The 65,633-nt window shown below is 41.9% G+C and overlaps 3 protein-coding genes and 2 pseudogenes across 3 annotated transcripts; 3 read left to right on the top strand and 2 right to left on the bottom strand.

Annotated features, from left to right (window-relative positions):
* The first annotated feature begins 5,133 nt into the window (after positions 1-5,133).
* si:ch211-69b7.6 (neuroblast differentiation-associated protein AHNAK) lies at positions 5,134-21,283 on the top strand. Its single transcript, XM_046309758.1, has 4 exons — positions 5,134-5,291; positions 11,671-11,791; positions 11,939-12,111; positions 12,542-21,283. The coding sequence occupies exons 1-4, from the start codon at positions 5,280-5,282 to the stop codon at positions 20,978-20,980; spliced, it is 8,745 nt and encodes a 2,914-aa protein (XP_046165714.1). The 5' UTR covers positions 5,134-5,279; the 3' UTR covers positions 20,981-21,283.
* A 430-nt stretch (positions 21,284-21,713) lies between these two features.
* On the top strand, positions 21,714-25,520 carry LOC124002395 (annotated as a pseudogene).
* Positions 25,429-37,282, bottom strand: LOC124002393 (hydrolethalus syndrome protein 1 homolog). Its single transcript, XM_046309763.1, has 12 exons — positions 36,376-37,282; positions 35,815-35,917; positions 35,557-35,673; positions 35,240-35,307; positions 34,873-35,114; positions 34,629-34,684; positions 27,488-27,633; positions 27,050-27,095; positions 26,885-26,948; positions 26,717-26,798; positions 26,555-26,581; positions 25,429-25,658 (listed from the first exon to the last, which is right to left on the bottom strand). Exons 2-12 carry the CDS (start codon positions 35,912-35,914, stop codon positions 25,527-25,529), a joined length of 1,080 nt encoding a protein of 359 aa, XP_046165719.1. The 5' UTR covers positions 35,915-35,917; positions 36,376-37,282; the 3' UTR covers positions 25,429-25,526.
* Positions 37,283-37,732: 450 nt separating this feature from the next.
* On the top strand, positions 37,733-52,630 carry LOC124002391 (annotated as a pseudogene).
* Positions 52,631-53,060: 430 nt separating this feature from the next.
* LOC124002394 (protein tyrosine phosphatase type IVA 1) lies at positions 53,061-57,213 on the bottom strand. Its single transcript, XM_046309764.1, has 6 exons — positions 57,047-57,213; positions 55,337-55,922; positions 55,032-55,124; positions 54,788-54,918; positions 54,456-54,530; positions 53,061-54,163 (listed from the first exon to the last, which is right to left on the bottom strand). The coding sequence occupies exons 2-6, from the start codon at positions 55,439-55,441 to the stop codon at positions 54,046-54,048; spliced, it is 522 nt and encodes a 173-aa protein (XP_046165720.1). The 5' UTR covers positions 55,442-55,922; positions 57,047-57,213; the 3' UTR covers positions 53,061-54,045.
* Between the last annotated feature and the right edge of the window lie 8,420 nt (positions 57,214-65,633).

Below are 65,633 nucleotides of genomic sequence, written 5' to 3'. Positions count from 1 at the left end.
GTGAATAACAAAAAGAATAACATCTTCCTGAATAATTCAAATTAGATGTGTTTCTGAGTGAATACAATTGCACTAGAATTGTTGTTCTTTAAAAAATAAATGTTTTAAATATATCTTTACATTTTTGCATGTATTTTGTCGTTATTGTTTAAACCTGCGTTCTTTTTCTTAGACGTGTTTGATGTAGTTGTAAGTTGTTGATAATGTTTTATTATGAATAAACAAAATTAATAATAATATTTTTTTGTAAAACAATTTTTTTAAAGACGCACTACCTTTCTGATTTTGAAACTGGAAAATACATGTTTGTTAAGAAATATGATCTCTTAAAATGCTGTTTTAAAGAAATCGCACATATTTGATTGTCTTAATTGGGTTTACAGAAATGTGTTGTTGCTATATCAGTTAACTTTACAGTGTGTGGTAGAGGCATTACTAAAAGATTGCGTATTAAAACAGGCTAATGCTAACTTAGCTAGCTGTCACTTTATTGTAGATATGTAGTGGCTGGTTTGACCAATGGTACATATAAATAAATGCTAATCATCAAATGTCCTTTTTTATGTTGCCTTCATCTGTCTTTGGAAAGAACGCTCTGCCCTTGAATGTATGCATCCCGTACAAATTTGTGGACCCTGCAAGATCAAGAAGCTCTTCTTTTTATTCATTGCCTTCTTATCGTGCACTTAGCCAGAATAGATTCTGGAATCTGCAGTATTAAAGGTAGGACTCTATAAAGGCTATCATGCACCATTTATAATGGATCATTGAACTGATGGTGCAAATTTAATGGGGCAAAAGTGCAAGTTCTATACAGATGCATGTAGACTGCAGAACCCTGTCCAGACTCCAGACACAAACAGATTATTCCCTTATTCTTGAATGGAATGTTGGTCTGTCATTTTCAGAACATTAATTTCCAACTAGGTCAGATGTAAGAAAGCTATTTGATGTTTTATGATCTCTTTCCAGAGAGGTTCCCTCCTCCATCAGACTCCAGTCTTTATGTGTTGAGGAAGTGTTATGCTCCCGTCCCGGTACAGACATGGGTGAAAACGTTGGAGAGGCGGGACAGTGATCCCTTGGGTAATGGTTCCTCACCCTAAAAGTAGTCTATGGGCCAAGAGAAACTGTAATCCATTGTTCAGTTTTCAATAACCCCATAAGGTCGATGTCTGCACCCCCGCAAAAATCGAATTAGCATAATTACAATCCCCATCAAAATCTTTCAGTTTAAGCTAGAGATCTGAGGTGAAAGGTGACAGAGCTAAAGCAGTGTTTGTCAGACCATGAGACATCCCAAAAATCAGTCTTCTCACAAAATCATCTGCAGCATCTGAATCATTTGGCCTAAAACTATTGTGACCCCTCTATGGAAAGATGAGGCTCATGAACATGATGGCGTTTTGCTCTAGGATGCTCACACACTTCACAAGACTAGTCTGAAGATCCCTGGTACCAGTGTGCAAAGCTGTCATTAAGGCAAAGGGTGGCTACTTTGAAGAATCTCAAATCTAAAATACCTTTTGATTTGTTTAACACTTTTTTTCTTACTATATGATTCCATATAGTGTTATTTCATCATTTTGATGTCTTCACTATTATTCTACAATGTAGAAAATAGTACAAATAAAGAAAAACCCGCAATGAGTAGGTGTGTCCAAACGTTTGACTGGTACTGTACATGGAGATAGTTTAGTGCCAAAAATAAGGGGTTAAAGGGGAATGGAAACACTAGGATTTAGAATGCCAGCTAACTGTAACTGTAATTCGCCATTTTGGCATTGTTGCTTCACTGGCAGGAGAGAACATTTTGGAACTCCCAAAAATGGCTGAATTTACAGAGTAGCTCAGAGTGTGAGAATGAGTTCATTACAGAGAATGAAATAAATGTTAGTTAGGGAGCCAATAAACCTACTGAAGCCGTTCATGTTTGAGCCGATCGTTGCCCCAGATCAAAGAGTTTGTTCTCGTAGCAGTAACAACACAGACATGCCGCCTAAAACACCTCAGCTAGAGGGTTGGCGTAGCCAAACACAAACCGTTGTGAGTGGGAATGTTGCCAGATAATGGTATGAGTGTGTGTCTTGTTGAGAGACGGTGGCGATACAGCACAAAATCCTAGCGGATGGTGGCTGTATTACATCCAGTCAGAGCTTTGTCTGGATGGCGATGTATTTCTTGGATGTGTCACTAATCCTTATGAAGGACTTCCTGGCAGAAGAGGTTACTCGACCAGTCAGCAGCAGATATGCCAGTTAAATAATTGGTGACATTTTGCTTGATTCTAAATGATTTAAGGTTAATATCAGTTGTGGGCTGGTGTTCAATATATATATAATCAGTATCCTATAACACTGTTTATCACCAGCTCTGTTTGGCGCGATGGTAACACGTGTACCTTTTGATTAGACGACCTGAGTTTGAATCGCAGACAGCATCATGATTCATGAAATCTTAGTCTAGCCAATAATGGGGCATGCTCATTATAAATACATTGTGATTTAGTTTTGGTATCAGACTAACTTTTCTTATGATTTTGTTTGCAGAGCATTCAGGCTGGCAGTTTATTGCCAGTTCACCCGATGGGCACAAGGGAGAATTGGACGAGGTGTACGGCGTCTCATCCCTGCGTATGTCGTTTCGTCCATAAAGAGTGCATACCCAGAAGCAAAGTAATTTACATAGGGTTTTAGTTTGAATAAAAACAGTTCATTTGGTTAATCTAGCCTGCTATAATTTTTTCAAGACAGACGTAATGCCGGCGCCTTATGTAAAAATAGTATTAGTTGGCTTGTCCACTATAACAACACGTTCAAGCGTAACCAGATAAACTTGCTTAAACTTGCTTGGAAGATAAAACTACACGTAAAAAAACTTCAGAACAAACTTCCTTCAGATTTTTGGGGGGAATATTTGTTGTTCCATGTAGTGAATCTGTTAGTCAGTGTGTTTGTATGGGCTAATAGCAGTAAGGCCAGAGAATTTTTGTATATTGTCGTGGAAATTCATGTATACTGAGAGACTTCAAACAATCATCTTTATTTAATATCGATTCATTATTGCAACAATGAAGCTAGTCGACCACACACTCTGAAGTGTGTTGCCGAGAGCTTAACCTTTAATGACACAAAAGAGATCTTATATAGGAGACCCAACAATGCTTAGTCATGGCTGGTTCCAACCCATCCTGGGTTCATCCTGTGGTCATCTGCACCTGATGATTAGACACAATAAGGGATTGTTCTACTCTTCCAGGCCATCTCTATTTCGGGTTCACACACACCACAGCTTATCTATGGAATGCCAGCTGTTGGTCAATTGTCAGCTCAAGCCCCAGAGGCCCAACTCAGTCCCACAGACACAGATTACAGAGTACTCATCATAGCTATTTGATGCATAAACAGTATTAAACATAATCTTTTCTTTCTCTGACAAAATATTTTTGGATACTTTAAGGGTCTTAAAATTCAAAATCAAATATTTAAATGATCCTTGGTATGACCTTCGTAAAACAATTACATATAGCTTAGAGGACTAATGACAATGGGAAATGTCAATAGGGATATCACTCTGTTTCCCCACAGGAGGCCAATGGAGGTTGGAATCGGTGGACCAACCAACCATCCATCCAATGGAGGTGATAGAAGTTAGAATAAATACTGGTCCAGGGTTTTTTGATTTTTCTAATCCCCATGATAGTTAAGGTTAGGAATGGGGTAGGGAAATCTGATCCTAGATACTGTATGTGGTTATGGGCTGAGACCTCTGCCTTGAGGTCCACCGACTGACTTTTCACCTCAGAGAGCAAGGTCTGAATAGTCCAACCCAAGCGAGATTATTCTTTTACTACATTTTAGGAAGCCGGGTTCATTTTCTAACCTGGGCGTCGTGGAATTGATCTGCTTTTTATTCAGGAAACACATTAATGTGGTACAAAAGAACTGATGTGTCAGTAGCACAGAGGTAATGAAGGAACATGGAATAAGCACTTTAATTGCTTTTGTATTGAAGGGAGTAATTTCTAGAGCTATAATGGATTTTGACTGAAAAGTTGTCTTCCTAGAGTAAGACAGTCATTTACTTTGCAGCATCGTCAATTATTTATGAAACGTCTGAGATTCCTCTTGCACCTGGTCTGTTGGTAGTATGACATCTATAGCTAGACAGAGTGCCTAATAATGGACATACTTCACATAGATAAAATGCATGTTTACACACTGTTTTCTGTATGGACGTGCTACAGACGAATAGACTTTGTGATAAATAAAGACATTTTAAAGTTACTCTTTTTCTATTTGTTTACCATTCACACAGAGAACATTTGTTTGGAAGCTCTTCACAATATTGTTACATCTGATGATTTCAAGCCATTCTGTAGTAGAACTACTGTATATCAGTCATTTGAGAATGTTTCTGTTTTGTAATACACTGTAAGAGAGAACATCTCAGGGAGAATCGCCTTTACATACAGCGTTTTCACTTGAGGTCAGTACTCTCATGTACAGTAATATGAAGGTGTAACATGTTCAAAATAAAATGGCTCTACTGGTTTTACACGTCTTGTCACTGTTATTTATTGAGTTTGCTTGAAGTTCATTATGATAATCGTCATAATTAGTCATTAGTTATATTTCTGTTTTACACATCCCATTATTATTTTGTTGAATTTGGGTTGATCAGAATGTCAGTACGATTACATAATTGTCATTAACGATAATTGGAAGGAGGAGGAGCCCCACCTTAAAGGTATGGTTACATAGTAAGAATGTTATGTCTCATAAATCAAATCTAATCCCTAGATCATGCCACATCTTCATTGTTGTGTCTTACCATGAGTCATGAATGAACGCCTAGCTGCCCCTCCCTTGAAACAAGACAACTTTTTGACACACCTCTGCATTTTCTTTTCTTTTACCAGACCTTTTGTTTTCCACCTGTCCTGGCGTGGAGAATGCTCTATTTGTTTTTCCCCCTCTATCTCACAGTTCCAGTCTTGAGAGGCCAGGTTTCAGTGATCACCGTGCCTACCTGGACTGGGGAGGGTGTGTGACGGTGTGGAGGGTGTGTGACGGTGTGCAGCTGGAAAGACATGCCAAATGTGGAACCCGTTTGTCTGCTTTAGCGGAGAGTATGCTTTCACTGACTGAGGCACGGGGTAGGCAGTCCTACAGGAGTAAGCAGCAGAAACCGATAACACTGTGTCACAACTCTCTCACATTGGCGGTTAAACTTTTCAATGGCTGAATAACAAGAGCAAACCCAGTCAAAATTGCCCAATGGAGCCTAAGGTAAGAGTCGTCAACTTTTGCTTAAGTACTCCATCCAGACTATATGGTGCCAAGTACTATTGCTTTGTTTAAGAAGTCCACAATGATGTAATCGTTGTAGTAGCTGGATGAGTGTCAAGTTTGCAACAGTATGTGCAGGTTTGTAATGCAAATGTCTACAGTAACTATTGGCATGGATCATGTTTTAATATGCTGATGTGAAACATACCTGAAAAAAAATATTAAGAATGCATGTAGAGTAGGAGAAGCCATAGATTTTGAAGAGACACTCTGAATTGGCATATTTTTTGTACAGTAGTATGTGCAGTACAGTACATATTAAAAGTTAAATATTCACATGCATACAGTTTGTCTTGAGTCAAAAGAGAGTCCATAAAATACAACTTTTAGACTTAGAGAAAATCTCAGTCAGCCTGTAATCTCTTACAGCTCTGCACAATGTGAATGAAAGTCAAATAAGGGGAATTATTTTAACAGAGTAATTGTCATGTTTCATAAAGTATGATTGCAGCTTTTAGCTTACTGTCAGTCCACTCTTCTTTGAGTGCAAATACAGGTAACTGCCAAAATAAAGGAAACACCAACATAAAGTGTCTTAATAGGGAGTTGGGCCGCCACGAGCCACATTAGATTCAATGCACCCTGGCATAGATTCTACAAGAGTCTGCTGGGACTCTATTGGAGGGATGAGGCACCATTCTTCCTCAAGAAAGTCTGTCATTTGATGTTTTGTTGATAGTGTTGGAAAACGCCGTCTTGGGCGCCACTCCAGAATCTCCCATAAGTTTTCCATTGGGTTGAGATCTGGTGACTGAGACTGCCATGGCATTTAGTTTACATTGTTTTCATGCTCATCAAACCATTCAGTGACCACTCGGGCCCTGTGAATGAGGGCATTTTCATCCTATGGGGGCATAGCCATAGTAGCCAAAATGGAAGAATAGCCATGGTAGCCAAAATAATGGCTTGCCCAGCTTTTGTTATATACATGATGTTATGTTAATTGCTTAATTAACTCAGGAACCAGGAACCTTTTGCAGCACTGAGCAAATTTCAGCATTGTGACATTTCCGTGCAACCTCCAGTGTGCATTTACTGTGAACACTGGCTTTTCAAAGATGTCTATATAACACTGAGGCTGTTCCTGCTTTAAGTTTTAACAGTGGCCAAATAGGCTACTGAAGCTATTTGATCATAATGTGGGCCTACCAGACGGTGGCAGTCAGTGCCATTTAAGATGAGGGAGGATGATTTTTTTTTCATGAGTAGGCCTTATTTCTATTACAGCATATTGGATGACTGTCATTCATATTCCATTCACCCAGTTCATTGTAACTGCGATAGATTTAGGCTACTACATGATACTCCCTATACCCATCATGAGGTTGCTACAACCTAGCCTATTGAACGAAAGTTTACAACGTAGGTGCACACAGGTCGAGAGAAAAATGTTAGATGACAGACAGTGACACATGAACACACAGTGACACATTTAATACAGTGTAATCATTAGTCCAACACTTGCATACGAGAGTTTCTATTGGACAAATGTTTATTCCCGTTTTGATCCAGTTTGCTTCCGTTTAATAAACATTTTTCAACAGAATCTGCAGAACAAATACACCCCTGATCATGCTAAAACACAGTTCACTTTCGTAGCAGCCATGTTGTATTCCTTCTCGCATGTATGCGCTCTCCTGCTCTCACTGTTTCCCTTCGCTTATGGACTTCAATGCACAACACAGCTGTATGTGACCAGGCAAAAAAAAATATTTCAATGCCAAACCATATCATACCCGCTACACACAGCCTACACCATATTAGCTAAAGGAACGTAATAGTCAGCATAGCTAACATAACTAATGTGTTAGTAAACCCACTAGGATCATGAAGTAACGTTACAGTGTGCAGTAAGTAATCAGTTTAAGACTTACACTGGCAGTCCGCGGTGGTAATAAATTAGTTAAAACAAAAGCTTACCTTGACTTGGAAGAGTTCCAATGTTGTGTTGGATAGTCATAGCCACAGTAGCTAGCTAACATAGCATCCCTCTGTTTGAGCAGGGTGTTTGAGTAGGCTAAACTAGCTAGCTGCATTTGCTAGCTAAGTCAGTGAAACTGAAAGGGGAAAAAATAGGAATTCTCTCTATCTCTCTCTTACTTCTCCTTCATTTTGGAAGAAATACATTTGTTCAAAACTGTTCAAATATTGTCTTTCTCTGTCGGAGTCAACTATTCACAACATTTTATGCACTGCAGTGCTAGATCCTTTAATTGGGTGAACAACATGTCAGTTCGGGCTCCAAGAGTTCTGATAGGTTGATCGACGTCCTCCAGCTGTTGTCATAATTCATGTTTAAGCCTATTGAATGTGGAGGGAAACATGAACCTCCTAGGTTTTGCATTGAAGTCAATGTATCCAGAAGAGAATGGAAGCTAGCTGTCCTCCGGATACACCATGGTGGTACCCTACAGAGTGCTGATGAGGCTACTGTAGACCTTCATTTCCAAATAATGTGTTTTAATTAATTATTTGGTGATGTGATTATATTTAGTATAGTTTTATAATGTGTTTATTTTATGAAACTCACTGAGGATGGTCCTCCCCTTCCTCCTCTGACTCCACTGCTACCAGAGTAACCTGCCATCAAAAACAATGGAGAACTCCATCCCATAACATTTTAACATGAAAATAGCTGTTTTATCATTCAGCCTACAGTAGCAGCCGATGTGTGGTGTTCAATGTCGGCCAACATTCCATGAGACTTTTGAAAACAACATGCAGTGCTTGACATCAACCTGTTTATCCACTTGTCCTTCAGACAAGGGAGTGGACTGAAAATGTAGGTTGTTGTTTGATCCAAGAAACCACTTTACAAAATAAAATGCATGATTATTTCCATACCAGACAAATGATGCTACCCTCTGCCTATTTGCTACTGAGCTTATTAAAGCCTATCTCAAAATACAACATTCCCCCTTAAGACAAAAGAAAATCTCTTTACCTGACTGAGGGGGGGGGGGCAATGCAAATAGTCTGGGTAGCCATTTTATTAGCCGTTCAGGAGTCTTATGGCTTGGGGGTAGAAGCTGTTTAGAAGCCTCTTGGACCTAAGACTTGGTGCTCCGATACCGTTTGCCATGCGTTAACAGAGAGAACAGTCTAACAGAGAGAACAGTCCAGGGTGGCTGGATTCTTTGAAATCACCGCCTGGTATAGAGGTCCTGGATGGCAGGAAACTTGGCCCCGGTAATGTACTGGGCCTTACGCACTATTCTCTGTAGTGACTTGCGGTCGGAGGCCTAGCAGTTGCCATACCAGGCAGTGATGCAACCCGTCAGGATGCTCTCGATGGTGCAGCTGTATAACCTTTTGAGGATCTGAGGACCCATGACAAATCTGTTCAGTCTCCTGAGGGGGGATAGGTTTTCTCGTGCCTTCCCAATGACTGTCTTGGTGTGCTTGGACCATGTTAGTTTGTTGGTGATGTGGACGCCAAGGAACTTGAAGCTCTCAACCTGCTCCACTACAGGCCTGTCGGTGAGAATGGGGGCGTGCTCAGTCCTCCTTTTCCTGTAGTCCACAATCATCTCCTTTGTCTTGATCAAGTTGAGGGAGAGGTTGTTTCCTTGCACCACACGGTAAGGTCTCTGACCTCCTCCCTATAGGCTGTCTTATCTTTGTCAGTGATCAGGCCTACCACTGTTGTGTCATCAGCAAACTTAATGATGGTGTTGGAGTCGAGCCTGGCCGTGCAGTCATGAGTGAACAGGGAGTACAGTAGGGGACTGAGGTGGCACCCCTGAGGGGCCCCTGTGTTGAAGGCGGATGTGGCGGATGTGTTGTTACCTACCCTTACCATCTGGGGGCGGCACATCAGGAAGTCCAGGATCCAGTTGCAGAGGGAGGTGTTTAGTCCCAGGGTCCTTAGCTTAGTGATGAGCTTTGAGGGCACTATGGTGTTGAATGCTGAGCTGTAGTCAATGAATAGCATTTTCACATAGGTGTTCCTTTTGTCCAGGTGTGAAAGGGCAGTGTGGAGTGCAATAGAGATTGCATCATCTGTGGATCTGTTGGTGCAGTATGCAAATTGGAGTGGGTTTCTGGGATAATGGTGTTGGTGTGAGCCATTCAAAGCATTTCATGGCTACAGTCATTAGTGCTACGGGTTGGTAGTCATTTAGGCAGGTTACCTTAGTGTTCTTGGACACATATGGTGGTCTGCTTGAAACATGTTGGTATTAAAGACTGAGACAGGGAGAGGTTGAAAATGTCAGTGAAGACACTTGCCAGTTGGTCAGCGCATGCTCGGAGTATACGTCCTGGTAATCCACCTGGCCCTGCGGAATGTTGACCTGTTTAAAGGTCTTACTCACATCAGCTGCGGAGAGCATGATCACAAAGTCATCCGGAACAGCTGTTGCTCTCATGCATGTTTCAGTGTTACTTGCTTCGTAGCGAACATAGAAGTTATTTAGCTTGTCTGGTAGGCTATTGTGTCACTGGGCAGCTCTCAGCTGTGCTTCCCTTTGTAGTCTGTAATCGTTTGCAAGCCCTGCCACATCCGACGAGCATCGGAGCCGGTGTAGCACGTTTCGATCTTAGTCCTGTATTGATGTTTTGCCTGTTTGATATGTTCTTCTGGGGGCATTGAAGGATTTCTTATGAGTTTCTGTGTTAGAGTCCCGTTCCTTGAAAGCGGCAGCTCTACCCTTTAGCTCAGAGCGAATGTTGACTGTAATCCATGGCTTCTGGTTGGAGTATGTACGTACAGTCACTGTGGGGACGAAGTCCTCGATGCACTTATTGACAAAGCCAGTGAGTGTGGTGTACTCCTCAATACCATCGGAAGAATCCTGGAGCATATTCCAGTCTGTGCTAGTAAAACAGTCCTGTAGTTTAGCATCTGCTTCATCTGACCACTTTATTATAGACCGAGTCAGTGGTGCTTCCTGCTTGAATTTTTGCTTGTAAGCAGGAATCAGGAGGATATAATTATGGTCAGATATGCCAAATGGAGGGCAAGGGAGAGCTTTGAACGCGTCTCTGTGTGTGGAGTAAAGGTGGTCTAGAATCTTTTTCCCTCTGGTTGCACATGTAACATGCTGATAAAAATGAGGTAAAACTGATGTAAGTTTCCTGCTGGGTTTTTCACACTCAACCATTGCCAGTGTGTATTAAGAATGGTCCCCCACCCAAAGGACATCCAGCCAACTTGACACAACCGTGGGAAGCATTCAAATCAAAATCAAATCAAATGTATTTATATAGCCCTGCGTACATCAGCTGATATCTCAAAGTGCTGTACAGAAACCCAGCCTAAAACCCCAAACAGCAAGCAATGCAGGTGTAGAAGCACGGTGGCTAGGAAAAACTAGAAAGGCCAAAACCTAGGAAGAAACCTAGAGAGGAACCAAGCATTGGAGTCAACATGGGCCAACATCCCTGTGGAACACTTTCGACACCTTGTAGAGTCCATGCCCCAAACAATTGAGGCTGATCTGAGGGCAAAATGGGAGTGCATTAGGTGTTCCTAATGTTTGGTATACTCAGTGTAGTTTAGTAAATCTGAGTGATTCATATTTTTACATATTCATATTTTGGAGGTATTTGATGATGATTAAGTAAATTATGATTATTGTGGTCATTGTGGAATTGGTAGCAAAGCACACAATGTATTGCTCATAGAGCAGCAGTGTCACTAAGCATGTGACACAAATCACTTACACAACGTATACTGTTTACAAATAACTTCATTTGAGCCCCTGCCCAGCAAGCTTTTCATAATAGAAAGTGGTGGGTGTGGTCACTTCTGAGTGTACACCCAACTATAGTGCACTTGTATTTCCATGGACAATCTTGTTCCTGTTGTTCCCTCCATCTCCCAAAGCCACACCTCAAATACCTCAAAGGTGCAGCTACCTGGGTGTCAACCATGTACCTATTTGCTTACGTAAACAGGCTACCTCTCCATAGCCCCTCTTTAGTTGTATCAGCTGATTTTGGTCTTTATGGTAAAACGAGCTGTGCCATTATTGTATTTGTTTGTAGTTTTTATTCTGGAGTGGAAATATTACCTTTCTTTGCATTTGATACTCTTGAAGGCTATGAAAGTATGCTGCAATATTTAGGCCTATATGATTTGATAATTATAGAATGAAACTAAGCAACATCTAAGCAACAGGAAATGTACTTTTTGAAAAACACCTATGCCCCAACATTGCTTTCTGGAAGTGAATTCTATTTTTAAAATCTATTTTTTTTAAACGATTGTAAATAACATTTTTAAGTTCATTGTTGAAATTCTACTTGATGTTTGGGTTATTGAAACATGAGCAATGCTGATGCTACACACCTACCTTTGTATATCTGCTTTTAGCCTGGTCACCGGAGGAGAAGGAGTCTGTCTGAGGGGCTGATGCTGGAGGAATCAGAAAAGGGAGGATTGGTCGTCTCCAGCATTGTCGGTGGCTCTTCTGGCAATCAGGGTCTCAAAGAAGGTATGAGTCTCTTATTTAATGTATACACTTTATGTTGTGGTACTTACATTTCTTTGAGAAAATGTAAAATTTCACATTTTGGATTGTTGTCTGAATTTTGTGGAACAGTAAAATACAGTGTAACAGTGAAGATATTTATTTTTTCAGGAGATGAAATTGTGGGTGCCACGATCAACTTTGACCAACTTTCGAAAGACGATGTGTTGAAAATACTGAAGCTGATGGATGATAATGGATTTGATGAGAAGGTTCAGGTTCTGACGAAAAATTATTTGAGCAAGAGTATGGGGACCTTGGACAGCATCAAAGCACCAGAGGAGGTTTGTGGAATATAGTTAGTAAATAGAATAAGTAGGGGGGAAATTATTTCAGAAGGTTACTGGATAAAATATGTTGTTTGTTAAAGGGTCAGTTTGAGATGTTGCCAATGAAGCCCTTTATTTACTTCCCCAGAGTCAGATAACCTTGTGGATACCATTTTTATGTCTCTGTGTGTAGTTTGAAGGAAGTTGCTAACTAGCATTAGCGCAATGACTGAAAGCTAGCATGCTAGCTTTCCTGTAGAATTTCCAGTCATTGCCATAATGCTAGTTAGCATTGGCCCAGTAAAACTACCTCCAACTTCCTTCATACTGGAGGCAAAGACATAAAAATTGTATCCACGAGTTCATCTGACTCTGGGGAGGTTGATAAAGGGCTTCATTGCCAACATCTTGAACTGTCCCTTTAAGGATTGGTTTCTCTTCACAGATGCTGAAGGATTCATATAATAGACTCTACAATGCCAAAATAAATAGGTTCATGACGGGTGACAGTCCTGGACAACCTGCAGGTGCTGGGGAAAGAGGCTCCCATAATGGACAGGTGAAGGGCAAGGGACCGGGATCTCTCTGGGACAAGCCTAAAGTGAAAGGTGACCTCAAACTCCCTGTCCTCACCACGGATTACCCAGTTGTGGAGGCACCCAAAGTAGATGCTCCTACCTACCTAGAGTCTCCAGACCTCAAATTCTCTGCTCCAAAGTTAAAGGTGCCTAAACTTGATGTCAAAGGCGAGGTACCTGATGCTCGCGGTGGAGAACTTTCATTGCCTAATGCCAACATTAGTACATCAGATCTCTCCCTGCCTCATTTGAATGGGTCACTAAACATTGATGCTCCATCAGTTAACCTGGAAAGGCCAAATCTTGAAACTGATATAGATGCTATGTCTTTGCCCGAAGTTGACCTCAAATGCCCTGATCTTGACCTGAAAGTTATAGATCCACTTCCCAAAGTTGTAGGGGATATCAATGTCCCAGAAGCAGAGCTCAATCTACCAGAGGAGGTTGTCCCTGGACCTACTTTAAATATCAATGCCCCAATGTTTGATATTGAAAGAGGCAAAAAAATTAAAATGCCCAAATTTAAGATACCTGACTTGGGTCTCTCTGGACCCAGAGTAAATGTACCCAGCCTTGAGGTTGATACACCAAATATGAGGATCCCAGATAAAGATATGCTTGGAGTTCATTTTAAAGGTCCCCAAAGAGACCTACAAACACCAGATGTTAATCTCAAAAGTCCTAATCTAGATCTGCAAGCCCCAGATGTCAGCATAATGAATATGCCATCAAGTAAAATCAGAGTCTGGTCCTCCAAGAAACTGAAAACCCCCAACCTTGATGTGGATCATCCCTCTGGTTATTTTGAATTGCCTAAGGTTAAGCTCTCTCACACAGTACCAAAAGGACCAGATTTAGACATTGATGCAGTTTTAAAGACACCAAACATGCATCTTAAAACCTCTTTGATTGGTGCTCCTGACCTGAATGACCCTGATCTAGATTTACCTTCAGTAGACCTTAAAGGTCCCAAAATAGATCTAGAGTTACCAGATGCAAATATTGGTATCCCATCTGGGAAGATCAAAAGACTAAGTCTTGGTATGCCTGACTTTAATATATCTGGACCAAGAGTTCGGACTCCAGACCTGGACCTCTCAGCGGCTGAGATGTGTCCATTAGACGTCCGTCTGCCTGACCTCAGTATTCAAGATATTGACATACCCTCAGGTAAATTCAAACTACAGGAACCACATGCAGAACTCAAAGCACCTGATTTCAATGTGGATGCCTCCTCTGGTAAACTGAAGATGCCCAAATTTGGGTTATCTGGCCTAAAAAGACCAGATCTGGGCATTGATGCTGATGTAAAAACACCAAAGGTAAGTCTCAAAGCTCCCAAGATAAAAGGTGGGCTTGATGCGCCTGACTTGAATTTACCCACAGTCAACCTGAAAGCACCTAAATTAGAAATAAACACTCCAGATATTGACATTGATGCACCCTCAGAAAAATTCAAAATGCCAAAGTTTAAGATGCCTAAATTTGCCCTTTCGGGCCCTAAAGGGCCTGAGGTTGGCATTGATGGAGACTTGGATGGACCAGATCTGAGCTTATTATCTTCCAAACGACCAGACTTGGATGTTGGTAGCCCATCTGGAAAATTAAAGATGCCAAGTTTAAAGATGCCAGACTTTGGCTTCACAGGGCCAGATGTACGAGGGCCTGACTTTGAGGTAAAGAATCCAGACTTGGATCTTTCAGCCCCCAAGTTTAAAGGGGGAATTAGTCCCCCAGATTTGGATCTGCCAGATGGAGACCTCAAAGGCCCCAAATTAGACCTCAATAAACCAGATGTAAACTTTAATATGCCCTCAAGTAAAGTCAAAGTACCTACATTGAAGAAACCAGAGGTTGATCTGTATGCTCCTGATCTGGACATTAACGGCCCCTCTGGTAAACTGAAAATGCCCACATTTGGGCTGTCTGGTAAAATGTCAAAATCTCCCAAATTAAATCTTAAAGCTCCAAAGATGAAGGGGGGAATTGATTTTCCAGATCTGAATTTACCAGATTCTGACCTCAAAGCCCCTAAACTAGATGTGAATGCTCCAGATTTCGACATCAATGCACCCTCAGGGAAATTCAAGATGCCTAAATTTGGGCTGTCTGGTACAATGCCAAAATCTCCCAAATTAAATCTTAAAGCTCCAAAGATGAAGGGGGGAATTGATTTTCCAGACCTGAATTTACCAGATGCTGACCTCAAAGCCCCTAAACTAGATGTGAATGCTCCAGATTTCGACATCAATGCACCCTCAGGGAAATTCAAGATGCCTAAATTTGGGCTGTCTGGTACAATGCCAAAATCTCCCAAATTAAATCTTAAAGCTCCAAAGATGAAGGGGGGAATTGATTTTCCAGACCTGAATTTACCAGATGCTGACCTCAAAGCCCCTAAACTAGATGTGAATGCTCCAGATTTCGACATCAATGCACCCTCAGGGAAATTCAAGATGCCTAAATTTGGGCTGTCTGGTACAATGCCAAAATCTCCCAAATTAAATCTTAAAGCTCCAAAAATGAAGGGGGGAATTGATTTTCCAGACCTGAATTTACCAGATGCTGACCTCAAAGCCCCTAAACTAGATGTGAATGCTCCAGATTTCGACATCAATGCACCCTCAGGGAAATTCAAGATGCCTAAATTTGGGCTGTCTGGTACAATGCCAAAATCTCCCAAATTAAATCTTAAAGCTCCAAAGATGAAGGGGGGAATTGATTTTCCAGACCTGAATTTACCAGATGCTGACCTCAAAGCCCCTAAACTAGATGTGAATGCTCCAGATTTCGACATCAATGCACCCTCAGGGAAATTCAAGATGCCTAAATTTGGGCTGTCTGGTACAATGCCAAAATCTCCCAAATTAAATCTTAAAGCTCCAAAGATGAAGGGGGGAATTGATTTTCCAGACCTGAATTTACCAGATGCTGACCTCAAAGCCCCTAAACTAGATGTGAATGCTCCAGATTTCGACATCAATGCACCCTCAGGGAAATTCAAGATGCCTAAATTTGGGCTGTCTGGTACAATGCCAAAATCTCCCAACTTAAATCTTAAAGCTCCAAAGATGAAGGGGGGAATTGATTTTCCAGACCTGAATTTACCAGATGCTGACCTCAAAGCCCCTAAACTAGATGTGAATGCTCCAGATTTCGACATCAATGCACCCTCAGGGAAATTCAAGATGCCTAAATTTGGGCTGTCTGGTACAATGCCAAAATCTCCCAAATTAAATCTTAAAGCTCCAAAGATGAAGGGGGGAATTGATTTTCCAGACCTGAATTTACCAGATGCTGACCTCAAAGCCCCTAAACTAGATGTGAATGCTCCAGATTTCGACATCAATGCACCCTCAGGGAAATTCAAGATGCCTAAATTTGGGCTGTCTGGTACAATGCCAAAATCTCCCAAATTAAATCTTAAAGCTCCAAAGATGAAGGGGGGAATTGATTTTCCAGACCTGAATTTACCAGATGCTGACCTCAAAGTCCCTAAACTAGATGTGAATGCTCCAGATTTCGACATCAATGCACCCTCAGGGAAATTCAAGATGCCTAAATTTGGGCTGTCTGGTACAATGCCAAAATCTCCCAAATTAAATCTTAAAGCTCCAAAAATGAAGGGGGGAATTGATTTTCCAGACCTGAATTTACCAGATGCTGACCTCAAAGCCCCTAAACTAGATGTGAATGCTCCAGATTTCGACATCAATGCACCCTCAGGGAAATTCAAGATGCCTAAATTTGGGCTGTCTGGTACAATGCCAAAATCTCCCAAATTAAATCTTAAAGCTCCAAAGATGAAGGGGGGAATTGATTTTCCAGACCTGAATTTACCAGATGCTGACCTCAAAGCCCCTAAACTAGATGTGAATGCTCCAGATTTCGACATCAATGCACCCTCAGGGAAATTCAAGATGCCTAAATTTGGGCTGTCTGGTACAATGCCAAAATCTCCCAAATTAAATCTTAAAGCTCCAAAGATGAAGGGGGGAATTGATTTTCCAGACCTGAATTTACCAGATGCTGACCTCAAAGCCCCTAAACTAGATGTGAATGCTCCAGATTTCGACATCAATGCACCCTCAGAGAAATTCAAGATGCCTAAATTTGGGCTGTCTGGTACAATGCCAAAATCTCCCAAATTAAATCTTAAAGCTCCAAAAATGAAGGGGGGAATTGATTTTCCAGACCTGAATTTACCAGATGCTGACCTCAAAGCCCCTAAACTAGATGTGAATGCTCCAGATTTCGACATCAATGCACCCTCAGGGAAATTCAAGATGCCTAAATTTGGGCTGTCTGGTACAATGCCAAAATCTCCCAAATTAAATCTTAAAGCTCCAAAGATGAAGGGGGGAATTGATTTTCCAGACCTGAATTTACCAGATGCTGACCTCAAAGCCCCTAAACTAGATGTGAATGCTCCAGATTTCGACATCAATGCACCCTCAGGGAAATTCAAGATGCCTAAATTTGGGCTGTCTGGTACAATGCCAAAATCTCCCAAATTAAATCTTAAAGCTCCAAAGATGAAGGGGGGAATTGATTTTCCAGACCTGAATTTACCAGATGCTGACCTCAAAGCCCCTAAACTAGATGTGAATGCTCCAGATTTCGACATCAATGCACCCTCAGGGAAATTCAAGATGCCTAAATTTGGGCTGTCTGGTACAATGCCAAAATCTCCCAACTTAAATCTTAAAGCTCCAAAGATGAAGGGGGGAATTGATTTTCCAGACCTGAATTTACCAGATGCTGACCTCAAAGCCCCTAAACTAGATGTGAATGCTCCAGATTTCGACATCAATGCACCCTCAGGGAAATTCAAGATGCCTAAATTTGGGCTGTCTGGTACAATGCCAAAATCTCCCAAATTAAATCTTAAAGCTCCAAAGATGAAGGGGGGAATTGATTTTCCAGACCTGAATTTACCAGATGCTGACCTCAAAGCCCCTAAACTAGATGTGAATGCTCCAGATTTCGACATCAATGCACCCTCAGGGAAATTCAAGATGCCTAAATTTGGGCTGTCTGGTACAATGCCAAAATCTCCCAAATTAAATCTTAAAGCTCCAAAGATGAAGGGGGGAATTGATTTTCCAGACCTGAATTTACCAGATGCTGACCTCAAAGCCCCTAAACTAGATGTGAATGCTCCAGATTTCGACATCAATGCACCCTCAGGGAAATTCAAGATGCCTAAATTTGGGCTGTCTGGTACAATGCCAAAATCTCCCAAATTAAATCTTAAAGCTCCAAAGATGAAGGGGGGAATTGATTTTCCAGACCTGAATTTACCAGATGCTGACCTCAAAGCCCCTAAACTAGATGTGAATGCTCCAGATTTCGACATCAATGCACCCTCAGGGAAATTCAAGATGCCTAAATTTGGGCTGTCTGGTACAATGCCAAAATCTCCCAAATTAAATCTTAAAGCTCCAAAGATGAAGGGGGGAATTGATTTTCCAGACCTGAATTTACCAGATGCTGACCTCAAAGCCCCTAAACTAGATGTGAATGCTCCAGATTTCGACATCAATGCACCCTCAGGGAAATTCAAGATGCCTAAATTTGGGCTGTCTGGTACAATGCCAAAATCTCCCAAATTAAATCTTAAAGCTCCAAAGATGAAGGGGGGAATTGATTTTCCAGACCTGAATTTACCAGATGCTGACCTCAAAGCCCCTAAACTAGATGTGAATGCTCCAGATTTCGACATCAATGCACCCTCAGGGAAATTCAAGATGCCTAAATTTGGGCTGTCTGGTACAATGCCAAAATCTCCCAAATTAAATCTTAAAGCTCCAAAGATGAAGGGGGGAATTGATTTTCCAGACCTGAATTTACCAGATGCTGACCTCAAAGCCCCTAAACTAGATGTGAATGCCCCAGATCTCGACATCAATGCACCCTCAGGGAAATTCAAGGTGCCTAAATTCAGAGGCCTAAAGGGACCAAATGTTGACATTAATGGCGCTATAGAGGGACCAGATCTGAACTTGTCATCTCCCAAACTTAAGGGTCCCAAGGCAGACCTAAACCTTCCAGACACTGATATTGACAGGCCATCAGGAAAACTCAAAATGCCAACTTTCAAGATGCCAGATTTAGGATTCTCTGGATCAAAAATTAAGGGGCCTGACTTAAATCTTTCAGCCCCCAAGTTTAAAGGGGGAATAAGTCCCCCAGATTTGGATCTGCCACATGTAGACCTCAAAGGCCCCAAACTAGACCTCAATGCACCAGATGTAAACTTTAATGTGCCCTCAGGTAAAGTCAATGTACCTACATTGAAGAAACCAAAGGTTGATCTGAATGCTCCTGATCTGGACATTAACGGCCCCTCTGGTAAACTGAAAATGCCCAAAGTTGGGCTGTCTGGTAAAATGCCAAAATCCACAAAACTGAATCTCAAATCCCCAAAGATAAAGGGGGGAATTGATTCCCCAGACATGCATTTACCAGATGCTGACCTCAAAGCCCCTAAACTAGATGTGAATCCCCCAGAACTTGACATAAATGCATCTCCTGGGAAATTTAAAATGCCCAAATTCAGGGGCCTAAAGAGACCAGATGTTGACATTGATGGAGACTTAGAGGGCCCAGATATTAATATCAATACCCCCACAGCTAACCTCAAAGGTCACAAAACAGGTCTAAAAATGCCAGATTTGAAGATGCCTGATTTTGGACTATCTGGCCCAAATGTAGTGTATGATTTACCCAATATTGACCTCTCAGCACCAAAGCTAAAAGGGAGAATCAGTCCCCCAGATTTGAGACTACCTAAGGGTCATATCAGAGGGCCCAAACTAGACCTCAATGCTCCAGATATGCCCTCAGGTAGATTCAGAGTTCCAACCATAGAGAGGCCAAATGATAGCATCAAAACCCCTGATTTGGACATCAACACTCCTTCATTCAAAATGCCCAAAATGCCTAAATTTGTGTTGTCTAGTCCAAAAAGACCAGATCATGACATCAGTGCTGACATAGGTTTTAAATTGTCAAAGATGAAAGGTGGGATTGGTTCACGACACCTGGACCTACCTACAGTTGACCTAGACGCCCCTAAGATAGATGTAGACACTCCAGATATGAACATTGATTCACCCTCTTGGAAATTCAAAATGCCCCACCTCAAAATGCCTAAATTTGGCCTTTCTGGCTTGAAAGGTCCAGATCCTGGAATAGATGGATACATTGATGGACCGGACCTGAGTTTGTCAGCCCCGAATGTAAACACAGGGATCGGTAGTCCAGATTTAGACATAAATGTTCCCTCTGGTAATCTCAAAGGCCCCCAAGCTGATCTCAATTTGCCAGACAGTGACATAGCTATACAATCTGAAAAATTCAAACTGCCATCCTTTAAATTGCCTCAGTTTGGAAGTCCCAATCTAAGGGCAGGTACACATATGGACTTTATGAAAACAAATTACATTTCTCCTCCAAAGGTTAAAGTGAATCTAAAAGCACCAGACTTGAAAGTTAGTCACCCAGATGTCAGCCTGAGCTTACCCAAAGCTGATACCAGAAGCCCAGAATACAAAGTGGCATCTCATAGTAAACGCAGATCTGATATCCCAGGTGGAGCACATATAAAAGTGCAAGCAGAAGACATAGATACAGAAGTGACACTGCCACACACTGATAGGAAGTCTAGAAAGGTCAAAGGAAGGGCCAGTTATCCCATTGCAGATATTGATTTGCCAAAAGTTGAGTATGAAGCTTCTGGTTTGGAACTGAGAGGTTCAGACCTTCATGATCCCACAGGGAAATTAAAAATGCCCAAATCCAAGACTTCTAAATTGGGTAGTCATACAAGAATACTAGACCTTGATATAGACTCAAGTCCTGCCAGTATTAACCCCTCAGTTCCTAAACTCCCACCCCCAAGGTATGGAGTAGAGGTTTCACAGCCAGATTTAAATTTGAGTAGAACTGACCCCAAGGGCAATAAACATCATAGGAAAGCCCCAGCTGGTGAAACCGGCAGAACAAAAAGGAGAAGTCCAAAACAGTCTGAAATTGGAACTTCCATGCCAAATTGTACTCATGGTTCAAACCCCAAAATGTCTGAAGATCAAGAAGGATATTTTGTCACTGTATTTCCCAAACATCTCAAAGGGGATGTACCAGACGGAACTGGGAGCCTGAAAAATCATCACAAGGAAGAGTCAAACCATAGATCTCATACACTCAGAAGTCTCGACTTCAGTGCATCAAATGTGGACCTTGAAGTTCCAGAAGATGAGAACTTAAAAGGGTCAACATTCTGGCTTTCAAAGCTTATATAGCATTCAGACAACTGACTAAATGTCCTTTTAGGTTGGTTTGAATCACAATCTTCTGTTGAAACATAATGCAGGAAATGTCTGTTACATATAAAACAAGCATCAGATTATTTGCACTTATTTGTACTTTTTTAAATGTAAATTAATTGGTATTTGTTATGAAAATGTTGAAAATGAATGTGTAAAGCTTTCTTTTGTCAAGTGATTAAAAAAATGTATGAAAGGTTTGTTATGTTCTGCTGATAAGCTATTTGGTAGTAGTTTTACTCTACACTTGCTACATTGTAATAAAATTACATTTAGTAACTTTTATAAATCTTTGTTTTATCTTTCTTTACATGAATTCAACAAAATTATTCTTCAAAACAACTTCAAAATTCATTAGCCTAGGCTTCATTATTCTGACCAATTCGGACAGTAGGCCTTATCAATAAAATGTATTTATAAAGCCCTTCTTACTGTCAGCTGATGTCACAAAGTGCTGTACAGAAACCCAGCCTAAAACACCAAACAGCAAGCAATGCGTATTTCCCTTACTTTTGAACACTGAAATAACGTTTGGCAAATTCAATATTTCAAGCTGAGAATTCAAAAGAGTTTAACTCAACTGCTATTTTTGTATAAATATTTGTTAGAAAAAACAATTATACTACTGCTTCATCTATTAGAGATGTTCACCTTTGCACCACTAGGTGGCAGTCTTATGACGCGTGCCTTTACGCAATATAAACGTCATCAGTATGCGACAACACACCAGCACCACCTTTCTTATTTGGAAACAGAAATATCTAGGAAATGCATGTTTGTTTCAAAATATGATCTATTTAAAGACTGTTTTGAAGAAATCGCACGTATTTGGTTGGCTTAATTAGGTTTACAGAAATGTTTCGTATATCAGTTAGTGTGTGGTCGAGGCATTTCTAAAACGGTGAGCGTTAAGCTAGGCTAATGCTAACTTAGCTAGCTGTCACTTTATTGAGGATAAATAAAGATGTAGTGGCTGAAATTACTGATGGCACATATCAAATTTCATTGTCAGATGTCCTCTTCTTAGTTGGCTTCATCTTTCTCTGGAGAGAACGCTCTACCCTCAAATTTACGCATCCCTTCCAATCTCGTGGACCATGCAAGAGCAAGTAAGGTCTGCTTTTTCATTCACTGCCTTCTATCATGCACTATGGATCATTGAACTGATTGTGTGAATTTGAAGAAGCAAGTTCTATACAGATGCATGTGGACTGTAAGACCCTGTCCAGACTCCAGACGTTGGTCTGTCATTTTCAGAAAATTAATTTCCAACTAGCTCAGATGTAAGAAAGCTATTGATGACTTGTGGTCTCTTTCCAGAGAGGCGTGTGTTGGGGAGGTGTGACGCTGTCGTCCCTGTACACCCGAGCCCAGTAGACATGGGTGGTGACGTTGGAGAGGCGGGACAGTAAACGGTTAAGTTTGGTTGACCTCCACCCCGATGTCTTTGCAGTCCCTACCAGGTAAAACTGTCAGCGTCTAGTCATTGTATTTACATTTAAGTCATTTAACAGAGGATCTTATCCAGAGACTTATATATTCAGCGCTGTTATTGTTTGGTGAGAATAGTGACACACTTAAACACAATGTAACTCAAGTCAATCACACTTCTGTGAAATCAAACTGTCCACTTAGGAAGCAACACTGATTGACAATAAATGTCACATGCTGTTGTGCAAATGGAATAGACAACAGGTGGAAATTATAGGCATTTAGCAAGACACCCCCCCCCAATAAAGGAGTGGTTCTGCAGGTGGGGACCACAGACCACTTCTCAGTTCCTATGCTTCCTGGCTGATGTTTTGGTCACTTTTGAATGCTTGCGGTGCTTTCAATCTAGTGGTAGCATGAGACTGAGTCTACAACCCACACAAGTGGCTCAGGTAGTGCAGCTCATCCAGGATGGCACATCAATGCGAGATGTGGCAAGAAGGTTTGCTGTGTCTGTCAGCGTAGTGTCCAGAGCATGGAGGCGCTACCAGGAGACAGGCCAGTACATCAGGAGACGTGGAGGAGGCCGTAGGAGGGCAACAACCCAGCAGCAGGACCGCTACTGCCAGAGCCCTGCAAAATGACCTCCAGCAGGCCACAAATGTGCATGTCTGCTCAAACGGTCAGAAACAGACTCCATGAGGGTGGTATGAGGGCCCGACGTTCACAGGTGGGGGTTGTGCTTACAGCCCAACACCGTGCAGGACGTTTTGGCATTTGCCAGAGAACACCAAGATTGGCAAATTCGCCACTGGCGCCCTGTGCTCTTCACAGATAAAAGCAGGTTCACACTGAGCACATGTGACAGACGTGACAGTCTGGAGATGCCGTGGAGAACGTTCTGCTGCCTGCAACATCCTCCAGCATGACCGGTTTGGCGGTGGGTCAGTCATGGTGTGGGGTGGCATTTCTTTGGGGGGCCGCACAGCCCTCCATGTGCTCGCCAGAGGTAGCCTGACTGCCATTAGGTACCGAGATGAGATCCTCAGACCCCTTGTGAGACCATATGCTGGTGCGGTTGGCCCTGGGTTCCTCCTAATGCAAGACAATGCTATGCTAAACCTCATGTGGCTGGAGTGTGGCAGCAGTTCCTGCAAGAGAAAGGCATTGATGCTATGAACTGGCCCACCCGTTCCCCAGACCTGAATCCAATTGAGCACATCTGGGACATCATGTCTCGCTCCATCCACCAACGCCACACCACAGACTGTCCAGGAGTTGGTGGATGCTTTAGTCCAGGTCTGGGAGGAAATCCCTCAGGAGACCATCCGCCACCTCATCAGGAGCATGCCCAGGCGTTGTAGGGAGGTCATACAGGCACGTGTAGGCCACACAGACTACTGAGCCTAATTTTGACTTGTTGTAAGGACATTACATCAAAGTTGGATCAGCCTGTAGTGTGGTTTTCCACTTTAATGTTGAGTGTGACTCCAAATCCAGACCTCCATGGGTTGATAGATTTGATTTGATAGGTTTGATTGATCATTTGTGTGATTTGTTGTCAGCACATTCAACTATGTAAAGAAAAAAGTATTTAATAAGAATATTTCATTCATTCAGATCTAGGATGTTATTTTAGTGTTCCCTTTATTTTTTTGAGCAGTATAGATAAATCTCATCTAAATATCAGTCAGTCCAAAAGAAGGAACAGTCCTGACTAAGAGCCAAAGTCATTGGAGTGATTTAAAACAATTAGAATAAATTACATAATTTCTGTTTTGCAGGTGGTGTTTCTCATGGACCAACCAGTTTTGACTACTTGTTTCCCATGAAAGTATGTGTTCAAGGGCTAAAAATTGCCCTCAGCTCCAAACAGGTATGTACCATTTTATTTGTGAAAACACTTTTCACAAGTACATTCACATCTTAAACTTCCTCTCATGTAATCAATCCTCTCAAATGAATGCTTTTTAATTATGCCATCTACCTCCCTACTGTATTGATGTTGAGTGTTGTTTTTCAGGATTATCTCCATGTGGTTGACACTCTGAACATCCCCACACCTAACCCACAGTACCTCATGGACCTCATCAGATACCGACATTGGGGGGGGAGTCTGTTTTGATAGTTGATGTGTAAGTATCAGCAGTGAACAAAAAAAAACTCTTCAGTGGACATCCTAGCTGACGATTGAGTCTTTGATATTTTACAGGGGCGAAGAGCTTCCTGAGAACATCCTTCAGGGCACTGAGAGCTTGAAGACTGTGAATGTCATTCCAGCCATAGGTAAGTTGACACTAATTTAGAAAATTACTAGGACTTTAAGTCTTGAGACATGGATTGTGTATGTATGCCATTCAGAGGGTGAATGGGCAAGATGTGGGTGCCTTTGAACGGGATATGGTAGTAGGTGCCAGGCGCACCGGTTTATGTCAAGAACTGCTACGCTGCTGGGTTTTTCATGCTCAACAGTTTCCCGTGTGTATCATCAATGATCCACCACCCAAAGGACATCCAGCCAGCTTGACTAACTGTGTGACGCATTGGACTCAATGGCCAGCATCCCTGTGGAACGCTTGACACCTTGTAGAGTCCATGCCCCAACAAATTGAGGCTGTTCTGAGGGCAAAAGAGGGTGGGCAACTCAATATTAGGAAGGTGTTCTTAATGTTTTGTACACTGTGTATAATTGACCTAGGAGCAACATTGTGTTAGATTACATGGTACTATGTAACACATTTACTGTTACTACACAGGTGAGGGCAAATTAATGTAAAGTTAAAATCTTTCCTGATACCTTGTCTTCCACAGGCCTGAACGTTCATAACATGCTAAAACACAAGGTCCTGGTCCTCACCCTGGAAGCAGTGAAGTTTCTGGAAAACAAGCTGCTTTGGCACGACGAACGCTTCACACCGCTGTACCCGTTCAAACTGACCTGCCTTGAAGGCACTGGGTGAAGGAATAACATGTAACATATTCAATGATCCAAATGTTTGTCATGCCTTTTAATATAATAAATAAATGTCAATGATAAGATATGCAAACTGGTGATTAAAAGAGCCTATTTTGGGTGTAAAGTACATAAGGCCTAGAGTCGATAGTTGATTGGCGGTAAGAGTCCATTGGCCAAGTCATGTCGTATTTCCCATCTCAGGGCGGAGCGTTTCTTCTCTGTAGGCACCACGTAGGTGTTGGGCACAAATACTCTTCGAGGCTTCGGCTGGAGGGAGGGACATTACAAGATGTCAATGTTTTCAGTCATCGCTAGGTATTTACCCCCCCAGAAAAACATTGTTTATATATTTTCTGTTAGGCAATGTCTGTGGTTTCCAGGGATCAATGCAGCATCAGTGGTTTTACTTATTCCTTTTCGAATTCTTTAAAAGTGGACCCTTCCTTGAAGTAATCACTCATTTGTAATGACTGGAAAGGAGTCCTTGCGTTCACCTGTCCAGCCATTTAGGAATGCGATTGGTGAATGATTAGTGGGCGTGGCTTGTGACCCAGTGACAGGTTTGAGTCAAATAAGAGGAGCCAGGTTAGGGAGGCAGGTTGGCTAGCGGGTATAAAACAACAGGTCCCAGGTTCAACACCTGATGCCGATTTTGATTTCTAACTCTTGTTTTTAAAGATCAGTGGGTTGGGCTTACAGCCATTAATAGTAAAAAGGCATGCCTGGTGCTAGTGGCAGAGCGTAACATGGGCTGCCATGCAGCAGGTCCCTGGTTTGAATGTGAGTCCCGTATTATACATTATCAACTTGGATTACTTGACTAAAACCTAATGTGGTTATGCCCTCAGAACAACATTGAATAAGAAACTCAGATCTGCCTAAATTAGGGGGGAGAGAAGGGAATCAAACACAAATACTTTGTCCATTTGCCTTACAGTGCACAGAAATGTGTCTTAACACACACTTTGGGCATCAGGATACTGAAAGCAATTGATCTTGGAACATTGACATGCATACTTTATGCAGGACTGTCAAACATGGCATGGACAAATTTATTCTTTTTTGGGGGGGAAATCCCTTTTAGGACATTTCTGACCTGAAATAATGAATGACAGGATGGTTACAAGATTATACAATTCTGTTTATAAATTAAGCATACTCACTGGTAGAGGTTGGTACGCGAGCTGTTCCTGAAAATACAAAAGAGTGATTCAGACATGGTCATGCATCATTACAATCATGATTTGTCCACTACATGCAAAAAAGTGGTCTTGAAATAAAGTATGTAAGCCAACTGAGTTTGTTATGGAGAAGGTATCTAATACCCTGATTTCCCAGTGCAGTGCTTTTCTATGCTTCTCTCCTGGCGCCTTGAACATTTCCCAGTCCTGCTTGTACTGGAAATACCTTTGGAAGATGGGGAAAAATATGAAATGTAGCACAGATCCACAGCAGTAATCTTTCAAAAGACATTTTGGTAATTATCCTCTTACTTTGCCACTGGGTCTGTCTTCTTCAGATTTTTGGTGTGAGGATGATCCTTTACTGGGCGGATAACTGCAAGAGCAGACATGAGTGACTACGTTTAACTGGGGCACATTGTAACAGGACAGATTGCAGTGAGCACGATGACATGTAACAGCAGTGTGGGTACTTACACGACTTGGGCTGGGGTCTGATGTCAATCTCACTCCGAGATCTGGCCTGTAAGAGATTTAAAACTACATTTGTTTTCAACAAACATACATGTATACGTTGGGAACGATTGTCAAAAAAGATCCTGGACGTGAGGATAAATGATTTCTTCCGAAAACATCAAACTCTACCTCTTCAAAGAGTATTCTAAATAATCACACAGCACCACCCCCCCTTTTCGTGAACTAACACTTCCCCTCTTACTAGCTGACTTTGCTGATAGCTACTTTGAAAAAAATGTTACTATGACTGGTTGTCCCACCTAGCTATTTTAAGATGAATGCACTAACTTAAGTCGCTCTGGATAAGAGCGTCTGCTAAATGACAAATGTACCCATGTTTAATTTTCTGAGATTAATAAACAAAACCGATGTTGGCTCTCAAAAGGCAAGAGTACCCACCATGCCTCTGATGTAGGCTTTGAAGGCACTTGGGAGACGGTCCGACTCCGACCTGTCACTCAGACTGCCTGCTTCATCACTCTCCAGCTCCAACTCCTGATGGGTGGACATGGACACATGACGCTCCCCCAGCCCACTCACTGCACCTGAAAGGAAGACATAATGGGGACACAATTAACACATTAGCCTTAGTTACCACTGTGTAAGGCCATAAGCAATGCTAGTAAGGGCTAGGCAGGTGTTGCACGATCACTGAGCTGGACAGTCCAGTACATCTCACATTTTAGTTATACAAGTGCTGCAAGAGAGATTAGTACTATGCACTGTATCAGTGGTTCCCAACCAGGGGTATTAGGACCCCCTAGGGGTACTTGGCATATACACAGGGGGTACTTGATAAGACTCATGAGACCATAGGCCTACTGCTAAAATGCACAAGCAGGAGCAGGCCCTTCTAAAAATCGACCTGGCCCGGGTATCCTGGAAGAATATTGACCTCGTCCCGTCAGAGGATGCCTGGTTGTTCTTTAAAAGTGCTTTCCTCGCCATCTTAAATAAGCATGCCCCTTTCAAAAAAAATTTGAACTAAGAACAGATATAGCCCTTGGTTCACTCCAGACCCGATTGCCCTCGACCAGCACAAAAACATCCTGTGGCGTACTGTACTAGCATCGTATATTCCCCGCGATATACAATTTTTCAGGGAAGTCAGGAACCAATACACTCAGTTTGGAAAGCAAAGGCTAGCTTTTTCAAACAGAAATTTGCATCCTGTAGCTCTAACTCCAAAAAGTTCTGGGACATTGTAAAGTCTATGGAGAATAAGAGCACCTCCTCCCAGCTGCCCACTTCACTGAGGCTAGGAAACACTGTCACCACAATAATCGAGAATTTCAAGAAGCATCTCTATGGCTGGCCATGCATTCCTCCTGGCTCCCCCAATCCCAGCCAACAGCTCCGCACTCCCTGCAGCTACTTGCCCAAGCCTCCCCAGCTTCTCGTTCACCTAAATCCAGATAGCAGATGTTCTGAAAGAGCTGCAAAACCTGGACCCGTACAAATCAGCTGGGCTAGACAATCTGGACCCTCTTACTAAAATTATCCACCACCATTTTTGCAATCCCTATTACTAGTCTGTTCAACCTCTCATACCGTCTGAGATTCCTAAAGATTGGAAAGCAGCCACGGTCATCCCCCTCTTCAAAGGGGGTGACACTCTAGACCCAAGCGGTTACAGACCTATATCCATCCTGCCCTGCCTTTCTAAAGTCTTCGATAGCCAAATTAAACAGATCACTGACCATTTCGAATCCCACCATACCTTCTCCGCTGTGCAATCTGGTTTCCGAGCTGGTCACGGGTGCACCTCAGCCACGCTCAAGGTACTAAATGATATCACCGCCATCGATAAAAGACAGTACTGTGCAGCCTTCTTCATCGACCTGGCTAAGGCTTTCGACTCTCTCAATCACCGTATTCTTATCGGCAGACGTAACAGCCTTGGATTCTCAAATGACTGCCTCGCCTGGATCACCAACTACTTCTCAGATAGAGTTCAGTGTCAAATCAGAGGACCTGTTGTCATGACCTCTGGTAGTCTCTATGGGGGTGCCACAGGGTTCAATTCTCAGGCTGACCCTTTTCTCTGTCTGTCTCTGTGTGTGTGTGTGTGTGTGTGTGTGTGTGTGTGTGTGTGTGTGTGTGTGTGTGTGTGTGTGTGTGTGTGTGTGTGTGTGTGTGTGTGTGTGTGTGTGTGTGTGTGTATGTATATATATATATATATATATATATATATATATATCTCAATGATGTCGCTCTTGCTGCGGGTGATTCCTTGATCCACCTCTACGCAGACAACACCATTCTGTATACATCTGGCCCTTCTTTGGACACTGTTAACAAACCTCCAAACGAGCTTCAATGCCATACAACACTCCTTCCGTGGCCTCCTATTTCGCAACAAAGCCTCCTTCACTCACGCTGCCAAACATACCCTCGTAAAACTGACTGTCCTACCGATCCTCGACTTAGGCGATGTCATTTTACAAAATAGCCTCCAACACTCTACTCAGCAAACTGTATGCAGTCTATCACAGTGCCATCCGTTTTGTCACCAAAGCCCCATATACCACCCACCACTGCGACCTGTATACTCTCGTCGACTGGCCCTTGCTACATATTCGTCGCCAAACCCACTGGCTCCAGGTCATCTATAAGTCTTTGCTAGGCAAAGCCCCGCCTTATCTCACCATAACTCCCACCCGTAGCACACACTCCAGCAGGTATATCTTACTGGTCATCCCCAAAGCCAACACCTACTTTGGCCGCCTTTCCTTCCAGTTCTCTGCTGCCAATAACTGGAACGAATTGCAAAAATCACTGAAGTCGGAAACTTATATCTCCCTCACTAACTTAAAGCATCAGCTATCGGAGCAGCTTAACGATCGCTGCAGCTGTACACAGCCCATCTGTAAATAGCCCATCCAACTACCTACCTCATCCATATTTTTTTTTTTTTTGCACACCAGTATTTCTACTTGCACATCTATCACTCCAGTAATTTGCTCATTTGTAATTACTTCGCTACTATGGCCTATTTATTGCCTTACCTCCTTACTCCATTTGCACACACTGTATATAGATTTTTCTATTGTGTTATTGACTGTACGTTTGTTTATCCCATGTGTAACTCTGTTGTTTATTGTCGCACTGCTTTGTTTTATCTTGGCCATGTTGCAGTTATGAGAACTTCTCAACTTGCCTACCTGGTTAAATAAAGGTGAAATAAAAAATAAAAAACAAGGGGTACTTCAGGGGTACTCCGCGCAGAGCAAAATTCAGTTGGTGGTACAGTAATCGAAAAAGGTTGGGAACCACTGCAATGGATGACATGACTTTCAACAAAAAAAATTCAGGCAAGGTCTTTCGCTTTGTTCTCTTGTACAGGGTGTCAGTCTATTATGCACACTTGGACTAAGGAGATGTTACCTATAGAAATTGTATTTTCATTCTATAGAGAGAATAGACCGGGTATACAGTTTACCCCTTTTGTGTCTTCTGTTATCCTCCCACTCTTCATAAGTCTTAGTAGACTTGGAATCAATTAACGTAATATCTTTATTGCCCGCCAACGACTGCAAATCCTCCCACTCCTGCTCATCCTCTGCTCCTTTCTCTTCTTTCCTATATCCTTCTCCAGTGGGCCTCTCATTGTCTTTGGACTCAGTGAGAGAACTGTCTTCAGGATATGTCACATCTAATACTTCCTTGTCATTTTTAGTCTTAGCCAATGTATAGTCATCTTCACAGTAGTTCACATCAGTCCGGTCTTTGCTCTCCAATTCAACAGGAGGATGATCTTCACAATATGCCATATTAGAGAGGCTTTGACTTTCTTCCAACTTCGTCCTCAAACCGGTGTCCTCACAGATCTGTAGATCAGTGGTATCCTCCTTACCGCCAACATCAAAATTGGCGAGCGACTGGTCATCCTCATCGCCATATTGCATCTCAGAAAGGCCCTGGCTTTCTCTGTCAAACTCAGCTATGGTACTGTCGTCTCTATAGTCTTCTCCCTCCGGATCGTCCTTAGCTGAAGAGTCTGGCCTGTAGGTGCCATAACCAGATGTCAGTAAGCTCAGTGCCGGGCTCCCATCACAAGTGCTGTAACACTCCTCGTCAATCTTTTCACCCTGCTTAGCCCTTTCTCCTCTACACTCCTCCTGTTCGGTTTCCTTTGGACGCTCCGTGACAGGTGGCTCTGCGACAGGTGGCTCCTCTTGTGTGTGTTCAGTGGTTCTGTTGGGCTCTGTATCGTCCTGCTTGTATTGCTCAACCTTCTCCTCCTCCTCCTCCTCCCCGTCGGACCAGAAAGCAGAGTTTAGGGAGCTATTCCCGTCCTCACTCTCTTCATCCCACTGACTGTCGTACATTTTATACATGGTAGCGAAGGGTAAGATGTCTCCTTATGCTGCTGCTGTGGGGAGTGTGTGGTGATCTGCAGAGGCAGATGGCTAAGGAGTAGTGCTAAGAGGATTATTCCCTGTGGTCTCAATGTTGCTCTATACTGCCACCTGTTGAAGGCTGGTCGCCAGAGGAACTGCAACTCCACAATGCTGTGTGATGTATTCCTTCTCAGCAGCTTGTCCAAAAAGTCCATGGATAGTCTAGCACTAAGCTTTGTTTGTCAATATCAACAGTGCATTTCCAATAGCGCCTAACAAACCTATTCACAGTTGAATAGCTTGCGACATTTGTTTCCAAAACAGACGTGTCAAACATTTCCAAACCAACCATCACAAAAGATAGGCTTAGCTTGCACGTTAAACAGGTATTAAACTCACGGTCTCTTTTGTCAGCAGAGCTGCTTTGCTCCAGGTGTCTTGATTAATCCACAACATGTGGAACTTATTTACTTAAATGTAGTGGCTTTCAAATAGCCATGGGAAAACCAGTTGAAGGATTTGAGTAGCAAATCCATAGAAAGTCAAGAATCCAATGGCTTGATGAATAAAACAAATGTTTTATATGTTGAATCCAAAATAATAAGTGCAAGGTAAACAAAGGTTCCAATATTCCATTTCAATTCAAAGATCAAGGTAAGACGTATGTGGGTTCCAGTAACCCAAACATTTGACATGACTAGCAGGCCCTACTTCTCATCTCAAAATACCCAATTAACATATCTGTGCGGGCCCGTCCATACTTTAATTCTGGCTAGAGGGTGTAATTGACCTATTCACATTCAAATCATAACACCACATCACCAAATTAATTACACACATTAAATTAATTACACATACCTTATTTAGAAATTAATTGAAGTTATTCTAAATGGAACAATATGACCTAATAAACAAATATTTGCATAACCAAAGAAATAGAAACTGGCTCCAACAACAGGCATCTGAAAACTAAATACAATTATATACCCTGTAGTTTGGATCCTGGGTGCTGATGGGCTGAAACAGCATTTTAGCCATGTGTATATCAGACAATATACTTGTTTACTGTTCTATTTATGTTGGTAACCAGTTTATAATAGCAATAATATACCTTGGGGGTTTGTGGTTAATGGCCAATACACCATGTCTAACGGCTGTATCCAGGCACTCCACGTCATGCCTAAGAGCAGCCTTTAGTCTTGGTATATTTAAGCAATAAGGAGTTGTGGCCAATATACCACCCATAAGGGTTGGTCTTAGGCACGACAAGAACTGGTTTCCAACATAAATATAACAGTAAACAAGTAGTTGTATCATACCCGTGGTATATTTAAGCAATAAGGCCCGAGGAGGTGTGGAATATGGCCAATACACCACTGTTAAGCGCTGTTCTTAGGCACAAAGCAACATGTCTGGACCTAGCCTGTAAGCATGGTATATTGGCCATATTTCACAAATCCCTGAGGTGCCTTACTGCTACTATAAAATGGTTACCAACATAATTAGAGCAGTAAAAATAATTGTATACGGTGGTATACGGTCTGATAGAACACGGCTGTCAGCAAATCAGCACTCAGGGCTTGAACCACCCAGTTTAATGCTTGATATAAACTCAGCAAAAAAATAAACGTCCTCCCACTATCAACTGTGTTTATTTTCAGCAAACATAACAAGTGTAAATATTTGTATGAACATAAGATTCAACAACTGAGACATTAGCTGAACAAGTTCCACAGACATGCGACTAACAGAAATGAAATAAAATGTCCCTGAACAAAGGGGGGGGATCAAAATCAAAGTATGTCAGTATCTGGTGTGGCCACCAGCTGCATTAAGTACTGCAGTGCATCTCCTCCTCATGGACTGCACCAGATTTGCCATATCTTGCCATGAGATGTTACCCCACTCTTCCACCAAGGCACCTGCAAGTTCCCGGACATTTCTAGGGGGAATGGCCCAAGCCCTCCGATCCAACAGGTTCCAGACGTGCTCAATGGGATTGAGATCCGGGCTCTTCGCTGGCCATGGCAGAACACTGACATTCCTGTCTTGCAGGAAATTACGCACAGAACAAGCAGTATGGCATTGTCATGCTGGAGGGTCATGTCAGGATGAGCCTGCAGGAAGGGTACCACATGAGGAAGGAGGATGTCTTCCCTGTAACGCACAGTGTTGAGATTGCCTGCAATGACAACAAGCTCAGTCCAATGATGCTGTGACACACCGCCCTAGACCATGACGGACCCTCCACCTCTAAATCGATCCCGCTCATTCCTTTAACGATCAACGCGAATCCAACCATCACCCCTGGTGAGACAAAACCGCAACTCGTCAGTGAAGAGCACTTTTTGCCAGTCTTGTCTAGTCCTGCGACGGTGGGATTGTGCCCATAGGCAACGTTGTTGCCGGTGATGTCTGGTGAGGACCTGCCTTACAACAGGCCTACAAGCCCTCAGTCCAGCCTCTCTCAGCCTATTGCAGACAGTCTGAGCACTGATGGAGAGATTGTGCGTTCGTGGTGTAACTCGGGCAGTTTTTGTTGCCATCCTGTTCCTGTCCCGCAGGTGTGATGTTCGGATGTACCGATCCTGTGCAGGTGTTGTTACACGTGGTCTGCCACTGCAAGGATGATCAGCTGTCCGTCCTGTCTCCCTGTAGCGTTGTCTTAGGCATCTCACAGTACGGACATTGCAATTTATTGCCCTGGCCACATCTGCAGTCCTCATGCCTCCTTGCAACATGCCTAAGACATGTTCACACAGATGAGCATGGATCCTGGGCATCCTTCTTTTGGTGTTTTCAGAGTCAGTAGAAAGGCCTCTTTAGTGTCCTAAGTTTTCACAACTGTGACCTGTGATCTGTTAGTGTCTTAACGACCGTTCCACAGGTGCATGTTCATTAATTGTTTATGGTTCATTGAACAAGCATGGGAAACAGTGTTTAAACCCTTACAATGAAGATCTGTGAAGTTATTTGGATTCTTACGAATTATCTTTGAAAGAAAGGGCCCTGAAAAAGAGATGTTTCTTTTTTTGCTGAGTTTACATTGCCAGAATGCAGTTTCAGCCAATCAGCATCCAGGACCCCAACTGCCCAGTTTACAATGGCCAACATACCACACCCCCACGGGCCTTATTTTAAATATATTATTCCTAAGCCTTTTTGCATAAATAATATCATGCATAACATTGAATTACCGGAATCTTCACTGTGTGTTGATTCATCGAAGATGTGAACTTGGCCTTGATGTTTCCTTTAGGAAGAAACAGAGTGAGGTTGATTCAAGTATCCTCAATAGCACACGTGATCATTAGTCTTTACAAAGCCACACCCGTGATCATTAGTCTTTACAAAGCCACAAACGTGATCATTAGTCTTTACAAAGCCACAAACGTGATCATTATAGTCTTTACAAAGCCGCCTGATGTAAACTTACCGCACCTCAGGACTTTCCTCTTGATAAAGGGTCTCCCATTCGCTCCTGTGTCTCGGTCTGGTGTGGATGACTGACTGACAGCGAACGATAACTGCTGGAGGTCAGTTAGGTCTGGATCCACTTCCAGCCTATTAGGGGCTGTTGAGGGGCGCTGGTACTTGGGGGCAACAGAGTGCTGAGTGTAGGAGTCATAATCCTGTCTGGCACCATAGTTACTGTTATCTCTGCTGTATGTGGAGGTTAGCACCTGGGTGGAGCACAGAACGAAGTAACATGCCATTCTAGTATTATTATTCTTTTTAATAAATACAATACAGCTAGCTTATCTGCTGGATGAAGGGGGACTGAATTATTTGGGACAAGAATATGTACCCGTCTTTCATGGTGTGATGGACCATCCTGGGAAAACCCATTTCTGAAGGCTGCAGTGTTATCCTGTACTGTTAGGGGGGGAAACAAGGAAATTCAATCGAGACTCGAGAGGAATCTCACTGCTCATCAAACGGTGCAACCAACACTTGCTGACCAGGGCCCACTTCCCCAAAAGCATCTTAAGGCTAAGTTCATCATTAAAACCATATAGGAACCCATGGTTCTAAGATGAACATAGCCTTAAGAAGCATTTGGGAAACCGGGCCCAGTTATATTTGATTATGTAGTGGACATGAGAACACGTACAGTGATCTCACCTTTAACCTTGGTGACTGCAGGAGGACTTTTGAAGCTGGTGCTTTGAGATCTTGTCGAGTTCAATTCACTGGATGAGTGGCTCTCAGATTTTTCATGTCGGATCAGTTCATCTAGATCTATATATGTACACACACACAAAGTTGCTTCTCCACCAATCTGACAGCGAACTTGCAGAGTGAAAGTGACAAGACATCCCAGTTATTTCAGATTTAGTCAGCATTTGGTCTTCAAAATATTCACTAATTTGATCAACCCACCTCTTTTGAATTCATGTAGTCTGTGTCTTGGTATGTTGTTGTAACCAAGTGCCTCCAATTGTTGTTGAATTTCATCTTCTGAGAAATCCAAGTTTTCCATTTCCTGAAAAATAATTGTCCCGTAAATGTTGTATAAGCAAAAGTAAGTTGTTGGACAGTTAGATGGATAGCTAGATGCTGCTAGATAGATAACTACTTGATCAATTACGGATAGCAGAGAATAATGATGGAAGCGATTGATTAAAATCAGCAACAAGTTGTTAGCTACCATCAGGCTAGACAACCACCAACCAAACTCTAGCTACAATGAATCAAACGTTCATGATTTCTTCCTTATCTAGCTAGCCCAAATCAACCAAAAGGACACATACTTCTAATTTTGTATGCAATCTAGCAACTAACGTTAGCTTCTAATACATGTTAAATGAGCCAATGTCCAGCTGACGTTAACTAGCTAAGTAATATAACTAGCTAGCTAACTTAGCAGGATAACAAAGACAGCAGTTCAACACAACAGGCCATTTTGCCAATGCTAACATTGATTAATAAAATGTGTTTTACCTGTACAGTGTGAGCTTCTTAGTATAAATGCGTAACGTTAGCCACGTCTGTTTTGCAACACAAGTATTGAACTGAAGAAAAAAAGTATTGAACCGAACCAGCTAGCTAGTTACTGCTTGTATTTACAGTACCAAGACAACAACACAGCCGTTGTTGGAGAAAAAACAACGTGCTTTAAAAACGACGCCCTTTTCTTTGATTTTTCTTCGGTGGATTTGACTTGGCCAAAAAATATCGCCGCCTTGTGCAAGGAAGACCGTGGGGATACCCTGGCAATGCAGTCAGTGTCTAAAATGATGATGCTATTCCAAAGATTTTGTCTGAAATGTTTGTGTGCTCGCCAGTTTGCAGTCCTTAGTCATCCCTATGGAAAAATGAATGGGGAAAGAATAGGGTTTTGGAAAAAACGCCCAAAATAAATTCTGAAGTTAACACAGGATTTTTAAATTTAAATATTGTATTTATTTAACCTTAATTTAACTAGGTAGACTAGTTGAGAACAAGTTCTCATTTACAACTGCGACCTGGCCAAGATAAAGCAAAGCAGTGCGGCAGAAACAACAACACAGAGTTACACATGGAATAAACAAGCGGATTATGAGCCCTAATAAATTTTGTTCTATGAGATAATAGCATGACCATTGTGATTTGTTTTACCTTATTGCATAGGTTATTCAAAAATCACAAAAAGTCATGGTCGTTTATGAAGACTATCTCATCGAACAAAATGTATAAACACGTTCTTATGCCTGTTTATCACAGACCTTATTTTAGGCGTTTATCCAAAATCCTACAAAAACGCCATTAATTTTCCTCACGAACTCACGAGTTAGTACATACATAAAATACGCCATTATATACTGTATTTCTCTCTTTGAGATAGCTACATAAAAAGAAGCATTAAAGCAAGTCAATCAAAATCGATAAATTAATCTGTGGGGATGTGTTTTTTGAATAATAGATCTCACTCACGTTTATCTATTGTAGGCCGACGCCTACGTGATGTTCCCACAATGTCCAAAATCAAATCAGGCTGACAGATTTAAATTAATTTTGCTCGCTCATTTACAAACTCTATGTTGAAGAAATATTGCAACAGCAACATCATTTATGCTGTATGTTATACCTGTACCGAAGTAGGCTAGGTTTTGTCCTATGCTATTTGGGAAATGGTTGGATTTTTTTATTTAAAAAGAAATAATACAATTTGTAACAAACTGTTGGAATATAAGCGTTTAGTTCACAAACTACAAGTCAGCGAAAGTTACAGGTATTTATACATATTGAGAGAACATTCCAAATCCCACCCACTGTCTCACAGAGAAACCCTCCCCTTGCGCGCACCATCCATCTCTATCCTCCAACCACTTACCAGCTCTCCAGTCCATCATGAATAAACATTAATTTTAATAGTACATGGTACCTTTCAGTCTACTGTGAGGTTCAGTTGGGGAATATTGACAGGTGGTCCGTAAATCGCAACTAATCCGGTAAAAGGCACGTTTTGCGTCTTCCGTGTCTTTGGGAAGACAATGGCTCGCGCCAGGATATATCGGGAGTCATTGTGCGTGATTTTATTGCAAATAGTCCTTATTTGCTCCGCTCAGGTAAATCACAAATTACGGTTATTTTCTTCTCCAATGGTTCACACCGATTTGTTGGCCAGCCACAACGTATACCTGGTTTGTATGATAGGCATGTATGACTGCTTTTCTTGAGATTATATTGTCCTGTGTTATTGGGATAGAATTTCCCATGGATGGGATATGCTGGGATGGGATGCTCAGACTCCCAAATGTTTTGAAACACACCTTCTATGCATTTACAGATTCGTTGAACCGTATAGTTTACAAATACATTAGACCTACCATAATATGCCTATTGATTAGTGGACTATTTCTTTCTTTTGTGAATAGCTGCATGATTTAGAGGTGTGTGTAGGGCAAGTAACATAACAGCTGCATGTGTAGGTTGGAATCGCAACAAAAATATTCTCAACATATGTAATTACATAGAGTGGTCCCTTGTATAGTGGATAAAGGCTTGTGGTTTTCTTTTCTTGACCTTTCTGCCCACAAAACGACTAATTTCACACAATGGAGCTCTTTGTGTGAGGGGACCAAAGCACTGCCATCAGCCATGATTTGGAGATACATTTCAGTAGAGGCTCTTTAAATGATTTTGTTTATTTATCTACAGAGGGGCCCGGTCGGTACCAGAGGCCCCGCAGGACCCCCTGGTATAGCAGGCGTGCCTGGAGTCGACGGCATTGATGTGAGATATCTTTTGATTTAATATTTTATTGTTTATTTGTGTCATTTCACGCTTTAGACTTATATGTTGTTCAGCACCACACCTGGTACAGACCAACATTAATTGTGTTATTCTGTCATTTTCAACCTATAGTGGAGTTTTACATTGATATTAAATAAACATTCCTTTTTTCTCTTTCATTTCAGGGAGACAGAGGGGATGATAACTTCATAGAAGGCGGCCCTGTGAGTGGACTATTATTTCCTTTGCCATAACCTACCAATAAATGGTTAATACATTTTAGCATGGTATTGAAATGGTCACTCTGTTCCCAGGGTCCTGATGGGGAAGATGGCAAACCAGGAACTCCTGGAACAGCCGGCCTACCAGGGGCAGACGTAAGTTACACAGAATACACACATTTACAACCAGTTTATTATTCATATTCCCCAAGCAGGAAACCTTAGTACAAAATCAGATAAGACTCCACTGAGTCTATTGAACATCTGTAACTTCTGAAACTCAAGGGACTGAAAATCTGTGGTACTACTGCTGTGTGAGTCGTTTATATTGGCTCCTGAGCAAAAAGTTTGGGGGGGGGGGGGCTCAGTGGGATACATCAACCTGGGTATTTAGGGGAGAGAGGAGAATGCTTCAAATAGTTTCCTGACTGAAACAGAGAAACAGAGGTCTTTTTGTGTAAGTGGCTGACAGGAAAGAACTGGGAAGACAGGAAAGAACTGTATGCTGGGAAAGGTGGAACAGAAGGGCCACAGTGTGTGTGCTGTCCATTTGGGCAATAATGCTGAATATAGAATGGCTTATCAGATGAACTGCTGACTGCTCTGTGTCTGGCAGAGTTGGTAGTGTCCAGGTATGTTGAGGTAATGCACTAGTTTGGGCTGGGTAGCTCCCTATTCTCCTTTGTTTAGTGAATAGTGATCATATTTTTAGGAACAGCAAATACCTTGATAACACTGACTTCAAGTAGTCAACTATCATCCATTCTTCCTGTTTCTCTGTCCATAACTGGAGTTCTGATTTGAATGATTCCGGATTTCTGTTGATTGCTGTCTACCAAAGCTATTGACTAATTAGAGAGTATTAGTAGTTCCTTGATCTTGAGAGGATAGTTCAGAGCGTCTTCTCTTTTCAATCCATTGATTCAAGCTTGGCGGAGGACTAGTTGGACTAATTAAGTGACCTATGGTTTATGTAGGTGGTGGAAGAGGGGAGGGGCTAAACAGTGTGAGAGAAGACATCCCATTTTAGTCTTATAATTGCTAAATTACTGTACAGGAAACATGTAATCCATGAAATGTCAATGATGAAAATATGCAATGGTTTAGTTAGTACATTGTTTAGTTAGAGCATTGGTCACATACTTTGTAATGTATTATCGTCAAGATACAAACGTGGAATATAAGAATAATAATATAATAATAATAATATATGCCATTTAGCAGACGCTTTTATCCAAAGCGACTTACAGTCATGTGTGCATACATTCTACGTATGGGTGGTCCCGGGGATTGAACCCACTCGAGTTGTCTCAATTGAGATGCCTTCCATAATTTGTCGAAATCTTGTTTATAGATTATAGATTTGGATTACAAACCTTCCTTTGTGTTTATCAAACACAAATTTAATTAAGGAAATCAGATTTACAGTAATATTGCCTTGAAGTAAGGCAACCCTGTTACTAATGGTGATCTCAGAGAGTACTGTGTCAGCAGCTCAGTGTTGGAACAGTTCTATTTCAAATCAATTCATTTCCGGAATGGAGGAATGGATGGATTGCCTATTATTTCTAATGAATATATTCATAATCATGTCCTTTTATCATTTCCCAGGAGTCCCATTGAATGCTTGTAAAGAATAAAATAATATAGAATATCACACTAAGAATGGGTAACAGAGCATGCAATTAGTTCTTTAACTGGAGGGCATAAGACACGTATTGAAGTTTTATATTGTCTACTCATGGACATTCATATTTCTGTGTGGTTGATAGAAGCTTTGTTATATCTATAGGGTGCCACTGGACCTGTTGGGGATCTCGGCCCAGATGGGCCTCCTGGAATAAAAGTAAATTTTCTTTATTTGAAATCAAATGTATCCATAACCTTCCTATCTGTCTAATATCTATATTGCTGAAATATAATGCATATACACTCTCAGTACTCAGTGTGTGGAGGCTGGTCTGAAGACTATGAATGAGAAAATATCAGTACGCTCCAAAGCAATGAAAGGTTGAGATTGTTTCGCTGCCATGTTATTGTCATCACCAACCATCTTGTGTGCTTCTCTATCAGGGTGAACCCGGAGAGGCTGGGGAAGTCGGGGAGATTGTAAGTAAGCATGGTTAACTAAACGTATTAATATAATGTATGAATAATAGGGATGTAGTAGGGATATGGATTTATAAATACGAGTTGTGTAGTTGTGGATTTATAAATACGAGTTGGGTGCATTCACGTTTTGGGAAATACCATCGAACATGGGGCTCATTAGAAGGCTTGTGATTGTTTTGCTCTTTTCTGCCCATAACAAGTATATCAAGAGCTGCGTTCACTTTCTAAATTAAAAGGAAGATGAACATAATACATTTTCTGTCAACAATTTGCATTTTTTCTTACCATAAACAGCAACTGCTGAAGATGCCGCCATGCTTGCTGTCTTTTTTCTTGACAAATGACAGCAGAGAGGTGCAAGTGAAAAACTTGGAGCACGGGGATGATAGATGAGTTTCCCACTAGTAATTACCAGTGGATTTTTCACAGTTGTATGCTGGTATTTACGGAATTATAAGTATTGTACACCGACACCCATTGGTTGACCTGAAATCATATATGACATAAATACACCCACCTAGGATATGACACTTATAAGGATACTATCTACTTAAGGGTATGATATACTATAAGGACTGATTTTTAAAAAACTGCATTGTTTAAAACTGTACATTTTATTACTGTACCCTTGTTACTGCATTGATTAACTTGTTAATACAGAAAACTGCAACTTTACCTCAATTTTACACCTTCAAGCCTCTCCATGAATGGGAGTAGAAGCTGTTAAAGAAGCCTATTTGACCTAGACTTGGCGCTCCGGTATCGCTTGATCTGCTACCACACAGCAAGCGGTACCGGAGCTCCAAGTCTAGGTCAAAAAGGCTTCTTAACAGCTTCTACCCCCGAGCCATAACACTCTTGAACAGCTAATCAAATGGCTACCCAGACTATTTGCACCCCCCCCCCCCCCCCCCATTTTTACACTGCTGCTACTCTCTGTTTATTAACAATGCATAGTTACTTTACCTCTATCTACATGAACATATTACCTCAATGACCTCGACAAACCGGTGCCCCCGCACATTGACTGTGTACTGGAACCCCCTGTATATAGCCTCCACATTGACTGTGTACTGGAACCCCCTGTATATACCCTCCACATTGACTGTGTACTGGAACGCCCTGTATATAGCCTCCACATTGACTGTGTACTGGAACCCCCTGTATATAGCCTCCACATTGACTGTGTACTGGAACCCCTGTATATAGCCTCCACATTGACTGTGTACAGGAACCCCCTGTATATAGCCTCCACATTGACTGTGTACTGGAACCCCCTGTATATAGCCTCCACATTGACTGTGTACTGGAACCCCCTGTATATACCCTCCACATTGACTGTGTACTGGAACCCCCTGTATATAGCCTCCACATTGACTGTGTACTGGAACCCCCTGTATATAGCCTCCACATTGACTGTGTACTGGAACCCCCTGTATATAGCCTCCACATTGACTGTGTACTGGAACCCCCTGTATATAGCCTCCACATTGACTGTGTACTGGAACCCCCTGTATATACCCTCCACATTGACTGTGTACTGGAACGCCCTGTATATAGCCTCCACATTGACTGTGTACTGGAACCCCCTGTATATAGCCTCCACATTGACTGTGTACTGGAACCCCCTGTATATAGCCTCCACATTGACTGTGTACAGGAACCCCCTGTATATAGCCTCCACATTGACTGTGTACTGGAACCCCCTGTATATAGCCTCCACATTGACTGTGTACTGGAACCCCCTGTATATACCCTCCACATTGACTGTGTACTGGAACCCCCTGTATATAGCCTCCACATTGACTGTGTACTGGAACCCCCTGTATATAGCCTCCACATTGACTGTGTACTGGAACCCCCTGTATATAGCCTCACTACTGTTATTTTATTGTTGCTCCTTAATTATTTGTTATATTTTTATTTTATACATTTTTTCTTAAAACTGCATTGTTGGTTAAGGGCTTGTAAGTAAGCATTTCACTCTAAGGTCTACACCGGTTGTATTCGGCGCAAAATTTGATTTCATTTGAATTCTCTTTTGTTTACCGCAGGGCGAGGGACCTGATGGGACTGATGTGAGTACTTCCCCATTTTTCCCACACCTGAATAAGCAAGAATGTATTTAAATAGAAGAGAATTCAGTACATTAGCACTGTGTCATGTCCTTTTTGTTTCACTGACAGGGAGCAGCTGGTGCACAAGGGTTGGTGGGCGAGCTTGGCAAAGTCGGTACCCCGGTGAGTACTGCCTTTTTAACATTTAGAAAATGATGGCTAGGTACACAGGGCTTCCAACTGTTTCAATGTCTTATTATATTGCAGTTAAAATGGAGATATTGACTTCTACTTGTTAAATTATTGCATTCATTCACCGGTAAACATATTATTATTATGATTTACAGGGATCACAGGGCAGGAATGGGCCAGTTGGGCTTCCCGGACCTGCAGGGCCCAGGGTAAATATGTTTATTCTCATGATGAATTAGTTCCATATTAGTGTTGTCATCCTTAGTACAGTAGGACAACCCATGTGATGTCATAGCTGCATAGTTCTGTGTGCCATGAAAAGTATCAAAGGGAAGACAGACAATTTACAGCATCCTGTACATTTTTAAGTGCACTGCAACAACCAGCCTGTAAGACAAACAGCCCGTTTTGCCGACAATTACTTCAAAGACAGAAATGTAAATAAAATGGTGTTTTTCTCCCCAGGGTCTTCCTGGCGTGTATAAGGGGGAAGACCTGGTAAGGAGTTCACAAGTTTCCTTTAAGGGCACCACAGCTATGCATGTGTACCCTGTTGCTGATGATGGGGAACTTTTCAGCAGAGCCCCCCTGTGGCAGGGCTCTTAGATGACCTCAAATAGGCTTTACTTGTGTTTTTCAGTGTCCCAATGCCTGTCCTTCTGGTCTTAACGGATATTCTGGCCTCCCAGGCATGAAGGTGACTACATAACAAATACTCATACGATACTATGGTTTCTCATTGATACTAATATACTATAGATGTTGATGCTGTATCTTGTCAGTGAAACTGGCTTGCATATAGCAGTAACATTATATGGTTTCTCTTTAGGGCCACAAAGGGGTAAAAGGAGAGTCTGGTGAGCCTGGAAAGCAAGGACACAAGGTAACGTCTCCCTCTTTTTACCCAGATAAATTATCAACAACTACAATAAGGTCAATAATAATGATTGTGACATTGGTTTGATGTTTTCTACAGGGAGAAGAAGGAGACCAGGCAGGAGAGGGCGAGATGGGAGCTCAAGGGCTACCAGTAAAATATTTTAATATTTCTCTCACATCTGTATCAATATGAATGTGTCATTCACAATGTGGCTATGATACATGTATTTTTTGATTGAAATTGGCTTCTTCCTCTCTCTCTCTCTCTCTCTCTCTCACACACTATTCTCTCTCTGCTGAATGATTTTAGGGCCAAGGGGGGCCCAGGGGAATAACAGGCATAATGGGCCTCAAAGGTGACAGGGTAAGGGTCATGAGGTCACACATTGTTTGACAGCATAGGGTGAATGCCAAAGATGAGCGATGTACTGTATATTACTGCCATCCTCAGCGGGTGCAATATTGCTGTAAAAATGACTTCAGCTTGGCCTGTTTCAGCACTGCCAAACCTCAACATCCCACAACTTATGTTTGAGCACACTAGTAAATGCATTAAAAAAAACATATATTTGACATCTGAAATGTCTTTGATAACAGGGACCACGTGGAACGTTTGGAGACCTTGGTCCCCAGGGAATTCAGGGTGGCTCAGTAAGTGCCTGTCTTGTTTTTAACACCGTGACGTTCACCTCTTTTTCACCATGACCTCTTTGCCACCACGCACATTACAGTAACATCTCAACCTATATTCTACTATTTTGGTTTAAGAAATTAGTTTTTCTTTTTTAGGGTGACGTGGGCCAAAGAGGAGTAGTGGGCGAGACTGGACCAAACGGTGGTCAAGTAAGTACTAAAACATCACACCATCATACAAATATATTATCACTGTTATATCATCATTATTATTATTACTGTTATATTATCACTGTAGAACAACAGAGCACATGGTCATTCACTTTCAAAAGCAAAAACCTGCCGCCAATTCATACAGGTGCACTCACTGTGTGTTGTTTTGCAGGGGGCCCGAGGTCCACAAGGAATAAGGGGCCTTCCAGGGGGGAAAGGGGAGCCTGTAAGTATTGTACACACCACAGCCTTACTAAATCTGATTTATTATCGACTAACATCTCATCTATGACATCTATGACATTACACACAGCATGAGCTTATGTTCATGGACATACAGCTGACTCAATACACATGCCATGAAGCTAATCTTCTTTGTTAACGCCCAACTCCCCTGTTCTTTCTCTCATGGACAGGGTCTAGCTGGGCCTGATGGACGTGAAGGAATTCCCGGGTTGCCAGCATCTAAGGTACGGCTCAAACTGCTGTTCAAAGACATAGGCTAAATGAGGATGTACACACAGGAAACAAGTCAGATTGACAAGCTGTTGTTTTTTCTCTATCATGTTAAGGGTATTACTGGGAAAGTTGGCAGTCCAGGTGATACTGGGCTCCAAGGACTTCCTGTAAGTGTGACCTCTGACCCCTAGCATCTCTGATTCATCATATCCATTTTACATGCGTATTTGTTTGGGTTTATTTGGTTGTTCATTTGTTTTGATGTGATTCTCGCCATAGGGTTTGCCAGGCGCTTATGGTCCAAAAGGACAAAGTGGCGAAATGGTAGGGGAATGTTTTAAATGTATGAATTAAACCAGTTATTGACCATACAGTATATGAATCTCTATTATGGGGAATCTTATGTTTTCCTCTCTTTGTTACTAGGGTAACTCTGGCGACCCAGGTTCTGTAGGACTAATGGGGTCTCCTGGGAAATCAGTAAGTCAAGAGAAAGTCTATTGATGAAAATTATATCATATTAAATGACAGTGATGAAATAAAATACTTTGATACAGTATACATATTATCCCTTTCATACTTGCACCAGTAGCATGAGAGATCTCAGGGTGACTTGCTTTGTTTACAGGGGGAACGTGGCGAGCAGGGAGAAGTAGGACCTGTCGGAGCAAGAGGTGGACCAGTGAGTATGTTCTATAGTATATGTGATTCACTGTGAGAAAGCCATCCATGTTAAAACACTATCAAGTTGGATTACTCTTTTCAAGGTCTCGTATGAACTTCAGCAGTTTGAATAAATGATCTGGAACCTCGTGATTTTAGGGTTAGGGAATTAGGGATAAATGGTGTGAGCTAAATAACGGAACAATAGAATAAGCAAGATCAGCACAAAGCATTTGAACTCTATTGCCACGCACAACCTTTGCTCTATTATTCTGTCAGCATTGTTCAACAAGCTCAGAACTTCATGTGATTCATTTGGGAAGGTCTTGGACTACAAGACTATAATAAATCTGCACCTGCGCCACAATTTCTTCTCTATTACTTCCTATTCTTCTTCTCCTATTTTGCTGTAGGGTGAAAGAGGAGTGCGTGGACCAGACGGACCTGCAGGGGCACCAGGACCCAGGGTAAGTCAACAGCCCAACATACCATTATAACTGACATACTCATAGCCCCAAAACAAGCCCACTAGATGTATCCTGAACCACAATGAATAAAGCATTTGACAGTTTCTCGGAAACATCCATACAACTGACCAATGAACTTGAAACATACAAATGAACTAGGCTAAGATGCTGGTGAAATCTGTAACCTGGGTAGTAAATAGGTGGAAGAATAGAGGGAGTTGAGCATCTTCTGCACAAGAATGATGGGAAAAGCCATGGGAAGTGATGACCAAGTGACCAAGCACAGAACCCTGTGGTGCTCCAGTCATCTGACTTTGTTGTGAGAAAATGCAAGGATTGGTAAGGTAAGATGCAGACAAGGAAATATCGGAGTGAAGCCAGTTCAATTCGGAATACAGAACAGGATTTTGTGGTTTGCAATGTGATGAATTATGATGCTACTGTGATGGGGAACGAAGAGGAAGACAAGAACATGATGAAGACGGTGTGAAAGAGGAGGAAGAAGAAAACAAAGACTATGAAATAAATGACCTTTTCTAGGATCATGTGCTGTGTGGCAAGAACAAAGTTGATGCTGGTCTCTCAACATTTACTAGGGTGGCCATTCCAATTATGTTGAAATAATTGTATATGTAATTATTTATGCTTACTTTCCTATTTTCATGACAATGCCTTTCCTGCCCTACTTTTCCTGGAACTACGACACCACTGTGCAAATAACACAAGCCGCCCCCATCCATACCAAGTCTTTTGCTATTTATATATGACATAACATCAGTATAAACAATGCACTGAGTGTACAAAACATTAGAAACACCTTCTCTTTCCATGACATAGACTGACCAAGTGAATCCAGGTGGAAGCTATGATCCCTTGATGTTCTTTGTTAAATCCACTTAAGGCAAAACAGGGGGTGCAACTCAATAGTAGGAAGGTGTTCTTAATGTTTTGTACCCTCAGTGTATATTGCTGTTATCTGCTATCATTCCATACATATACAATTTAACATTGGCATTGTTACCATAGTAACCCTTCAGCTCAACCAAGCTGAATACCAGTGACTAAGCGCAAACCCACTCCAAGCAAGTGGAGCCGTATGCTCTCTCATATTGAGAGTGGCAGCCCTTTATAAGCCTCCAGACTGCAGTAATACTGTAATCCGCCGATGAGGGGCTATGAATGGAGTCCTGTTACACTGGTCCATGGGCAAGAGGAGGATTCAGGCCAGGAAAATAAGCTGAAAAGGCCTGAAAGAACCCTCTGTTTCTCAGGAATTCCTTAAACCAGTCAGACGAGGGTATGCCACACAATCAGTACCCACACTTCCAAAACATCTCATGGAGTGTGTCCCCAATACCTTTTCCAGCTCACCCATTTAGACACGTTTTTTTCCAGCTACATTTTTTGCTTGTTGTGCAAATGTAGTCAGCTGAAGGCAAGGGGGAGGTTGGAACGTTGCACAGGCAATCCACTGTGTTTGAGTTTTTTAAGTGTGTGTCTATATATATTTATTTTTTTTTACAGGGAGGTAAAGGGGATCTCGGGCTTCTTGGTTTGCCTGGCCCTGCCGGCCTGGTTGGACAGAATGGAGACAGGGTAAGGAATATAAAAGGTACCACAAAAGCAGAAGCAGAAATACATGTGTAAAAGCAAAATATAATTGTCCTATTCCTATCTCTCCAGGGTGCAGTCGGTTTGACCGGTGCTCAAGGAGAACAAGTAAGTTTTATCAATACCATCTCAACCGACCGAATAGTCCATTCCTGCATAAGGGAGGTGAGCATATTCTATGTAGCCATCAAATGATGCAAGAAGATGAATGGAGTGAATTCAAATGAGTAACACCAAGCACTTAGGAGCTACCAGAAGAGTACAGAAGGCCCCAACAAGGCCTACTTGGGATGGACACGTGTTAATGATCCTGTAAGACGTGTTTTCTCTAACAAAGACATTTCTACTCATTGATTTAGGGAGAAGCGGGTTCAGAGGGCACAGCGGGAGACAGAGGGGACTTTGTGAGTAAATACATAAAGAAAAAACGTTGCTGTGCCCAACATTTTTTTTTTAAGTAAAAGAGTACTGATTCTGTTTTACTATAGGGTGACGAAGGGGAGCCAGGAGAGAAAGGATCGGTGAGTCCAGTTGATAGCATTGCTTACTGCTACAGTTCTCTGTTGACATAGACTAGGCCAATTATGTCCAGTACACATAATGTGGTACCTGTTCGTCCCAAAATCATGTGGGACTCGTCATGATTAGATGCCACAACTTAATACTAATACTAGAGGTCACGTACTAGTGAGCATCATCATTTCTCATTACTGAATCACTTCACAGTGTTTGCGCCATGCCAAAAGAAAGCCTTGCACACTGTAGGACTACATGCCTGAAACACATGATCCTAGACCTAGACAGACAGCATTGTCTATCCTCCCAATGGTGCAGTCTGTGTAATCCAATTTTACCTTTTGTTTTGAATGAAAGCTGAATGCCATTGTGTCGCGCTCTGTCGCTGTTTTCAGACGGGCAGACCAGGAGAGACTGGAAACAAAGGGCCGGAGGGCGGCCGGGGCATACCAGGCCCAGAGGGCAAGCCGGGCCAACCTGGACCACGTGGCATGCAGGGAGACAGAGGGGTGCCAGGACTGCCAGGGACACAGGGGCCAGCGGTAGGCACTTTAACAATTAACCAGATCTGAGGGCCTGAAACAGAGCAGGAGTCAAAAAGAGCTGTTTCTTAGCACTGCACTCATATAGAGTAGACTGGAGGAGACAGCGGAATTCACATGATGACTTTGCCCTGTGTTAAAGACATTCTCCCAAACTTTGGTGTCTACTATATGTGACACAGTAGACAATTTTCGTGGACCACTTTTGACTCATGAGCGCGACATTCAGAACTACTGGCTAAAGAGTTTACCAGTGAATCTCTTTAAGTATTTCCATGGGCTAAGACATTCCACGAAAAAAAGCCTGTGTAGCTAGCTATGAATAGCATTAGTTACCAGATAACACCACAATTCTCTCAACAACCACCTGTTTTCCCAGGGGAAAAAACCAAGCGATACACACATCACACAAGTTTGCATGAGGGTAATGCAAGGTAAGTCGTGATCATTTTCATATCACACTCTTATCCATTTGATATTGACCATTACTGAACCCATCACATTTGATAAGGCAGGTCCATAGGTTTCATTGAACTGACCCCCCCCCCCCCCCATCCTTTTCCCTTCCTGTGCCACAGAGCAGCTAGCCCAGCTAGCAGCCAGCCTGAGGAGGCCTGAAGCAGGCATCTCTGGACTGCCAGGTCCCCCTGGCCCCCCCTGGTCCTGCAGGCCCCTCCGGAGAGAACGGCTACCCAGGACTGGACGGGGCCAGAGGACTGCCAGGTCTCAAGGGACCTCCAGGGCTACTGGGTCGCAAAGGACTCAAAGGTGAGGTTCTGAGTCTCTAAAGATGGTGGAAATATGTCCTAAATGTAATATTATGGCCTTGTTTGTTAAGCCAATGACAAGTTGGCTGAAGCAAGCTGGTAGCAGTAGTATAAGTGATCTTCATTTGAATAACTAGGATTGTTTGTGCCATCACAAGTGAAGTTCACTACAGCCATCCTGCATTGCTAAACTTTACTTGAATTCAAATCAAATTTATTTATATAGCCCTTCGTACATCAGCTGATATCTCAAAGTGCTGTACAAAAACCCAGCCTAAGACCCCAAACAGCAAGCAATGCAGGTGTAGAAGCACGGTGGCTAGGAAAAACTCCCTAGAAAGGCCAAAATCCAGGAAGAAACCTAGAGAGGAACCAAGCTATGTGGGGTGGCCAGTCCTCTTCTGGCTGTGCCGGGTGGAGATTATAACAGAACATGGCCAAGATGTTCAAATGTTCATAAATGACCAGCATGGTCGAATAATAACAAGGCAGAACAGTTGAAACTGGAGCAGCAGCACAGTCAGGTGGACCGGGGACAGCAAGGAGTCATCATGTCAGGTAGTCCTGGGGCACGGTCCTAGGGCTCAGGTCCTCCGAGAGAGAGAAATAAAGAAGGAGAGAATTAGAGAATGCACACTTAGATTCACACAGGACACCGAATAGGACAGGAGAAGTACTCCAGATATAACAAACTGACCCTAGCCCCCCGACACAAACTACTGCAGCATAAATACTGGAGGCTGAGACAGGAGGGGACAGGAGACACTGTGGCCCCATCCGAGGACACCACCGGGCAGGACCAAACAGGAAGGATATAACCCCACCCACTTTGCCAAAGCACAGCCCCCACACCACTAGAGGGATATCTTCAACCACTAACATACCATCCTGAGACAAGGCTGAGTATAGCCCACAAAGATCTCCGTCACATTGATGATAATGTATACGTTCTGCATAGGTGACACGGGCGACAGAGGAGACAGAGGACCCACAGCAAGAGGGGTTAAAGGAGAACCTGGAGCACCCGGTCTACCAGGTAAAGATACCAGTCACAAGAGTATTATAAGGCTACATGCCCACAACATAAAAATGAAGGCTACAGTCATAACCACTGTGCTAACCCAATATGCGCCATGTCTCTATATGCTCAGCTATAACATGGTTAGCTAGCTATTTAGCAGTTCCACATTCATGTACATATCTCAACCGACCACTCTATCCACAGGTGATCATGGTAGAGCCGCCTATGGCACAGACGGCCGCGACGGCGAGAGAGGGCCACGCGGCGTTCCCGGTATTCCCGGCGTTCCAGGGCCTCCTGGTCGTCCTGGCCTCAACGGCTACTGCGAGTCGTCACAGTGCATTCTTCCTATGGTGGCGTCACCGATATCGGCAAAAGATTCCGGCATGAAAGGGCCAAATGAGGATTAAGATGTGAGTCGGAGACCCAACGGGTCCCTGAACTGAGGGGCCACAAGGGGCCAAACTATTCAGAGACTAGTGGAGGAACTAGCTAACGCGCCACGGAAGATCAGGGTTGGGGTCAATTCCATTTCATTTCAGTCAATTCAGAAAGTAAACTGAAATTATAATTCAAAAATGTTTCTCATTGAAAAGCAGGAAAATGGAATAGAATTGGAATTTCAGTTAACTTCCTGATTTGAATTCATTCAAATTGAAATGAGATGAAAATGTACCCCCAACCCCGTGGAAAAAAACATTACTTTGTCTGATGTGTTTTTACCGTTTGTTTGTATTTTGTTTTATTATTTTGTTATACCCTTCTAAAATACATTACAGTACCCCTTAACCTCAGCTCTAGCTTTTGCCATCTTTGCACTGTAAAATAAAAGGACCATTACATTTTTTGGGCAAACTAATTGTGATTTTATTGGGTACAGTAGGCTTTGTGTTTTGTTAAATATGAACCAAGTTAAAACAAAAACAGACCAGACTAACTGTGCTTTAAGCGACAATGTGCCAACCATTTTTAATTCACAGAATTCTGTGTGTTTATGTATTTGTGTCAATACCGAACTTTCATACAAATTACCAGAATACTGTTGGTTCAATGACTTTCATTTCTTAACCAGTATCGTTGTTGCATATCCACTCACCAACCCCAATGCTTTATCGTCTTCCTGATGTAGGATTTTCTTTGTCATGATGACTGTTTTTGTGATGGGAGAACTAGGGGGGCAGTGTTGTTCGAAGACATATGTAGAAATTGTATATGCCATTCTTATTTATTATAAAGGTCGGAGGAGGTGACATCAAAGGTTGTACAAAAGAGAAAATAAACACATTTTGATAAAAGTCTTGCATGTTTTGTATGAAAGACTACAACGAAAATCCAGCAAAGTGTTTTTTGGCTAATTTTCTGAGGCCTGCAGAGTTCTACTGACTGGATGGCCTGTGGGTACAAATATAGCCACAAGGGGACACTAGCAAGCTTGACTGTCACCAGATCCAGGGTATAACCAACAGCCATTTAAATATCTCCACAAAAGGGTTTTGATTAATTTTCTGAAAATGCTGTTTGTCTTTGTGCATTAGACTGTAGTTTTCCTATGCAGAAGATTCTTGATATTAAGTAAGCCTTGAGGGACATGTAACAGGGTTGGGGAGGGTTGAATAAATAAATTATTCACCTGTAATTGAGCCCACGCTTCTCATTTAAATCAAATGCAGTTAAGTATACCTTAATTATGACATGTTATGTGTCACTAAATGTATTAAAATGACATGATCAGTTTCAAGCCGTTTCCAGTAGGAAAACCTCTACCATGACTCTGCACGGCTTGTTTTTTGGGGATATTCTGGCATAACCTTTTCATTAGCTGAATTGGTTTCTCATGATCTTCTATGAAACAGTACATAATCTTCCTCTTTCTCTGCCACGGTTCCAGTCAGCAGTCCCATAAACAGGTCTGACTCTTTGTTAGTGCCAATGCTGGTACTCTAGACAGAACAAGCCCACTGGAACAATCCATTAAACCAAACAAGGCCAGTGTAAAACAAGTAAGGCATTATAGGCCTTCACTAATGGGAGTACAATAAGATATTATTCAAAACCAAGTTCAGTGTATCGTTTTAATGTACTCTCACAAGTTGGTGAACAGTTACAATTTGTCGCTCACGGTACTAAAACACACATCCATTGATAGTATAAATAGCCAACCTAATAATACACATTTTCAAATACATAAATCATCAAGTATCCAAGTATTAAGTTACGCACATCAAAATAAAAAGGCATACAAAATATCGCAGACGTTGCAAGTCCAGTTTCAAAGCGAAAAACACAAATCACATTTTGGACATGGCAGTAATTAATCAACAAGGTTTGATAAGAGAAAATAAAAAAATAAAAAGGTCCCAGACTTTCAATAAACAAATATTGCAACAATTAAGCATTTCATATTAAAAATAGTTACTGAAAGGACGTAAGTGTGTAGATGTCCTGCACAAGACAAAGGCAACATTCTTTTGTTCCAAGTAAAAAAATGAAACACCTTTTCTAATGTAGTGGATGACAAACCCACTCGATTGCCTTTTTGTTCCATTTTAATTGTAAGGCATTTCAAGTTTTAACCATGTGGAGGAAGGCATACATCTTTCTATTCAGTATTGAACTGAATCATAAAATTTAAAGGGATACGTAACTACTCATGTTAAATCATCGTTACAGTACTTTTTAAAATATTTTTTTAAGTAATAAGCACCCTTGCCAATTAAAACCTTGGGATGTGTTCAACATGTATAAACCAACATCTGGAGGTTCACAAAATTACTTCACTGGCTGTGCTCCTTTCCAATTCTAAGGACACACAGAGAACACTCACTCACTGTCACTTGTTCACAAACTAACCTCTTTTTTGACACTTGACATTTTTTCATTGAGAAGGGAAAACTTTACTTATTTGAGAATTAATTTCCAATAGAAATACTTCAACACAATGGATTTACTCAAAAAAAACAAGCCTGCCAGGTAGATAAGATAAAGAAATGAATGTATTTTTATAGGGGCATTGTTGGCATGGACTATGAATTAGTTGGCTTTACTACTGGATGCAGCAGTTGTTGCGGTGGCCGTTGGAGTCTTTGAAGCGCAGGCGCATCTTTGGACGATACTTCTCCAGGTAGAAAAGCTGCTTGCTGTTGAACGCTCCGCGACGCTTCCTGTTACGAGAGAAAATACATTGTCATTTCACATCATCTGAATTGCAGGTCAGTGCTATTAATTCAAAACAGTGTGTTTTATAGACTAGCCTCCATTTTTGAATGAAATAGTACAATGTACTTACACTGTAATTAAGGGTTAAGGTACATATAATGCAATTTCAACTTTCGACTTCTCAATTGCAGCTCAGTCCGATTATTTAAAAAACAATGTGTTTTAGCCTCCATTTTAAGATGCTGCAGCTACCAGTATATAGAGATCTACATGAAAGTGTATTTGCATCAGACTTACTGCCGGATAAACTGGACAGCATCTTCATATTTCATCCCACATTCAATCAAAGCCAGGGCAACCATGACAGGGGCTCTAGGAGTTTAACACACACAAAAAACATTGGAAATACTCAGAAGAAAAGATGACAATAGGCAGTTTGGGTTAGGGTACTATGGGACTTTTTAATACTGTGTATTATGGCTAATTGTTTTTTGGCATTCTTACCAAAGAACTAGCATCATCAATCTAGCATAATTCTGAATATAAATACTTATTACATGTTTAAAAATCCTTGCTACATGATTATAAATGTTTCTATACTAAGAGGGGAAATAAGAACACTAGTTTACCTCCCCAGGCCAGCTACACAGTGGACAGCAATGCAGCAACCAGGCTCCTCCCTAAACTTCATCTTCAGGAGGTTCAACCAATCATCAACAATCTGGTTAGAGGGGGGAGCTCCATCATCAAACGCCCAATCCTATTGGTGGAGGGGGAAATTAGTTCATCTGCCCTCATTCTCAGAAACAAAAACAAAGATGGTAGTAAATAAGTTCTGCATTGTAGATGTTGAAAAGTGATGTTGAAGCTTACCAGAACCTGTATTCCCTCTTTCCCCACCAAGGTGGAATCATAGGTGGCCTCACATACTCTCACAACGGTGGTCACTCCATACTTCTTCAGTTCCTGTAGAAGAATGTACTTTTATTTTCATATGATCTGCAACATATTCCATTATACATTTGACATACTACACAGGGAAAACATTTATATTTTCTAAACAGACCCTTTATACTATGGAAGAGAGGGACTACCTATGAGAATCCAAAACATTCATTACGTTTTATAACAAAATTAATTTCTGATATCGTCACTGTGTTAATGATGTGAGGGCTCACCTCAATGAATTTATTCAAAGTGGCATTGGTTGGATTGTGGGTAATGAGGAACCTCATGTTTTTGTAGGTGATCTCCACAGGGGCAGGTCGGTTCATACGCGCCATGGTGACAGACGAAAAAATGAGATCTTCCACAAAACAATCTAACAAAAACACTTATTGAGAAGGAGAGGGAATATCAACAAAATGTCAAACTATACTCCCACAACCGTGACCAGTGGGATAAAGAAGGCTATGGGGCGAAAGGAGGTCGGATTTGGCAGAAAAAAGGGTGTGGACAACCAAAATCAAACCCCTTCTCCTTTGGGAAACAGGTTCCCCCTTGATTCTGACCAGGCAGAAGCCAACGAGGGCAGTGTGCAGCAGGTAGAGTTACCCCATCCAGGCTCGTTCTGCTGGTAGGTTAGGAGGTGTCCTGATCCTGCCAACGTTTCAGATCCTCCTCCTGTGGGTCCAATGTGTTTGGAGAGGAGGTGAGTTCTGCTGTTCACTCGTCTGCATAGGCAGCTGCGTGCTGTGCCTGGCAGTAGTCCCCACTGCCCTTCAGAAACTCCATAAATGTGTGACCCAGAACACCACAGAACTGCTGCAAGAGACAAGAGTGGGAGGAGGAGTGAGTAAGCTACAAGGCCTCTAAACTCAAGGGGGAAATGGCTAAAACAACTGAAAAATAAAATGTTACGGAAACACATAATTGCTGCTCTCTTTCAGTCCAGATCTGGTCTTAACCATAGGTCTAATTTTATGGGTCTAACACGACTGCCAATGTGTGAAGGATGGATGTAGCTTACTAAGGTCGCAGCTTAACTTTCTACATATTATTTTTCTTTATAATTGCATACTAAAAGCAGTAATATCTACATATTTGGCCTACTATATGCCTCGTTGACAGAAGGAAAGATTTGTTAGAATTTCAGCATAGCTATTTTTGACAAGCCATGTATAATTCCCTTAGCATTGTATATGTTTTTCTCTGGCTGGTGCTCCAAATACTGTCTAAGAAGCTTGAAGTATGGATAGTTAATCCGATATTTTCTGGCTGGAAAATAATGTTTTGTTCTGAACATTAGTGCCAAATTGGAACTTTAATTAAGAGACAATACAATGACGTCAAACCTAGACGTCTGTCCAACGACAAAACCCAAACAAATCGAAATTTACATAAGTATGATGAAAGAGGATTTCTATAAAACTGTCCTTTGTGAAGGCAGACTCGGCGCCATCACCCGTATAGAGGCCTCATAGCTGAGCACTTGTACATGTCCATTGAGATAGAGAAACAACATTTTGAATAGTGAGATATTTAGCGCCTCGTTTAAGTAAACTACAGTTAATTAAGGTAAGAATGATTATAGAAACGGTCAATGATATTGCTGACAAGTTCATAAGAAAAATGCGTACATTTTATACGATGGTAATAGCTATGTCGAAAATGCTTCTCAAAGGCGCTCCAAAGGCAACCCACCACCTCGTTTAACTCGAATAAAATGTCAATCTAACGACAAAGCCTATTTAATTTCGCATACACCTTTAACATACCGTTAATCACAGGAAAAATCTCACATGTATCAATTTCACAAAGACAACAAAGCATGTGTCGAAAAGGCCCGAGATTTAATATTTGAAAAATAGGAAGACCAGTTGATACAGAATTACAACACGAGTAGCTACAATGTAACACAATATTTATATATGAAAATTGACACTTACTGGGATATGCTTACTCATTGAAGATTGTAGCTTAATCATACAGCCGGTCCCTAAAAATAAGTAAATATATTAAATGGTTTTGCACCATGCAGTCTAGGCAATTCCTCCGTGCGGAGTCGGCGTCTACTCGACTAGTACGACGCAAGGCAAACGGGAAATCACTATTCAGAGCTCTCTTGAAACCCCACCCTAGAAAGCCTACAAACAGGGCATGTTCTCTGGGATCAAATTGTAATCCTGCGCAAAAGAAGCCAACTCTTTATTAAGTTTTATTTACCTCTGTTTGAATACTTAAGGATTGCTGATTATTGACTATAAAGTGCTTACCATTTAGGGTTTCCACTAGCTTTCACAGCCACAAAGTCAAAAGAAGCTATTTTTTGTTGCTTTTTAGTCTCAGTTTAACGATTTGAGGGATAAGGTAAGGTCCTGAACAGTCATTCTGAAAAGTACTTTTTATCTCAAGGCTAACTACCAGGCAGTTTGAAAAGACAGGCTGGGTTGGGGGGGGGGGGGTTATATTGCTATATTCATGAGCTCCCCTTGACACCTCTTTGAAACGCCTATGTCAAGCAACTTGGATGAATTGAGCAGTGTTGCAGTAAAATCCTCTCAAGCACATTTGGTGATACACAAAGCAACAACATGGAAATTGCAACAACACTGAAATGCATCAGAGATATCCATTTTTATTATCCCAATTGGCATGTCTTTTGTGATGCTGTTCACAGCAGCACTGACGGATGTCTTGACTTGACAGCTGCGTCAGAGTTTTGAACAACCCTCACCCCCTTTTGTTCTATGCTGACTGAAGACCTAGCTGGCCAATAACTAGCTAACACCAGACAAAGATGAAAGGGGAAACATATACTAAACAAAAATATAAACGCAACATGTAAAGTGTTGGTCCCATGTTTCATGAGCTGGAATAAAAGATCCCAGAAATGTTCCATACACACAAAAAGCTTATTTATCTCCAATTTTCTGCACAAATATGTTTGCATCCCTGTTAGTGAACATTTCTCCTTTGCCAAGATAATCCATCCACCTGACAGGTGTGGCACATAAAGAAGCTGATTAAACAGCATGATCATTGGATTGACTGGGCCTGGCTCCCAAGTAGGTGGGCCTATGCCCTCCCAGGCCCACCAATGGCTGTGCCCCTGCCCAGTCATGTGAAATCCATAGATTAAGGCCTTACGAATTCATCTCAATTGACTGAATTCCTCATATGAATTGTAGTTCAGTAAAATTGTTGAAATCGTTGCACGTTGCATTTATATTTTTGGTCAGTATATAAGTATCTGTGCCATAGATGAATAGGGTACACTTTTAATAATATTTGCTGAAACCCTACAGCCATACTTTGGCACCAGTAGAGTAGCTATCTAGCTATATAAACCATGCTCCTCTGCAAACACACCTTCTCCATCGTTGGTTACAAGGCATTACTTATTTTAATTAGGTAAGATAATATCATGTTACCATTGGTGTACTGAAATGAGAGTTAAGGTGATGTCACCATTTCTTCTTAATAATGAATACAAGTGTTTGACATGGGGGGAGCAGCACAAGTCAAAAGTCAATGTAGCAGCAAAAGTCATTGGTCATCATATTTTGATCTGGTTTCCTTCAAATATCAAATTTCATGAAAAACTTGATTTTGACTGTTCAAAACAGCATGACATCTTCATCACAGAGTTTCTAAATCCAGAGGCGCAACATCGAAAGACTTCTGGGAACGCTTGCGAAGCAGACCAGGCCGTGGTTTGAGAAGTCAATGAGAGAAGGGAAAATGTCTATTGGAGAAGCAGTTTCTGTCTATCTTCATACTGTACTGTCTTTTGTTCTCATGCTTGTGTGACTCTTCTGAATGTGGGTCAAAAGGGTCATAAAAGTTTTTCACCCCTACCTCCTGGAGTCCTCCTTGTTAGCTAGCGGGACGCGGGGCGACACCAATAGGTGATCTTCGCTCCTGAATGTCGAAAACCTGCCCTCACTGTCATTAACAGAACTGCGGTAAAACAGTGCCCAACAATTGAAATGCAATTGGAGGTTGATCTACTTCTGTTCTGTAAATGGCACTGTGTGCTCTTTTCGAAGGATGGATCCCAGTCTTTCCAGGTCTATGGGATACAGGGGGTCGGGGGTGGTCTGCCGGGCATTGGGATGACAACCCAACTCGGGGAGGGGAGGGCTTTTAGCAGGTGGAATAGTGGGGACAAATTGGAGGTTTACTAAGTAGCAATGCGAATATCATGGTACAGCTAAATAGACACTCAATCATCATGTTACTTTTTAATGGTACGTTTACAAACATATATTTTGATAAATAGAATTGAAAGTTGTGTCTCATTATGGTAAGTGGTGAAATAAGTATAGCCAGTTACAATTGTTATGGCCTAGCAGATAATAAGAAAATACAATCAGTATTTACCTGGCTAAAAGAGAAGGAATATAATATCTATTGTTTACAGGAAACTCATTCAAAATTTTAGATGACGTTTTGTGTAAAAAGGACTGGGGGGTGGAATATATTTCTCCCATGGGCAAAGAAATTCAAAAGGGATGATGGTTTTAATTAACAGTAATTTTGATCCAAATGTGCAAATTGTCCAAACAGGTCATCAAGGTAGATGGATTATTTTAAATATGTTATTGGAACAGATATGGCTTACTAACCTATACTGTCCAAATAATGATGATCCAAGCTTCTTTGAAAATATATATAAGAATTTATCAACTCTACAAGCAACACTAGACTCTATTATTATTGTGGGAGATTTTAATACGGTCTTAAATACCTCTATGGACCGGAAAGGTAATCACACTACAAACTATCACCCTCAGGCATTTAAGGAAATCATGAATGTCATGGATATATTGGAATTAGTGGATATATGGAGACTTAAATACCCTGACCTAGTGAGATATACATGGCGGAGGCTTAATCAAGCTAGTCGTCTTGACTACTTTCTTATGCCATTCTCTCTGGAACTAAACGTTTAAAAAGTGTTGATAGGGGACAGAATGTGGTTGGATCATCACAAAATTGGCATATATATTACTCTTACAGAATTTCCACATGGGCGAGGATATTGGAAATTTAATCAAAGCCTACTTGATGATACATTGTTTAGAAATAGGACAGAAGAATTTATAACTGACTTTTTCAGACATAACATAGGTACAGCAGATCCCCTTATTGTATGGGACACTTTTAAATGTGCCTTTAGAGGCCATGAAATTCAGTACTCATCTATAAAACAAGCAATTTAGATCAAAAGAGTTCATATTAACAAAGGGAATTGAAGGACTAACAGTACAGTTAGATAGCAATAAAAACTACCATAGAGAAACAGAATAAGTTAGAGGAAAAACAAAAAGAAATGGAGGAATTTATTCAAAAAAGATCCAGTGTAATATATTATACAAATTAAGTGAACTGGATGGAATATTGGGGAAAATGCACCAAATTATTTTTCAATCTTCAATATAGAAATGCTACCAAAACAAATGTATTGAAACTTGTTACAAATGATGGAATCATGCATGATTCACCAAATGATATTTTGAAAGAGGAAGTACTTAAAGAATATGTTTTCCTTTCAGTCTCCTCCATCTCCACTAACTGAAACTAATTGTATGGATTTTTTCCCTAATAATAATGTAAAATTAACATCTGTACAGAAAGACTCATGTGAAGGCCAAATTACAGAGGAGGAACTTCTTGATACAATTAAAGCCTTTAAGGCTGGGGAAATCCAGGGCTGGAAGGCATACAGTACCAGTGGAAGTATACAAAAAAATTTATGATATACTCAGAGGACCATTATTAGTATGTTTTAACCACTCATATAAATAGTAGATTATCAGACACACAACAAGAAGGTCTGATATCATTATTACTGAAACAGGACCCAAGTGGTATATATAAAGATCCAGTCCATGTAAAAAAAAATCAGTGTTGTGATGCAAAAATATTAGCAAAATGCTTGGCGCATAGAATTTAAAAAAGTGTTGTTAGATATTATTAATCCTAATCAGACAGGTGTTTTACACGGACGATACATTGGAGATAATATAAGACAAGTACTGGAAACAATAGAATACTATGAAATATCGGGGACACCAGGCCTGATTTTCATAGCTGATTTTGAAAAGGCTTTTGATAAAGTACGGCTGGAGTTTATATATAAATGCATAAAATATTTTTTATATTTTATATATATTAACCCATTATAAAATGGGTTAAAGTTATGTAGGTGTCAAATAGTAAATAATGGCTACATCTCAGAAAGTTTTAAACTATCTAGAGGAGTAAAACAAGGTTGTCCACTATCGGCATATCTATTTATTCGAAATGTTAGCTGTTAAAATTAGATCAAACAATAATATTAAGGGATTAGAAATCAGTGGTTTAAAAACTAAAGTGTCATTGTACGTTGATGATTTATGTTTTCTTTTAAAACCACAATTAGAATCTCTCCACGGCCTCAGAGAGGATCTAGATACTTTTGCTATCCTCTCTGTATTAAAACCAAGTTATGATAAGTATACTATATTACGTACTGGATCACTAAAAAATGCACATTTTACATTACCGTGTAGTTTACCAATAAAATGGTCTGACGGAGATGTGGACATACACGGTATACAAATCCCAAAAGAAAGAAATGATCTCACTCTAATACATTTTTATTATAGAAAGTTAGCACAAATAGATACCATGGAACGGAAAATATCTGTCTATTTGTGGAAAAATCACCCTGATTAACCCTTTAATTTCCCTTTATTCAGATTACACCTGCTCACTTTCGGTTGTTTGAAAAGGAAATAATCTCAAAAATATAATTATTTTTTAAACAAGCCTTAGAAAGTTGGTTGCAATTTCAGTTTAATCCACCTGAAAAGACAGAACAAATAATACAACAAATATTGTGGTTAAACTCAAATATACTAATTGATTTTTTTAAATGTAATTTTCGAAGAAATTTAAAAACAAAGGTATACTTTTAGTGAATGATATTATAAATAGGACTGGTGGAGTTATGTCACACATGCAGCTAACACAAACATATGTAAATGTCTGCTCTACACAAAATTACAACCAATTAATTGCAGCATTACCACAACAAATGAAAGAGGCAAGTAGAAGGAGAAAAAAGTAAGGAACTTGTATGTTGGCCCTGTATTAAAGAACCTAAATGGTTTAAGAAAAGTGTGATAAATAAAAACATATACCCGTTTCATTTAAGGACCAAAAAACAGACAGCTGTGCCATATAAATGTCATGCAGGTGATAGAGGACCCAAAAGCGACTTAACAGAAACAGAGTTTCTTCAAGTCCAAACAGGGAATAACAGAAATCCTCTAGTCTGTAGAGGGGAATTACAAGAGAAGCGGCCACAGACTGCAGGTCGCTTCGGGTAGGCGCAGGCCGTAGTAGACAGAGACACCTGCTCACACGCAGCATCTGATGAAGGCAAAAAACACGACAGGACAGGGCGAAACACAATCACAGCATGGTGAATACAAAACAAGGAACCGACGGGACAGGAACGGAACACAAAGGAATAAATAGGGACTCTAATCAGGGGAAAGGATCGGGAACAGGTGTGGGAAGACTAAATGATGATTAGGGGAATAGGAACAGCTGGGAGCAGGAACGGAACGATAGAGAGAAGAGAGAGCGAGAGAGTGAGAGAGGGAGGGGGGGGAGAGAGAGGGATAGAACCAAATAAGACCAGCAGAGGGAAACAAATAGAATGGGGAGCACAGGGACAAGACATGATAATAAATGACAAACATGACAGTACCCCCCCACTCACCGAGCGCCTCCTGGCGCACTCGAGGAGGAATCCTGGCGGCAACGGAGGAAATCATCGATGAGTGAACGGTCCAGCACGTCCCGAGACGGAACCCAACTCCTCTCCTCAGGACCGTAACCCTCCCAATCCACTAAGTATTGGTGACCCCGTCCCCGAGAACGCATGTCCATGATCTTATGTACCTTGTAAATAGGTGCGCTCTCGACAAGGACGGGAGGGGGGAGGGAAGACGAACGGGGTGCGAAGAAAGGGCTTAACACAGGAGACATGGAAGACAGGATGGACGCGACGAAGATGTCGCGGAAGAAGCAGTCGCACAGCGACAGGATTGACGACCTGGGAGACACGGAACGGACCAATGAACCGCGGAGTCAACTTACGAGAAGCTGTCGTAAGAGGAAGGTTGCGAGTGGAAAGCCACACTCTCTGGCCGCAACAATACCTTGGACTCTTAATCCTGCGTTTATTGGCGGCTCTCACCGTCTGTGCCCTGTAACGGCAAAGTGCAGACCTCACCCTCCTCCAGGTGCGCTCACAACGTTGGACAAACGCTTGAGCGGAGGGAACGCTGGACTCGGCAAGCTGGGATGAGAACAGAGGAGGCTGGTAACCCAGACTACTCTGAAACGGAGATAACCCGGTAGCAGACGAAGGAAGCGAATTGTGAGCGTATTCTGCCCAGGGGAGCTGTTCTGCCCAAGACGCAGGGTTTCTGAAAGAAAGGCTGCGTAGTATGCGACCAATCGTCTGATTGGCCCTCTCTGCTTGACCGTTAGACTGGGGATGAAACCCGGAAGAGAGACTGACGGACGCACCAATCAAACGACAGAACTCCCTCCAAAACTGTGACGTGAATTGCGGGCCTCTGTCTGAAACGGCGTCTAACGGAAGGCCATGAATTCTGAATACATTCTCAATAATGATTTGTGCCGTCTCCTTAGCGGAAGGAAGTTTAGCGAGGGGAATGAAATGTGCCGCCTTAGAGAACCTATCGACAACCGTAAGAATCACAGTCTTCCCCGCAGACAAAGGCAGACCGGTAATGAAGTCTAAGGCGATGTGAGACCATGGTCGAGAAGGAATGGGAGCGGTCTGAGACGACCGGCAGGAGGAGAGTTACCCGACTTAGTCTGCGCGCAGTCCGAACAAGCAGCCACGAAACGGCGCGTGTCACGCTCCTGAGTCGGCCACCAAAAGCGCTGGCGAATAGACGCAAGAGTGCCTCGAACACCGGGATGACCAGCTAACTTGGCAGAGTGAGCCCACTGAAGAACAGCCAGACGAGTGGAAACAGGAACGAAAAGGAGGTTACTAGGACAAGCGCGGCGACGCAGTGTGCGTGAGTGCTTGCTTAACCTGTCTTTCAATTCCCCAGACTGTTAACCCGACAACACGCCCATAAGGAAGAATCCCCTCGGGATCAGTAGAAGCCACAGAAGAACTAAACAGACGGGATAAGGCATCAGGCTTGGTGTTCTTGCTACCCGGACGGTAAGAAATCACAAACTCGAAACGAGCGAAAAACAACGCCCAACGAGCTTGACGGGCATTAAGTCGTTTGGCAGAACGGATGTACTCAAGGTTCTTATGGTCTGTCCAAACGACAAAAGGAACGGTCGCCCCCTCCAACCACTGTCGCCATTCGCCTAGGGCTAAGCGGATGGCGAGCAGTTCACGGTTACCCACATCATAGTTGCGCTCAGATGGCGACAGGCGATGAGAAAATAAGCGCAAGGATGAACCTTATCGTCAGACTGGAAGCGCTGGGATAGAATGGCTCCCACGCCTACCTCTGAAGCGTCAACCTCGACAATGAATTGTCTAGTGACGTCAGAGTAACGAGGATAGGAGCGGACGTAAAACGTTCTTTAAGAAGATCAAAAGCTCCCTGGGCGGAACCGGACCCTTAAAACACGTCTTGACAGAAGTAAGAGCTGTGAGAGGGACAGCAACTTGACCGAAATTACGAATGAAACGCCGATAGAAATTAGCGAAACCTAAAAAGCGCTGCAACTCGACACGTGACCTTGGAACGGGCCAATCACTGACAGCTTGGACCTTAGCGGAATCCATCTGAATGCCTTCAGCGGAAATAACGGAACCGAGAAAAGTAACGGAGGAGACATGAAAAGAGCACTTCTCAGCCTTTACGTAGAGACAATTCTCTAAAAGGCGCTGTAGAACACGTCGAACGTGCTGAACATGAATCTCGAGTGACGGAGAAAAAATCAGGATATCGTCAAGATAGACAAAAACAAAGATGTTCAGCATGTCTCTCAGAACATCATTAACTAATGCCTGAAAAACAGCTGGCGCATTGGCGAGACCGAACGGCAGAACCCGGTACTCAAAATGCCCTAACGGAGTGTTAAACGCCGTTTTCCACTCGTCCCCCTCTCTGATGCGCACGAGATGGTAAGCGTTATGAAGGTCCAACTTAGTAAAGCACCTGGCTCCCTGCAGAATCTCGAAGGCTGATGACATAAGGGGAAGCGGATAACGATTCTTAACCGTTATGTCATTCAGCCCTCGATAATCCACGCAGGGGCGCAGAGTACCGTCCTTCTTCTTAACAAAAAGAACCCCGCCCCGGCCGGAGAAGAAGAAGGCACTATGGTACCGGCGTCAAGAGACACAGACAAATAATCCTCGAGAGCCTTACGTTCGGGAGCCGACAGAGAGTATAGTCTACCTCGAGGAGGAGTGGTCCCCGGAAGGAGATCAATACTACAATCATACGACCGGTGAGGAGGAAG

Source organism: Oncorhynchus gorbuscha, linkage group LG18 (genome assembly GCF_021184085.1).
Source record: "Oncorhynchus gorbuscha isolate QuinsamMale2020 ecotype Even-year linkage group LG18, OgorEven_v1.0, whole genome shotgun sequence".
Lineage (NCBI taxonomy): Eukaryota > Metazoa > Chordata > Actinopteri > Salmoniformes > Salmonidae > Oncorhynchus > Oncorhynchus gorbuscha.
The sequence above is the reverse complement of the archived record's forward strand: the minus strand, read 5'-3'. Positions and strand labels throughout refer to the sequence as shown.

Coding starts and splice junctions, on each gene's coding strand:
- LOC124002393 (XM_046309763.1), bottom strand. CDS start 35,914: ATGGAAAACTTGGATTTCTCAGAAGATGAAATTCAACAACAATTGGAG. Junction 35,674..35,814: donor ACTACATGAATTCAAAAGAG/GTGGGTTGATCA, acceptor GTACATATATAG/ATCTAGATGAACTGATCCGA. Junction 25,659..26,554: donor TCGCGTACCAACCTCTACCA/GTGAGTATGCTT, acceptor CCCTCCCTCCAG/CCGAAGCCTCGAAGAGTATT.
- LOC124002394 (XM_046309764.1), bottom strand. CDS start 55,441: ATGGCGCGTATGAACCGACCTGCCCCTGTGGAGATCACCTACAAAAAC. Junction 55,125..55,336: donor CTTTGAATAAATTCATTGAG/GTGAGCCCTCAC, acceptor ATTCTTCTACAG/GAACTGAAGAAGTATGGAGT. Junction 54,919..55,031: donor AAGAGGGAATACAGGTTCTG/GTAAGCTTCAAC, acceptor CTCCACCAATAG/GATTGGGCGTTTGATGATGG.
- si:ch211-69b7.6 (XM_046309758.1), top strand. Junction 11,792..11,938: donor CAATCAGGGTCTCAAAGAAG/GTATGAGTCTCT, acceptor TTATTTTTTCAG/GAGATGAAATTGTGGGTGCC. Junction 12,112..12,541: donor GCATCAAAGCACCAGAGGAG/GTTTGTGGAATA, acceptor TTCTCTTCACAG/ATGCTGAAGGATTCATATAA.